Source organism: Haliotis cracherodii, unplaced genomic scaffold, assembly GCF_022045235.1.
Source record: "Haliotis cracherodii isolate W230 unplaced genomic scaffold, xgHalCrac1.p SCAF_2, whole genome shotgun sequence".
Lineage (NCBI taxonomy): Eukaryota > Metazoa > Mollusca > Gastropoda > Lepetellida > Haliotidae > Haliotis > Haliotis cracherodii.
This window is the reverse complement of record NW_027266275.1, coordinates 68709712-68778176: the sequence shown is the minus strand read 5'-3', so window position 1 is coordinate 68778176 and position 68465 is coordinate 68709712. Positions and strand designations below refer to the sequence as shown.

The 68465-nt window shown below is 38.2% G+C and overlaps 6 protein-coding genes across 6 annotated transcripts in view; 5 read left to right on the top strand and 1 right to left on the bottom strand.

Annotated features, from left to right (window-relative positions):
- Positions 1-884, top strand: part of LOC139469505 (prosaposin-like) — a 2740-nt gene extending 1856 nt beyond the window's left edge. Inside the window, exons 6-9 of the mRNA XM_071251692.1 lie at positions 1-14; positions 196-261; positions 557-613; positions 837-884. The exon at positions 1-14 is cut by the window's left edge and continues 61 nt beyond it. Of these exons, the coding sequence (XP_071107793.1) occupies positions 1-14; positions 196-261; positions 557-613; positions 837-884 (185 nt within the window). The remainder of the gene's footprint in view (positions 15-195; positions 262-556; positions 614-836) is intronic.
- Positions 885-7977: 7093 nt separating this feature from the next.
- Positions 7978-10722, top strand: LOC139469504 (uncharacterized). Its single transcript, XM_071251691.1, has 9 exons — positions 7978-8023; positions 8219-8310; positions 8738-8800; positions 9020-9076; positions 9444-9521; positions 9768-9842; positions 10025-10090; positions 10395-10451; positions 10675-10722. The coding sequence occupies exons 1-9, from the start codon at positions 7978-7980 to the stop codon at positions 10720-10722; spliced, it is 582 nt and encodes a 193-aa protein (XP_071107792.1).
- Positions 10723-17490: 6768 nt separating this feature from the next.
- Positions 17491-20059, top strand: LOC139469503 (uncharacterized). Its single transcript, XM_071251690.1, has 9 exons — positions 17491-17536; positions 17744-17835; positions 18059-18121; positions 18340-18396; positions 18772-18849; positions 19102-19176; positions 19358-19423; positions 19732-19788; positions 20012-20059. Exons 1-9 carry the CDS (start codon positions 17491-17493, stop codon positions 20057-20059), a joined length of 582 nt encoding a protein of 193 aa, XP_071107791.1.
- An 8040-nt stretch (positions 20060-28099) lies between these two features.
- Positions 28100-30826, top strand: LOC139469502 (prosaposin-like). The gene is made up of 9 exons (XM_071251688.1): positions 28100-28145; positions 28353-28444; positions 28833-28895; positions 29114-29170; positions 29546-29623; positions 29871-29945; positions 30128-30193; positions 30498-30554; positions 30779-30826. Exons 1-9 carry the CDS (start codon positions 28100-28102, stop codon positions 30824-30826), a joined length of 582 nt encoding a protein of 193 aa, XP_071107789.1.
- A 7758-nt stretch (positions 30827-38584) lies between these two features.
- On the top strand, positions 38585-41339 carry LOC139469501 (prosaposin-like). Its single transcript, XM_071251687.1, has 9 exons — positions 38585-38630; positions 38838-38929; positions 39357-39419; positions 39638-39694; positions 40062-40139; positions 40386-40460; positions 40643-40708; positions 41012-41068; positions 41292-41339. Exons 1-9 carry the CDS (start codon positions 38585-38587, stop codon positions 41337-41339), a joined length of 582 nt encoding a protein of 193 aa, XP_071107788.1.
- A 17163-nt stretch (positions 41340-58502) lies between these two features.
- Positions 58503-63297, bottom strand: LOC139469600 (prosaposin-like). Its single transcript, XM_071251809.1, has 11 exons — positions 63249-63297; positions 63083-63138; positions 62829-62903; positions 62068-62136; positions 61345-61404; positions 61084-61173; positions 60733-60807; positions 60406-60474; positions 59981-60040; positions 59438-59538; positions 58503-58599 (listed from the first exon to the last, which is right to left on the bottom strand). Exons 1-11 carry the CDS (start codon positions 63295-63297, stop codon positions 58587-58589), a joined length of 717 nt encoding a protein of 238 aa, XP_071107910.1. The 3' UTR covers positions 58503-58586.
- Between the last annotated feature and the right edge of the window lie 5168 nt (positions 63298-68465).

Below are 68465 nucleotides of genomic sequence, written 5' to 3'. Positions count from 1 at the left end.
AAATGGACACTGTTGTGAGTGACAAATATTGAGAAGGTTTATCACTCCTATGTTGGTCTGGAACATTTGCATTATTTCCCCAAATACATAAAATATGTACCATCTTGTTTTAAGTTAAATTAACAAATCGTACACGTTGATGTAATGCAATCATAAAATCATGACTACGTGTAGTTAAAAACTTTTCTTTTACAGGCCTCTGTAAATGAACTGATCGAAACCATGTTCTGTGAAAAGCTGAGCGAAGACCGCCAGGAACAGGTGTGTATATAGTTATCCAATCATTGTTCAGTTTTCTGATTATGATATAAATTCAGTAGTTCTTTCCTTATTGTAGTCCTAGACAATCCATGTGATTGACACCATGAGTATCGGATACAATGACGTGCACCATCCAAGTCAGCTAGCCTGACCATCTGATCCCCCCTCATATTGTGTTACAGTTAATTTCATAATCAGTCATGATATATATTCTTATATCATTATATAATGTGTGTATGTATACAATTTCACATTCATCTAATTATGTTTGAGCATTCTGTGTACTCTGTTTCAGTGTGCTGACTTTCTAGATGCAGCAATCGAAATGGAAATCGAGCTACTAGATTTGGTGGTAAGTAAATGTTGGATGTATAAGTGAGATACTCATTGCTTTGATATACACATAAACTTACACTTGACAGACATATATGTCGATTTCTGTAGACATATCCATTAAGGACACTAATCAATATGTATGATCGGAATGAAGTATAAAACCTGGATAGTTAGAGTTAAAAGACTACTGTTTATTTAATTTTAAAAATGTAAAAGAATGGAACATTTTTTTATTACAGAATGTTAAAACGTCATGCAACCGACTTGGTATGTGTGGTGCCAACTAGTTGTAAGGTGAGTTGTATTGAACGTGATATAGGCGAGGTAAGGTGAAGTGAGGCGGGATGAGTTTTAACATCGCGTTCAAGATTATTGCACTCCATGTGGCGGCTTGTTCTTGTCCGGACTTTATAGTGCTTGCTCACTGAGATGCCATGTCGCAGTTTCACATAGAAACCCCACTCTGACACAATTATACTCAGACACCGAGCCGGCCAGTGCTTGTTGATGGTTGATGTTGCGCTAAAGCACACACGGGTTCTTTTGAACATTGCTATTCTCCTTTTACAAATTGAAATTATGTACTGTTTCGTGTTGGTTCCCAAATTGAAATAGTATGTTAATCAAGAAATCTGAACGTAAAAGAACTTTGTGTGAAACCAACAAAGAACCAGCATGTTGTATACAATCAACAAATGAATTACAAAAATTAACTAGGTTTACAAATCAGGACAAATTACTCCACAGTAATTACAATGGCGCCTCGGGCAGACGCCCTGTCCAATACACCACGGAGGTTTTCCTTCTGTCTACGCAATAGTTACACCGCTGTCTGAGGAAACAAGTTTCGGTTGGAACTATTGACTGTTTGTTTCGTTTACTTCAACGCCACAATCAGCAATATTCCAGCTATATGAAGGCCTGTCTGAACCAGACACGCAATCAGCCAAATTACCGAGCCTGGCCACTCGACCCATTAAATCGCCTCTAACGACCAGCATAGGTTGATTGGGAGAAATACTTACTCTGGACCAACTGTCTTCTGCTCCCCGGACGGATGCTCTGTCCACTTTCCTGATAACTAGTCATGATATGAAATATTCTTACATTATTACACATGACACGGTTAACTTCAGTGAGTATTTTTGGTATTGCAGATGCTGACAATGCTGCCTCTCGATCCTTCATCGCCTCACGAACAACGTCACCTGTAAAACATTGTCAATAAAAATTTGCATTTGACCAGAGTACTGATGTTGCTTGGACGTTTATGTGAGATATGGAGATCATTTGTTGAACCTGTGTCATGTAATAGGCACGTGAAAATTATTTAGCAATCGAATCCTAGTGGAACGCCATTTATCACACCATACATAACATAGACTCTCGACAGTCAAGAACGCAAAGAAATTGGTCCAGGCTGGTCAACTGATGATCAAATGAAACTACTTTAACACGTTTTCTATTATCGTTCTATTTTGAGGATAGAGGAAGTGAGTTGGGTTTGGTTTGTCCAAGGAACGCAACTCTGCACGGCGAATAGCGGCGCCTCAGACGACTGAACTAATCGCATCCTCATCCTTGAGGATAGACCATTATGCGGTGAACTAAATACTCAGAACCAGACATTATACCATTAAAGGAGGAGACACATGTATACAGGATCAAGACAAATGAACATAATAAGTTGTCACCAGTTAATTCCTGAAACAAATTGAAATAAAACGGTTAATGGCAAATGAACCCATTACGATTACTATTTTCAACAAATATCCTAAGAAGATAAACAGAACGAAGCTATCGCTTGTACAGCAAAGAGTGAGTGAGTTTAGGTTAACGCCTCTTTGAACAGTACGTCAGTTTCATCAGAACTCGTGATGGGTGCTATAATGCTATGCCACACATGGGTGCTCTTGAATATTGATACTCTCTTTTATTAATTGAAATTATATTCACTGCTCCACGGCTCAGTCATATATATCCGCTTCACCCACGGGCACTTTACCGGGGATCATGTAAATGTACAGTGACAAAGACAATAAGGAGACATGTAAGGTTCAACCATTTCATTGCATGGTACAAGTGACGGGTAATCGTGACCTAGTGTCGCACGGGATATGATGTGGTAGTGGTTGCCTAGCATTGGACAATAAGTGAAGGAAACATTATATTCCTTAGAACTATTATCAGATGGATACCAGACCTATCCTTCATTTGAATGGTTAAAGCTTCACCAACGTTACAAACTTTTAAGTCAGAACTTATCAACTTGAAATATTTGAATAAACTTTAATTTTAAAGTCTCTGCAATGAGCATGACCTTCCAAGGGGCACAAAGTGCTCTTGTCTCACAAGATAAGAGATTCAGTCTAACTAGTGGTCTGGTGACTCTCTTGGAACATCTCCTTTCAGTCTATTCACATTCCTGCTGTAGTACAGTTGGTCTGGTATTCATCTTGTCAGGCACTGATAATGATGTACTCGTAGTGTCTTGATGGTCATCTGGCTTGTACTGCTCAGTTGTCTTGTTGCTGGACATTACTGAATCTCACTTACAGTCACGGTCTCTGCCGACCTAGTAGTTTCCTCCAACATATGAGTGAGTGAGGAATGAGTATGGTTTTACGCCACTTCTATATTTCAACAATATCACGAAAGGGACACCGGAACATGGGCTTCATGCATTGTACTCAGGTGGGAATAAAACCCGGGTGTTCGACATGACGAACTAACACTTTTACCATTAGGCTACCTCATCGTCTCTGTGATGTGAAGTACTAGAAATCAATATAAATAAGAACGTTTGGTTAAAATAGAGACCAGAAAAATCCATAAGACAGTATTATTGAAGTACGTGGTGGTGGTTGTGTATCAGTTCTTCGCTCGTATATCAATCTTGCGATCACAACCAAATGAGGACACCAAATATAAAGTGCCGACCCGGCATTCGAACACTGGCTGCCTGTGTAAAGTGTGAGCATACTAGAGACTATTAATAGTATGGTATAGATTATAGAACGAGACATTATGTATTAACATGAAAAGCAGAAAGCAGTGACATCATGAGAAGCATGATATACTATGCAAAAAGGTGAACGGACTAAAGGGATCATGGCTACTAACTCTTACATGTACTTGAAATACCTGACAAGCTTCAATGAAACATGTATAAAAATAAATATTGCATCTTATTACACTTCATAACATTGTTTGTTTTGTTTATATTTAATTCACTTACTTTATTTGAATGTTCGTATTTTTATGGTTGTTATTTCCTTTTATTTCCACCAACTGCCGTTCTTTTAATACTTTTCTCAATTACCTCAGGACGAAATTTCTTGGAGGCTTTAATGCGAGGTGTTCAGATTATATACTCATTTAGAGTTCTGTTTATAACACGACGCATGGTACCGCATTTCTGTACATACTGGGTCCGAGTACCCAATACGGGTCTCTTGTTTTCTGTTCAAGGATCCATTTTGGTTTTGATCGCCTTCATACATTTTGTCCTGTCCATTTGTAACCTAGATCAGAAGATGTTTGAGACTTTAATTCGACGTGGGAACCAATTCCATGCCTTAAAGCAGAAGGTGTGCAAACAAGAAATGCCAAAAATATCTGTACCATCATGCCAAACCATATGAAACAGGTATCAAGCGACCAAGATGAGCGTCACTTTGATCAAGAGTTTAGGAAGCACATTGATGCACACGTGGAAAGGATACGTTTGGAAATACAGAGCACTGACCAGTCATCAGTTGATCTTCTAACAAGTCAAGGGAAAAAAACATCAATTTGCAAAACCCTAATACGCAACAAGGCTGTTGCAGTTGTAGTTGTTAGTCCAGTATCAGCAAATCTGCAGAAGATGATGTCCATCAGTGAAAGATATAGTTCAGACTGGCGGTTCTCTTTCTCTCTTTCCAAGAGCCAGATAGTCAGATATAGTGACAGAAAAGCAGCTGCTTCTAGTGTTGTACTCTATGGACGTGATATCCCAGTGACAAATGAGCTTAAGCACGTTGGTTATATTGAACACTGAATTTAACTCATGGTAGAGAACTCTGGAGAGCTGCTCAAAGATGAAAGTATCAGCCATGGCACTCGTCAAATCGGGACTGCATGAACGCGCTCTAAAACCCAGGACAAGCTCAAAACTTATTAGGGCAATTTGTATCCCAAAGGCTATGTTTGGGTGTTATGGTCGATGATTTCCAAGGCAGAAATTCTGGCTATAGAAAGAGCACAGAGGTCCATTCTCAAAATGGCACAGGGACTTCCACGTCATACTAGGTCTGACATAGTAAATGCTCTTCCCGGCTGGCTCCCCATAGAATCACTTATCAACATCAGGAAACTATTCTTTCTTGGCCACCTCTCTCAGTGTTCTAATCATCTGCTTTCTAAGAAGGTTTTTATGACTCGTATCTCCATGTATATACATAAGTGTTCATCCACAAGTATGTGCTTTGTCCCAGACATATATCGCATCCTCCACAAGTATTCATTATCCTGTCACCTGGAGGCATTTCTTAGTTCCAGTACGTCCCTGGAGCGGAAGATATGGAAAAGGACAGTCAAAGAAGCCGTGAATACTTTTGAAGTACCAGCATGGCGGGAAAGACTTTCATCAGAAACTGACACTGTGAACTTTGAGAGTATTCATCAGGATGTGACCCCACACATGGCGAGGAGGACAGCTCGAGAGTGTCCTGAGCTAAAGGCAGCTGCCTGTTTTGCTGTCCACATTTGTGCGATGTGGAGACCGGGGAAATTACATGGTATCTGTTCACAGTGTGGTATTAACTACCATGACTTACTGACTCACGTACGGTGCCACTGTGTGAGTAAGAGAACAATAAGAGAGAACTTATGGTGTGACATTGTGCGTATAGGTCCCGTTGACATCAGCGTTGAACTCCACAACAAATCAGGCTATGTTTGCTGTCCTGTAAGCCACCTTTGGATACTGATCCAGATACCAGTCGCTCTTACTCACGAAGTGAAATTCGAGGACTATACCGCTTTCATTATATGGACGGAATTTACTAACAAAATCCGTTACCACAGTGGTATATGGTGGTATTCTCTGACAATGTAATAATTTTCATGTAATTATCTTTAATATTATACCTTGTAACTCTCCTATATACTTTTAATTACCTCTGCACAAAGTTTCTTGGAGGCTTTTCATGCGAGGAATTCATATTATATACACATTTAGAGTACTGTTTTATAACATGAGGCATGGTACCGCGCTTCTGTACATGCTGGGTCCGAGTTCCCAATCTGTAATAAAATCTGGTCATCTCCTTTCAGTCGTGCATCCTGTAAAGATTTGTCAGCATTTGTATCACATCTGATAAGGTGTCTCTTGTTTTGTCTTCAAGGATGTTTCATCAACAGTAACTTTAGTCTTTTTAATGATGTTACACTCCTCAGGAAGTATATGATTTGATCGCCTTCATACTTTTTGTCCTGAGTTATTTTGGATCTAAGAACAATCCTTGTCATTTTAAGGGATGGTTAAGAGGTTAATACATCTGTATCTCCATGTTGAGGGGATGGTTCACAGGTAAACACATCTGCCTCTCCATCAACATGTCGTAAACACACCGGACACCATGATCTGTACGTTCCATAAACCGTCGATTGCAGTAGCGGCGATAAATTGCGTGTCACTGCACTTGGACAGCGTAAGACTTTGAATTATACAAAGAAGGTATAAGACGCCGTTCCCAGGCGAAACTATAATGTGTATGTCACCAGGATACAGTTCGAATGTTGCCGACTGCTTCCTAATCAATAAAATAAAATAAAATCTACTAAAAATGTACTGGCATCAAAAATTCAGAAACAACAAATACAGAACCCACCTAGATAAAACACGTCAAACCATAATACACAAACTGCCATGTCTATTTGGAATTAATTAAAACACAAATGATTACATGCAACTGAATTGTTAAGGCAATGGAAACTAAACACTCACTTATGTTGTAATTAATCAGGTGTGAAACTGGAAAGTAAAGTTGTTCAATGAACAATTCAAACGCCTTCCATACATCAGTATGACGTGCTTCACATATCATTTACAATCTAATCAACTCGGTTCTCGTTATCTACCCATCCATAATAATAGGTTCACCACACAATGAGTTATCGGTTGAATAAATAAGATGACTCTTTTGAATGCAGTGTGCGTACATTATGCTGTTTGATAAAATCTTGTATATCGCATGAGTATAATTACTACATATTCTTTGTTTGGTTCAAATAAATACAAATCTAAAGACAAAATGATCAAAATGAAAACGTTCGTACTCATGATCATCGGATGCTGGCTTCCCTAAGGGGCGTAACTCTTGACTGCCAATTACGGAACAATGGGCGACTGCACCCATATCTCCCTCCATGTCATATATTACAGAAATTTATAATCTTACAGATACTTAGAACGACCACCTTTGTATTGATTGTATTTGTATAAACTGCCGGATAAAGAAAGTATACACTTGACAAGGGATTTTGACAAACGTTGTCAAAAGGTTACTAAGCTGAAAACAGTCGCCGAAACACTACAAAACTTAAGGTATAAATCTATGAAATACATCACCATCGAATAATCATTTTTTTGTTTGTTTCAATTTTAGCAACAATAAGAAATGTGTTTACGCTTTCTTTTGCCCGAAAGTTTAGATCTCTTGACAAATTCTCAAGAAGAATACATGCAAGCGTTTATAGGAAACGACGTTTCTGTTTATCGCCTGACTTTGGGAGAGTGAGTGAGAGAGTGAGTGATTTTGGTTTTACGCCGCTTTTAGCAATAGTCAAGCAATATCACGGCGGAGGACACCAGAAATTGACTTCATCCATGTGAGGAATGGATCCCGGGTCTTCGGCGTGACGAGCGAACGCTTTATCAACTAGGCTACCTCACCGCCCCACTGACTTTTGTAGAATTGGCAATGTCAGCTAATTGACATAGTTTAGTAATCATGTAGATGCAAAAACAAATTCAGTCAGCTGTTGACTAGTTACGACTCTTGAGTTCTTTCGTCATGTCAATTGATTGTAGGGTGTATCACCATGGTCAACGGTAGGTGGCAAAGAGATCTAATCGAAAGAGATATCAAAAACAGGTTATTTTATTAAGAACGCGACAATTATTGTTTCAACATGTGTAGGTTTCAAACAGAGAATATTCGTTAGGAACAGGACATCTGTCTGAATCGTCTCATTGAATTAGTTTGCTGTTAATTAGAGCCATCCTACTGTGCGCTGTGATTGACTAAGTCACCAACTATGAAGAATCGGAACATATATAAAGCTTTACATTTAAACACATCACAACAGTTGAATTTCTCAGCTTCAAGGACAATGAAGACCTTTTTCGCATTTGTAGTCGCTGTTGTAGCAAGCCAAGGTGAGTGTTTTAAATGGCCATGCCTTCTTACTATCCACTTCTCAGTAGATACGATGGTCGTGGCTAAGGCGCCGCAATATGATATTTACGGAAATCCAATTATATGCATTAATTCTTTTTCTGATGTGTTCGAATCTAAACATATTTTTATTACTGAAGTTGACGCGTTGACGTTTTATATTGACATGTTTTCAGCTATGACCCTGTCGACACAGGATGGAAATGATGAGTGCGCTGATTGCATCGCTTTCATTACTGATCGCCAGGAGATGGAACTCGAATCGATTGTACGTAAATAATACCGACTATAACCCATGATGGTTCGTAAAAATCGTACTATTTCCAAACGTGCCCACTAACATATACGTACATGTTTAGAACATTATCTTTTTGATTATACACTAATGGTTTATACCCCTACCCTCAATATAATACTTAAAGTAATGGGACCAGTCAACCAAGTGTTCGTTTCGGAATCTACATCTGAATTTTTCAATTTCCCCAAATAACTGGCATCTCTCCAGTCGTTGGTAGAATATTGTACTGTACCCTACTCTCATATATTTATCAGTATTCTCCTACACATAGATCTATTACTACATACAATTAAAGATAAGTCTACCCCAGAACGTAAGGAGGTAAACATGTCACAAATACACTCATGTCTCTTCTCCAGATCTAATGTACTGAGTTTTTATATAACATGTGTTTCAGGAAGAACAGGAAGCAAAAATGAACAACGTCTGTTCTTCAATGGAACCCAGCAAGGTGGAAGAGGTGAGATAAATAATAGTTCTCAATAGTAAACAAACGGATTTCATAAACAACAAGATCAGATGTTTCATTGAAAAGAGCAATGTACTGAATATATCACAAGGTAGATAATTAAAAAGGAACAATAATCTATATTCATAGCAAACTGTGTTGATCCTTAACGCTGTGAATTAGATAAACTAATATTCTTGAGGCTAATATTATAAAAACGCGTATTTGCAGTGTAAGACAAAAGTGCAGAAAATATGCCAGAAGAAGAAGGACAAAGTCAACAGTCAGGTAACTGTTAACTTTTACATCATCCTGCTCCAATCAATGGACTTATCATGAAGCACAAGATTGCGTCAGCTTACATTTGCATATACTGACATCATGAAAAAGGTGATTAATGCAAAAAGTTCAGGAATGTACCAATCAGATGGAATTTAGATACCCGGGGAAGGAGAGGAAAACTCTATATCAGCATTTCAGCTTACATTTCTTTTATCAGAATAATAACCTTTACTATGTTTTCACTGAGTTACACAAAATGATGAGGATTGGACTATGATTTTACCCTTTAACTCTTTAATTATTATTGTACACTGCGAGGAAGCAAAAGGATTGGGTTTTACAACATATCATGTAATTGTGTCCACCTTCACAGACCCCTGAAGCCATCTGTAAAGCCACCAAGTACTGCCCGTCGCTTGATACGGCCAACATGAACATACCTACAAACAAGGCAAGATTAATACTTAGTACCAGTCCTCTAGTCAACAGGTTTAGTGAGTATAACTCATCAAACTTACACACAATCAAATGAATGTCTTAACGTGTTCATGATTTGTACAATTTATTTGGTTAAAAAGTAGGTTCGTCTTTCGTCACACTTATTGCGCTGCAATATTATTGTTACATTGGTTACAGACGAAAGTTTAAAAACTGTAGTTATAATGATGCATTCAATTTGTCATTTCATGTTTCGTAGGTTCAAGGGAGAGGGCGATGCAAGGACTGCAAGAACTTTCTCAAAGACGTCAAAGAAAGGCAAATGGACACTGTTGTGAGTGACAAATATTGAGAAGGTTTAATCACACCTATGTTGGTCTGGCACATTTGCATTATTTCCCCAAATACATAAAATATGTACCATCTTGTTTTAAGTTAAATTAACAAATCGTACACGTTGATGTAATGCAATCATAAAATCATAACTACGTGTAGGTAAAAACTTTTCTTTTACAGGCCTCTGTAAATGAACTGATCGAAACCATGTTCTGTGAAAAGCTCAGCGAAGACCGCCAGGAACAGGTGTGTATATAGTTATCCAATCATTGTTCAGTTTTCTGATTATGATATAAATTCAGTAATTCTTTCCTTATTGTAGTCCTAGACAATCCATGTGATTGACACCATGAGTATCGGATACAATTAGGTGCACCATCCAAGTCAGCTAGCCTGACCATCTGATCCCGTAGGTCGCCCCTCATATTGTGTTACAGTTAATTTCATAATCAGTCATGATATATGTTCTTATATCATTATATAATGTGTGTATGTATACAATTTCACATTCATCTAATTATGTTAGAGCATTCTGTGTACTCTGTTTCAGTGTGCTGACTTTCTAGATGCAGCAATCGAAATGGAAATCGAGCTACTAGATTTGGTGGTAAGTAAATGTTGGATGTATAAGTGAGATACTCATTGTTTTGATATATACAAAAACTTACACTTGACAGACATATATGTCGATTTCTGTAGACATATCCATTAAGGACACTTATAAATATGTATGATCGGAATGAAGTATAAAACCTGGATAGTTAGAGTTAAAAGACTACTGTTTATTTAATTTTAAAAATGTAAAAGAATGGAACATTTTTTTATTACAGAATGTTAAAACGTCATGCAACCGACTTGGTATGTGTGGTGCCAACTAGTTGTAAGGTGAGTTGTATTGAACGTGATATAGGCGAGGTAAGGTGAAGTGAGGCGGGATGAGTTTTAACATCGCGTTCAAGATTATTGCACTCCATGTGGCGGCTTGTTCTTGTCCGGACTTTATAGTGCTTGCTCACTGAGATGCCATGTCGCAGTTTCACATAGAAACCCCACTATGACACAATTATACTCAGACACCAAGCCGGCCAGTGCTTGTTGATGGTTGATGTTGCGCTAAAGCACACACGGGTGCTTTTGAACATTGCTATTTTCCTTTTACAAATTGAAATTATGTACTGTTTCGTGTTGGTTCCCAAATTGAAATAGTATGTTAATCCAGAAATCAAAACGTAAAAGAACTTCTTGTTGAACCAACAAAGAACCAGCATGTTGTATACAATCAACAAATGAATTACAAAAATTAACTAGGTTTACAAATCAGGACAAATTACTCCACAGTAATTTTAATGGCGCCTCGGGCAGACGCCCTGTCCAATACACCACGGAGGTTTTCCTTCTGTCTACGCAATAGTTACAGCGCTGTCTGAGGAACAAGTTTCGGTTGGAACTATTGACTGTTTGTTTCGTTTACTTCAACGCCACAATCAGCACTATTCCAGCTATATGAAGGCCTGTCTGAACCAGACACGCAATCAGCCAAATTACCGAGCCTGGCCAATCGACCCATTAAATCGCCTCTAACAACCAGCATAGGTTGATTGGGAGAAATACTTACTCTGGACCAACTGTCTTCTGCTCACCGGACGGATGCTCTGTCCACTTTCCTGATAACTAGTCATGATATGGAATATTCTTACAATATTACACATGACACGGTTAACTTTAGTGAGTATTTTTGGTATTGCAGATGCTGACAATGCTGCCTCTCGATCCTTCATCGCCCACGAACAACGTCACCTGTAAAACATTGTCAATAAAACTTTGCATTTGTCCAGAGAACTGTTGTTGCTTGGACGTTTATGTGAGATATGGAGATCATTTGTTGAACCTGTGTCATATAATAGGCACGTGAAAATTATTTAGCAATCGAATCCTAGTGGAACGCCATTTATCATACCATACATAACATAGACTCTCGACAGTCAAGAACGCAAAGAAATTGGTCCAGGCTGGTTAACTGATGATCAAATGAAACTACTTTAACACGTTTTTCTATTATCGTTCTATTTTGAGGATAGAGGAAGTGAGTTGGGTTTGGTTTGTCCAAGGAACGCAACTCTGCACGGCGAATAGCGGCGCCTCAGACGACTGAACCAATCGCATCCTCATCCTTGAGGATAGACCATTATGCGGTGAACTAAATACTCAGAACCAGACATTATACCATTAAAGGAGGAGACACATGTATACAGGATCAAGACAAATGAACATAATAAGTTGTCACCAGTTAATTCCTGAAACAAATTGAAATAAAACAGTTAATGGCAAATGAACCCATTACGATTACTATTTTCAACAAATATCCTAAGAAGATAAACAGAACGAAGCTATCGCTTGTACAGCAAAGAGTGAGTGAGTTTAGGTTAACCCCTCTTTGAACAGTACGTCAGTTTCATCAGCACTCGTGATGGGTGCTATAATGCTATGCCACACATGGGTGCTCTTGAATATTAATACTCTCTTTTGATTAATTGAAATTATATTCACTGCTCAACGGCTCAGTCTCATATATCCGCTTCACCCACGGGCACTTTACCGGGAATCATGTAAATGTACAGTGACAAAGACAATAAGGAGACATGTAAGGTTCAACCATTTCATTGCATGGTAACAGTGACGGTTAATCGTGACCTAGTGTCGCACAGGATATGATGTGGTAGTGGTTGCCTAGCATTGGACAATAAGTGAAGGAAACATTACATTCCTTAGAACTATTATCAGATGGATACCAGACCTATCCTTCATTTGAATGGTTAAAGCTTCACCAACGTTACAAACTTTTAACTCAGAACTTATCAACTTGAAATATTTGAATAAACTTTAATTTTAAAGTCTCTGCAATGAGCACGACCTTTCACGGGGCACAAAGTGCTCTTGTCTCACAAGGTAAGAGATTCAGTCTAACTAGTGGTCTGGTGACTCTCTTGGAACATCTCCTTTCAGTCTCTTCACATTCCTGCTGTAGTACAGTTGGTCTGGTATTCATCTTGTCAGGCACTGATAATGATGTACTCGTAGTGTCTTGATGGTCATCTGGCTTGCACTGCTCAGTTGTCTTGTTGCTGGACATTACTGAATCTCACTTACAGTCACGGTCTCTGCCGACCTAGTAGTTTCCTCCAACATATGAGTGAATGAGGAATGAGTATGGTTTTACGCCACTTCTATATTTCAACAATATCACGAAAGGGACACCGGAACATGGGCTTCATGCATTGTACTCAGGTGGGAATAAAACCCGGGTGTTCGACATGACGAACTAACAATTTTACCATTAGGCTACCTCATCGTCTCTGTGATGTGAAGAACTAGATATCAATATGAATAAGGACGTTTGGTTAAAATAGAGACCAGAAAAATCCATAAGTCCATAAGACAGTATTATCGAAGTAAGTGGTGGTGGTTGTGTATCAGTTCTTCGCTCGTATATCAATCTTGCGATCACAACCAAATGAGGACACCAAATATAAAGTGCCGACCCGGCATTCGAACACTGGCTGCCTGTGTAAAGTGTGAGCATACTAGAGACTATTAATAGTATGGTATAGATTATAGAACGAGACATTATGTATTAACATGAAAAGCAGAAAGCAGTCACATCATGAGAAGCATGATATACTATGCAAAAAGGTGAACAGACTAAAGGGATCATCGCTACTAACTCTTACATGTACTTGAAATACCTGACAAGCTTCAATGAACCATGTATAAAAATAAATATTGCATCTTATTACACTTCATAACCTTGTTTGTTTTGTTTATATTTAATTCACTTACTTTATTTGAATGTTCGTATTTTTCTGGTTGTTATTTCCTTTTATTTCCACCAACTGCCGTTCTTTTAATACTTTTCTCAATTACCTCAGTACAAAATTTCTTGGAGGCTTTAATGCGAGGTGTTCAGATTATATACACATTTAGAGTACTGTTTATAACATGACGCATGGTACCTCATTTCTGTACATACTGGGTCCGAGTACCCAATACGGGTCTCTTGTTTTCTCTTCAAGGATCCATTTTGGTTTTGATCGCCTTCATATATTTAGTCCTGTCCATTTGTAACCTAGATCAGAAGATGTTTGAGACTTTAATTCGACGTGGGAACCAGTTCCATGCCTTGAAGAAGAAGGTGTGCAAACAAGAAATGCCAAAAAAATCTGTACCATCATGCCAAACCATATGAGACAGGTATCAAGCGACCAAGATGAGCGTCACTTTGATCAAGAGTTTAGGAAGCACATTGAGGCACACGTAGAAAGGATACGTTTGGACATAGAGCACTGACCAGTCATCAGTTGATCTTCTAACAAGTCAAGGGAAAAAAACATCAATTTGCAAAACCCTAATACGCAACAAGGCTGTTGCAGTTGCAGTTGTTAGTCCAGTATCAGCAAATCTGCAGAAGATGATGTCCATCAGTGAAAGATATAGTTCAGACTGGCGGTTTTCTTTCTCTCTTTCCAAGAGCCAGATAGTCAGATATAGTGACAGAAAAGCAGCTGCTTCTAGTGTTGTACTCTATGGACGTGATATCCCAGTGACAAATGAGCTTAAGCACGTTGGTTATATTGAACACTGAATTTAACTCATGGTAGAGAACTCTGGAGAGCTGCTCAAAGATGAAAGCATCAGCCATGGCACTCGTCAAATCGGAACTGCATGAACGCGCTCTAAACCCAAGGACAAGCTCAAAACTTATTACGCCAATTTGTATCCCAAAGGCTATGTTTGGGTGTTATGGTCGATGATTTCCAAGGCAGAAATTCTGGCTATAGAAAGAGCACAGAGGTCCATTCTCAAAATGGCACAGGGACTTCCACGTCATACTAGGTCTGACATAGTTAATGCTCTTCTCGGCTGGCTCCCCATAGAATCACTTATCAACATCAGGAAACTATTCTTTCTTGGCCACCTCTCTCATTGTTCTAATCATCTGCTTTCTAAGAAGGTTTTTATGACTCGTATCTCCATGTATATACATAAGTGTTCATCCAAAAGTAAGATCTTTGTCCCAGACATATATCGCATCCTCCACAAGTATTCATTATCCTGTCACCCTGAGGCATTTCTTAGTTCCAGTACATCCCTGGAGCGGAAAATATGGAAAAGGACAGTCAAAGAAGCCGTGAATACTTTTGAAGTACCAGCATGGCGGGAAAGACTTTCATCAGAAACTGACACTGTGAACTTTGAGAGTATTCATCCGGATGTGACCCCACACATGGCGAGGAGGACAGCTCGAGAGTGTCCTGACGTAAAGGCAGCTGCCTGTTTTGCTGTCCACATTTGGGCGATGTGGAGACCGGGGAAATTACATGGTATCTGTTCACACTGTGGTATCAACTACCATGACTTACTGACTCACGTACGGTGCCACTGTGTGAGTAAGAGAACAATAAGAGAGAACTTATGGTGTGACATTGTGTGTATAGGTCCCGTTGACATCAGCGTTGAACTCCACAACAAATCAGGCTATGTTTGCTGTCCTGTAAGCCACCTTTGGATACAGATCCAGATACCAGTCGCTCTTACTCACGAAGTGAAATTCGAGGACTATACCCCTTTCATTATATGGACGGAATTTACTAACAAAATCCGTTACCACAGTGGTATATGGTGGTATTCTCTGACAATGTAATAATTTTCATGTAATTATCTTTAATATTATACCTTGTAACTCTCCTATATACTTTTAATTACCTCTGCACAAAGTTTCTTGGAGGCTTTCATGCGAGGAATTCATATTATATACACATTTAGAGTACTGTTTTAAAACATGAGGCATGGTACCGCGCTTCTGTACATGCTGGGTCCGGGTTCCCAATCTATAATAAAATCTGGTCATCTCTTTATAGTCGTGCATCCTGTAAAGATTTGTCAGCATTTGTATCACATCTGATAAGGGTCTCTTGTTTTGTCTTCAAGGATGTTTCATCACCAATAACTTTAGTCTTTTTAATGATGACACACTCCTCAGGAAGTAAATGATTTGATCGCCTTCATACGTTTTGTCCTGAGTTATTTAGGATCTAAGAACAATCCTTGTCACTTTAAGGGATGGTTAAGAGGTTGATACATCTGTATCTCCATGTTGAGGGGATGGTTCACAGGTAAACACATCTGCCTCCCCATCAACATGTCGTAAACACACCGGACACCATGAACTGTACGTTCCATAAACCGTCGATTGCAGTAGCGGCGATAAATTGCGTGCCACTGCACTTGGACGGCGTAAGACTTTGATTATACAAAGAAGGTATAAGAAGCCGTTCCCAGGCGAAACTATAATGTGTATGTCACCAGGATATAGTTCGAATGTTGCCGATTGCTTTCTAATCAATAAAATAAAATAAAATAAAATCTACTAAAAATGTACTGGCATAAACAATTCAGAAACAACAAATACAGAACCCACCTAGATAAAACACGTCAAACAATAATACACAAACTGCCAGGTCTATTTGGAATTAATTAAAACACAAATGATTACATGCAACTGAATTGTTAAGGCAATGGAAACTAAACACTCACTTATGTTGTAATTAATCAGGTGTGAAACTGGAAAGTAAAGTTGATAAATGAACAATTCAAACGCCTTCCATACATCAGTATGACGTGTTTCACATATCATTTACAATCTAATCAACTCGGTTCTCGTTATCTACCCAAGCAGAATACAAGGTTCACCGCACAATGAGTTATCGTTTGAATAAATAAGAACACTCTTTTGAATGCAGTGTGCGTACATTATGCTGTTTGATAGTATACACTCGACAAGGGATTTTGACAAACGTTGTCAAAAGGTTACTAAGCTGAAAACAGTCGCCGAAACACTGCAAAACTTAAGGTATAAATCTATAAAATACATCACCATCGAATAATCATTTTTTTTTTTTTTTCAATTTTAGCAACAATAAGAAATGTGTTTACGCTTTCTTTTGCCCGAAAGTTTAGATCTCTTGACAAATTCTCAAGAAGAATACATGCAAGCGTTTATAGGAAAGACGTTTCTGTTTATCGCCTGACTTTTGGAGAGTGAGTGAGAGAGTGAGTGAATTTGGTTTTACACCGCTTTTAGCAATAGTGAGGAATGGATCCCGGGTTTTCGGCGTGACGAGCGAATGCTTTATCAACTAGGCTATCTCACCGCCCCACTGACTTTTGTAGAATTGGCAATGTCAGCTAATTGACATAGTTTAGTAATCAAGTAGATGCAAAACAAATTCAGTCAGCTGTTGACTAGTTACGACTCTTGAGTTCTTTCGTCATGTCAATTGATTGTAGGGTGTATCACCATGGTCAACAGTAGGTGGCAAAGAGATCTAATCGAGAGAGATATCAAAAACAGGTTATTTTATTAAGAACGCGACAATTATTGTCTCAACATGTGTAGGTTTCAAACAGAGAATATTCGTTAAGAACAGGACATCTGTCTGAATCGTCTCATTGAATTAGTTTGCTATTAATTAGAGCCATCCTACTGTGCGCTGTGATTGACTAAGTCACCAACTATGAAGAATCGGAACATATATAAAGCTTTACATTTAAACACATCACAACAGTTGAATTTCTCAGCTTCAAGGACAATGAAGACCTTTTTCGCATTTGTAGTCGCTGTTGTAGCAAGCCAAGGTGAGTGGTTTAAATGGCCATGCCTTCTTAGTATCCACTTCTCAGTAGATACCATGGTCGTTGCTAAGGCGAAGCAATATGATATTTACGGAAATCCAATTATATGCATTAATTCTTTTTCTGATGTGTTCGAATCTAAACATATTTACATTAATCATTTTTTGACTAAAGTTGACGCGTTGACGTTTTATATTGACATGTTTTCAGCTATGGCCATGTCGATACAGGATGGAAATGATGAGTGCGCTGATTGCATCGCTTTCATTACTGATCGCCAGGAGATGGAACTCGAATCGATTGTACGTAAATAAATGGCATCTGTCCAGTCGTTGGTAGAATATTGTACTGAAGCCTACTCTCATATATTTATCAGTATTCTATCTACTACAAATAGATCTATTACTACATATATATTTAGAGGTAAGTCTACCCCAGAACGTAAGGAGGTAAACATGTCACAAATACACTCATGTCTCTTCTCCAGATCTATTGTACTGAGTTTTTATATAACATGTGTTTCAGGAAGAACAGGAAGCAAAAATGAACAACGTCTGTTCTTCAATGGAACCCAGCAAGGTGGAAGAGGTGAGATAAATAATAGTTCTCAATAGTAAACAAACAGATTTCATAAACAACAAGATCAGATGTTTCATTGAAAAGAGCTATGTACTGAATATATCACAAGGTAGATAATTAAAAATGTACAATAATCTATATTCATAGAAAACTGTGTTGATCCTTAACGCTGTGAATTAGATAAAATAGTATTCTTGAGGCTAATATTGTAAAACGCGTATTTGCAGTGTAAGACAAAAGTGCAGAAAATATGCCAGAAGAAGAAGGACAAAGTCAACAGTCAGGTAATTGTTAACTTTTACATCATCCGAAATCCTGCTCCAATCAATGGACTAATCATGAAGCACAAGATTGCGTCAGCTAACATTTGCATATACTGACATCATGAAAAGGGTGATTGATGCAAAAAGTTCAGGAATGTACCAATCAGATGGAATTTAGATACCCGGGGAAGGAGATGGAAAACTCTATATCAGCATTTCAGCTTACATTTCCTTTATCAGAATAATAACCTTTACTATGTTTTCACTGAGTTACACAAAATGATGAGGATTGGACTATGATTTTACCCTTTAACTCTATAATTATTACTGTACACTGCGAGTAAGCAAAAGGATTGGGTTTTACAACATATCATGTAATTGTGTTCACCTTCACAGAGCCCTGAAGCCATCTGTAAAGACACTAAGTACTGTCCGTCGCTTGATACCGCCAACATGAACACACCTACAAACAAGGCAAGATTAATACCTAGTACCAGTCCTCTTGTCAACAGGTTTACTGGGTATAACTCATCAAACTTACTCACAATCAAATGAATGTCTTAACGTGTTCATGATTTGTACAATTTATTTGGTTAGAAAGTAGGTTCGTCTTTCGTCACACTTTTTGTGCTGCAATATTATTGTTACATTGGTTACAATCGAAAGTTTAAAAACTGTAGGCATAATGATAATGATGCATTCAATTTGTCATTTCATGTTTCGTAGGTTCAAGGGAGAGGGCGATGCAAGGACTGCAAGAACTTTCTCAAAGACGTCAAAGAAAGGCAAATGGACACTGTTGTGAGTGACAAATATTGAGAAGGTTTATCACTCCTATGTTGGTCTGGCACATTTGCATTATTTCCCCAAATACATAAAATATGTACCATCTTGTTTTAAGTTACATTAAAAAATCGTACACGTTGATGTAATGCAATCATAAAATCATGACTACGTGTAGTTAAAAACTTTTCTTTTACAGGCCTCTGTAAATGAACTGATCGAAACCATGTTCTGTGAAAAGCTCAGCGAAGACCGCCAGGAACAGGTGTGTATATAGTTATCCAATCATTGTTCAGTTTTCTGATTATGATATAAATTCAGTAGTTCTTTCCTTAGTGTAGTCCTAGACAATCCATGTGTTTGACACCATGAGTATCGGATACAATGACGTGCATCACCCAAGTCAGCTAGCCTGACCATCTGATCCCGAGGGTCGCCCCTCATATTGTGTTACAGTTAATTTCATAATCAGTCATGGTATATATATATTCTTATATCATTATATAATGTGTGTATGTATACAATTTCACATTCATCTAATTATGTTTGAGCATTTTGTGTACTCTGTTTCAGTGTGCTGACTTTCTAGATGCAGCAATCGAAATGGAAATCGAGCTACTAGATTTGGTTGTAAGTAAATGTTGGATGTATAAGTGAGATACTCATTGTTTTGATATATACATAAACTTACACTTTACAGCCATATATGTCGATTTCTTTACACATATCCATTAAGGACACTTATAAATATGTATGATCAGAATGAAGTATAAAACCTGGATAGTTAGAGTTAAAAGACTACTGTTTATTTAATCAAAAATATGTAAAAGAATGGAACACTTTTTTATTACAGAATGTTAAAACGTCATGCAACCGACTTGGTATGTGTGGTGCCAACTAGTTGTAAGGTGAGTTGTATTGAATATGATATAGGCGAGGTAAGGTGAAGTGAGGCGGCATGAGTTTTAACATCGCGTTCAAGATTATTGCACACCATGTGGCGGCTTGTTCTTGTCCGGACTTTATAGTGCTTGCTCACTGAGGTGCCATGTCGCAGATTCACATTGAAACCCACTCTGACACATTGTACTCAGACACCGAGCCGGCCAGTGCTTGTTGATTGTTGATGTTGCGCTAAAGCACACACGGGTGCTTTTGAACATTGCTATTCTCCTTTTACAAATTGAAATTATGTACTGTTTCGTGTTGCTTCCCAAATTGAAATAGTATGTTAATCCAGAAATCTGAACGTAAAAGAACTTCGTGTTGAACCAACAAACAACCAGCATGTTGTATACAATCAACAAATGAATTACAAAAATTAACTAGGTTTACAAATCAGGACAAATTACTCCACAGTAATTACAATGGCGCCTCGGGCAGACGCCCTGTCCAATACACCACGGAGGTTTTCCTTCTGTCTACTCAATAGTTACACCGCTTTCTGAGGAACAAGTTTCGTTTGGAACTATTGACTGTTTGTTTCGTTTACTTCAACGCCACAATCAGCACTATTCCAGCTATATGAAGGCCTGTTTGAACCAGACACGCAATCAGCCAAATTACCGAGCCTGGCCACTCGGCCCATTAAGTCGCCTCTAACGACCAGCATAGGTTGATTTGGAGAAATACTTATTCTGGACCAACTGTCTTCTGCTCCCCGGACGGATGCTCTGTCCACTTTCCTGATGACTAGTCATGATATGAAATACTCTTACATTATTACACATGACACGGTTAACTTCAGTGTGTATTTTTGGTATTGCAGATGCTGACAATGCTGCCTCTCGATCCTTCATCGCCCACGAACAACGTCACCTGTAAAACACTGTCAATAAAACTTTGCATTTGACCAGAGTACTGTTGTTGCTTGGAAGATTATGTGAGATATGGAGATCATTTGTTGAACCTGTGTCATATAATAGGCACGTGAAAATTATTTAGCAATCGAATCCTAGTGGAACGCCATTTATCACACCATACATAACATAGACTCTCGACAGTCAAGAACGCAGAGAAATTGGTCCAGGCTGGTCAAATGATGATCAAATGAAAATACTTTAACACGTTTTTCTATTATCGTTCTATTTTGAGGATAGAGGAAGTGAGTTGGGTTTGGTTTGTCCAAGGAACGCAACTCTGCACGGCGAATAGCGGCGCCTCAGACGACTGAACCAATCGCATTCTCATACCTGAGGATAGACCATTATGCGGTGAACTAAATACTCAGAACCAGACATTATACCATTAAAGGAGGAGACACATGTATACAGGATCAAGACAAATGAACATTATAAGTTGTCACCAGTTAATTCCTGAAACAAATTGAAATAAAACGGTTATTGGCAAATGAACCCATTACGATTACTATTTTCAACAAATATCCTAAGAAGATAAACAGAACGAAGCTATCGCTTGTACAGCAAAGAGTGAGTGAGTTTAGGTTAACGCCTCTTTGAACAGTACGTCAGTTTCATCAGCACTCGTGATGGGTGCTATAATGCTATGACACACATGGGTGCTCTTGAATATTGATACTCTCTTTTGATTAATTGAAATTATATTCACTGCTCCACGGCTCAGTCATATGTATCCGCTTCACCCACGGGCACTTTACCGGGGATCATGTCAATGTACAGTGACAAAGACAATAAGGAGACATGTAAGGTTCGTGACCTAGTGTCGCACAGGATATGATGTGGTAGTGGTTGCCTAGCATTGGACAATAAGTGAAGGAAACATTACATTCCTTAGAACTATTATCAGATGGATACCAGACCTATCCTTCATTTGAATGGTTAAAGCTTCACCAACGTTACAAACTTTTAACTTAGAACTTATCAACTTGAAATATTTGAATAAACTTTAATTTTAAAGTCTCTGCAATGAGCATGACCTTTCACGGGGCACAAAGTGCATCTGGCTTGCACTGCTCAGTTGTCTTGTTGCTGGACATTACTGAATCTCACTTACAGTCACGGTCTCTGCCGACCTAGTAGTTTCCTCCAACATATGAGTGAGTGAGGAATGAGTATGGTTTTACGCCACTTCTATATTTCAACAATATCACGAAAGGGACACCGGAACATGGGCTTCATGCATTGTACTCAGGTGGGAATAAAACCCGGGTGTTCGCTATGACGAACTAACACTTTTACAACTAGGCTACCTCATCGTCCCTGTGATGTGAAGTACTAGGTATCAATATGAATAAGGAACATTTGGTAAAAATAAAGACCAGAAAAATCCATAAGTCCATAAGACAGTATTATCGAAGTAAGTGGTGGTGGTTGTGTATCAGTTCTTCGCTCGTATATCAATCTTGCGATCACAACCAAATGAGGACACCAAATATAAAGCCGAACACTGGCTGTCTGTGAAAAGTGTGAGCATACTAGAGACTATTAATAGTATGGTATAGATTATAGAACGAGACATTATGTATTAACATGAAAAGCAGAAAGCAGTCACATCATGAGAAGCATGATATACTGTGCAAAAAGGTGAACGGACTAAAGGGATCATGGCTACTAACTCTTACATGTACTTGAAATACCTGACCAGCTTCAATGAAACATGTATAAAAAATAAATATTGCATCTTATTACACTTCATAACATTGTTTGTTTTGTTTATATTTAATTCACTTACTTTATTTGAATGTTCATCTGGAATATAATTTTATATTAATTATAAAATATCGTTAAATATCACTGACATTAAATGTTTGGAGAATTGACATTACTTGAAGTTGATGTCATAATGCGTTATCACCCAAATCGATGTTATCCCACACCAGGGTGGTGAACACATTGCTGCGAAATCCATAGGGAACATCGGTTTCATGCTGTAAAAGCCGTATCAAGAGTCAACTGAGAAACGCCGTGTCCTAACGAGTTGAGTAGCTACTGTAATTTGGTAGACCCTTTAATGTGTCTTTAGGGCCACACCTAAAGCAAAGTGTTTTCGCATCAGCTTTCCACCACAGAGAAAAGACCAATTATGTCTTGTGAAAGAGAAAGTATTTTTCTGGTTGTTATTTCCTTTTATTTCCACCAACTGCCGTTCTTTTAATACTTTTCTCAATTACCTCAGTACAAAATTTCTTGGAGGCTTTATGCGAGGTGTTCAGATTATATACACATTTAGAGTACTGTTTATAACATGTCGCATGGTACCTCATTTCTGTACATACTGGGTCCGAGTACCCAATACGGGTCTCTTGTTTTCTCTTCAAGGATCCATTTTGGTTTTGATCGCCTTCATACATTTAGTCCTGTCCATTTGTAACCTAGATAAGAAGATGTTTTGGACTTTAATTCGACGTGGGAACCAATTCCATGCCTTGAAGCAGAAGGTGTGCAAACAAGAAATGCCCAAAACATCTGTACCATCATGCCAAACCATATGAAACAGGTATCAAGCGACCAAGATGAGCGTCACTTTGATCAAGAGTTTAGGAAGCACATACAGAGTACTGACCAGTCATCAGTTGATCTCCTAACAAGTCCAGGGAAAAAAATGTCAATTTGCAAATCCCAAAACGCAACAAGGCTGCTGGTATGGACAACATCTTTTATGAACATCTTCGATATGGTGGAAAATACCTTACAAAGTGCTTGTCAGAACTCTTTAACCTCATTATTACATCTGGATACATTCCTGCCCAATGGAAAAGAGGCACTATCATACCGTTATTCAAAGGAGGCAACATGTCTCGCGTGTTACCGGATTCCTATCGAGGGGTAACCCTATTGCCGGTATATATACAAGGTATTTGAAGTCATTGTAAGTAGTAGAATCCAACATCTCACCAACAGTAAATCCTTTCCATGTATACAACAACGTGGTTTCCAGAAAGGCCGTTCCTCGAGTGACACCTCCTTTATTGTACAAGAATCAATACTTCACTATAAAGAACGATCGGACGCCATCAACTTAGCCTTCCTAGACAGTTCAAAAGCGTTTGACACAGTATGACAACAAGGACTTTTATACAAGCTGTATCATCTTGGAATCCCAGATGCACTGTGGGGGATATTTGACAATAGCTACAAGTTCATCGAGAGCAGCGTCCTTGTTAATAACACAAGATCATACTGGTTTCCGTTATCAAGAGGTGTTCGGCAAGGAAGCGTCCTGTCGGCAAAACTCTGCCTGCTATACATAGATGAACTGTGAGAGAAACTGTCTACCAGCAAACTTGGTGCAGTGATCTTGGATATCCATGTAATGACACCCACTCAAGCGGACGATATAGCAAGTGTTAGTCCAGTATCACCAAATCTGCAGAAGATGATGACCATCTGTGAAAGAAATAGTTCAGACTGGCGGTTCTCTTTCTCTCCTTCCAAGAGCTAGATAGTCAAATATAGTGACAGAAAAGCAGCTGCTTCTAGTGTTGTACTCTATCCCAGTGACAAATGAGCTTAAGCACGTTGGTCATATTGAACACTGAATTTAACTCATGGTAGAGAACTCTGGAAACCCCAGGACAAGCTCAAAACTTATTACGGCAATTTGTATCCCAAAGGCTATGTTTGGGTGTTATGGTCGATGATTTCCAAGGCAGAAATTCGGGCTATAGAAAGAGCACAGAGGTCCATTCTCAAAATGGCACAGGGACTTCCACGTCATACTAGAACTGACATAGTTAATGCTCTTCCCGGCTGGCTCCCCATAGAATCACTTATCAACATCAGGAAACTATTCCTTCTTGACCACCTCTCTCATTGTTCTAATCATCTGCTTTCTAAGAAGGTTTTTATGACTCGTAACTCCATGTATATACATAAGTGTTCATCCACAAGTATGGGCTTTGTCCCAGACATATGTCGCATCCTCCACAAGTATTCATTATCCTGTCACCTGGAGGCATTTCTTAGTTCCAGTACATCCCTGGAGCGGTAAAAAGGGAAAAGGACAGTCAAAGAAGCCGTGAATACTTTTGAAGTACCAGCATGGCGGGAAAGACTTTCATCAGAAACTGATACTGTGAACTTTGAGAGTATTCATCCGAATGTGACCCCACACATGGCGAGGAGGAAAGCTCGAGAGTGTCCTGAGCTAAAGGCAGCTGCCTCTTTGGCTGTCCACATTTGGGCGATGTGGAGACTGGGGAAATTACATGGTATCTGTTCACACTGTGGTATTAACTACCATGACTTACTGACTCACGTACGGTGCCACTGTGTGAGTAAGAGAAAAATAAGAGAGAACTTATGGTGTGACATTGTGTGTATAGGTCCCGTTGACATCAGCGTTGAACTCCACAACAAATCAGGCTATGTTTGCTGTCCTGTAAGCCACCTTTGGATACTGATCCAGATACCAGTCGCTCTTACCCACGAAGTGAAATTCGAGGACTATACCCCTTTCATTATATGGACGGAATTTACTAACAAAATCCGTTACCACAGTGGTATATGGTGGTATTCTCTGACAATGTAATAATTTTCATGTAATTATCTTTAATATTATACCTTGTAACGCTCCTATGGAGGAATAAAAGTGAATATAAAAGTACTTCTCCCTTTCCTTTAATACTTTTAATTACCTCTGCACAAAGTTTCTTGGAGGCTCTCATGCGAGGAATTCAGATTATATACACATTTAGAGTACTGTTTTATAACATGACGCATGGTACCGCGCTTCTGTACATGCTGGGTCCGAGTTCCCAATCTATAATAAAATCTGGTCATCTCTTTTCAGTCGTGCAGGAAGTATATGATTTGATCGCCTTCATACTTTTTGTCCTGAGTTATTTTGGATCTAAGAACAAGACTTGTCATTTTAAGGGATGGCTAAGAGGTTAATACATCTGTATCTCCATGTTGAGGGGATGGTTCACAGGTAAACACATCTGCCTCTCCATCAACATGTCGTACTTGGACGGCGTAAGACTTTGATTATACAAAGAAGGTATAAGACGCCGTTCCCAGGCGAAACTATAATGTGTATGTCACCAGGATATAGTTCGAATGTTGCCGATTGCTTCTTTATCAATAAAATAAAATAAAATCTACTAAAAATGTACTGGCATAAACAATTCAGAAACAACAAATACAGAACCTACCCAGATAAAACACATCAAATCATAATACACAAACTGCCATGTCTATTTTGAATAAATTAAAACACAAATGATTACATGCAACTGAATTGTTAAGGCAATGGAAACTAAACACTCACTTATATTGTAATTAATCAGGTGTGAAACTGGAAAGTAAAGTTGATAAATGAACAATTCAAACGCCTTCCATACATCAGTATGACGTGTTTCACATATCATTTACAATCTAGTCAACTCGGTTTTCGTTATCTACCCATCCAGAATAATAGGTTCACCACACAATGAGTTATCGGTTGAATAAATAAGATCACTCTTTTGCATGCAGTGTGCGTACATTATGCTGTTTGATAAAATCTTGTATATCGCATGAGTATAATTACTACATAATCTTTGTTTGGTTCAAATACAAATCTAAAGACAAAATTATCAAATTGAAAACGTTCGTACTCATGATCATCGGATGCTGGCTTCCCTAAGGGGCGTAACTCTTGACTGCCAATTACGGAACAAAGGCGACTGCACCCATATCTCCCTCCATGTCATATATTACAGAAATTGATAATCTTACAGATACTAAGAACGACCAACTTTGTATTGACTGTATTTGTATAAACTGCCGGATAAAGAAAGTATACACTTGACAAGGGATTTTGACAAACGTTGTCAAAAGGTTACTAAGCTGAAAACAGTCGCCGAAACACTGCAAACTTAAGGTATAAATCTATGAAATACATCACCATCGAATAATCTTCTTTCTTTTTTTTTCAATTTTAGCAACAATAGGAAATGTGTTTACGCTTTCTTTTGCCCGAAAGTTTAGATCTCTTGACAAATTCTCAAGAAGAATACATGCAAGCGTTTATAGGTGAGGTGAGGTGTAATTGGGCTTAACGTCGCGTCCAAGATTATTGCACTTATATAGCGACGTGCATGCACGTGTGTGTGTTTGTGTGGCTGCTTGTACTAGTCCGGACTGATGCCGATTTATAGTGCTAGTCCACTGAGATACCATGTCGCAGTTTAACATGAATACCCCACTCAGACACAGTATACTGACTCCGAGCCGACCAGTCCTTGCTTTAACCCCCTAATGCCGAGCGCCAGACAGGGTAACAACAAGTGCCATCTTTTAACGTCTTTTGGTATGACGCGGCTGGGGATCGAACCCCGGACCTTCCGCTCTCCGGGCGGACGCTCTACCACTAGACCACGGAGGCGGTCCCAAGCGTTTATAGAAAAGACGTTTCTGTTTATCACCTGACTTTTGGAGAGTGAGTGAGAGAGTGAGTGAATTTGGTTTTACGCCGCTTTTAGTAATATTCAAGCAATGTCACGGCGGAGGACACCAGAAATGGACATCATCCATGTGAGGAATGGAACCCGGGTCTTCGGAGTGACGAGCGAACGCTTTATCCACTAGGCTATCTCACCGCCCCACTGACTTTTGTAGAATTGGCAATGTCAGCTAAATGACATAGTTTAGTAATCAAGTAGATGCAAAACAAATTCAGTCAGAGGTTGACTAGTTACAACACTTGAGTTCTTTCATCATGTCAATTGATTGTAGAGTGTATCACCATCGTCAACAGTAGGTGGAAAAGAGATCTAATCGAGAGAGATATCAAAAACAGGTTATTTTATTAAGAACGCGACAATTATTGTCTCAACATGTGTAGGTTTCAAACAGAGAATATTCGTTAAGAACAGGACATCTGTCTGAATCGTCTCATTGAATTAGTTTGCTATTAATTAGAGCCATCCTACTGTGCGCTGTGATTGACTAAGTCACCAACTATGAAGAATCGGAACATATATAAAGCTTTACATTTAAACACATCACAACAGTTGAATTTCTCAGCTTCAAGGACAATGAAGACCTTTTTCGCATTTGTAGTCGCTGTTGTAGCAAGCCAAGGTGAGTGGTTTAAATGGCCATGCCTTCTTAGTATCCACTTCTCAGCAGATACGATGGTCGTTGCTAAGGCGCAGCAATATGATATTTACGGAAATCCAAATATATGCATTAATTCTTTTTCTGATGTGTTCGAATCTAAACATATTTACACTAATTATTTTTTGACTAAAGTTGACGCGTTGACGTTTTATATTGACATGTTTTCAGCTATGGCCATGTCGATACAGGATGGAAATGATGAGTGCTCTGATTGCATCGCTTTCATTACTGATCGCCAGGAGATGGAACTCGAATCGATTGTACGTAAATAAAACCGACTATAACACATGATGGTTCGTAAAAATCGTGCTATTTCCAAACGTGCCCACTAACATATACGTACATGTTTAGAACATTATCTTTTTGATTATACACTAATGGTTTATAGCCCTACCCTCAATATAATACTTAAAGTAATGGGACCAGTCAACCAAGTGTTCGTTTCGGCATCTGTCCACTCTTTGGTAGAATATTGTACTGAACCCTACTCTCATATATTTATCAGTATTCTATCTACTACAAATGGATCTACATATATATTTAGAGGTAAGTCTACCCCAGAACGTAAGGAGGTAAACATGTCACAAATACACTCATGTCTCTTCTCCAGATCTATTGTACTGAGTTTTTATATAACATGAGTTTCAGGAAGAACAGGAAGCAAATATGAACAACGTCTGTTCTTCAATGGAACCCAGCAAGGTGGAAGAGGTGAGATAAATAATAGTTCTCAATAGTAAACAAACAGATTTCATAAACAACAAGATCAGATGTTTCATTGCAAAGAGCTATGTACTGAATATATCACAAGGTAGATAATTAAAAAGGAACAATAATCTATATTCATAGCAAACTGTGTTGATCCTTAACGCTGTGAATTAGATAAAATAGTATTCTTGAGGCTAATAATGTAAAATGTGTATTTGCAGTGTAAGACAAAAGTGCAGAAAATATGCCAGAAGAAGAAGGACAAAGTCAACAGTCAGGTAATTGTTAACTTTTACATCATCCGAAATCCTGCTCCAATCAATGGACTAATCATGAAGCACAAGATTGCGTCAGCTTACATTTGCATATACTGACATCATGAAAAAGGTGATTGATGCAAAAAGTTCAAGAAAGTACCAATCAGATGGAATTTGGATACCCGGGGAAGGAGATGGAAAACTCTATATCAGCATTTCAGCTTACATTTCCTTTATCAGAATAATAACCTTTACTATGTTTTCACTGAGTTACACAAAATGATGGGGATTGAACTATGATTTTACCCTTTAACTCTATAATTATTATTATACACTGCGAGTAAGCAAAAGGATTGGGTTTTACAACATATCATGTAATTGTGTTCACCTTCACAGAGCCCTGAAGCCATCTGTAAAGCCACTAAGTACTGTCCGTCGCTTAATACCGCCAACATGAACACGCCCACAAACAAGGCAAGATTAATACCTAGTACTAGTCCACTAGTCAACAGGTTTAGTGAGTACAACTCAACAAACTTACACACAATCAAATGAATGTCTTAACGTGTTCATGATTTGTACAATTTACTTGGTTAGAAAGTAGGTTCGTCTTTCGTCACACTTATTGCGCTGCAATATTATTGTTACATTGGTTACAATCGAAAGTTTAAAAACTGAAGGCATAATGATGCATTTTAATTTGTCATTTCATGTTTCGTAGGTTCAAGGGAGAGGGCGATGCAAGGACTGCAAGAACTTTCTCAAAGATGTCAAAGAAAGGCAAATGGACACTGTTGTGAGTGACAAATATTGAGAAGGTTTAATCACTCCTATGTTGGTCTGGCACATTTGCATTATTTCCCCAAATACATAAACTATGTACCATCTTGTTTTAAGTTAAATTAACAAATCGTACACGTTGATGTAATGCAATCATAAAATCATGACTACGTGTAGTTAAAAACTTTTCTTTTACAGGCCTCTGTAAATGAACTGATCGAAACCATGTTCTGTGAAAAGCTCAGCGAAGACCGCCAGGAACAGGTGTGTATATAGTTATCCAATCATTGTTCAGTTTTCTGATTATGATATAAATTCAGTAGTTCTTTCCTTAGTGTAGTCCTAGACAATCCATGTGTTTGACACCATGAGTATCGGATACAATGACGTGCACCATCCAAGTCAGCTAGCCTGACCATTTGATCCCGTAGGTCGCCCCTCATATTGTGTTACAGTTAATTTCATAATCAGTCATGATATATATTCTTATATCATTGTATAATGTGTGTATGTATACAATTTCACATTCATCTAATTATGTTAGAGCATTCTGTGTACTCTGTTTCAGTGTGCTGACTTTCTAGATGCAGCAATCGAAATGGAAATCGAGCTACTAGATTTGGTGGTAAGTAAATGTTGGATGTATAAGTGAGATACTCATTGTTTTGATATACACATAAACTTACACTTTACAGACATATATGTCGATTTCTTAAGACATATCCATTAAGGACACTTATCAATATGTATGATCGGAATGAAGTATGAACACCTGGATAGTTAGAGTTAAAAGACTACTGTTTATGTAATTAAAAATATGTAAATGAATGGAACACATTTTTATTACAGAATGTTAAAACGTCATGCAACCGACTTGGTATGTGTGGTGCCAACTAGTTGTAAGGTGAGTTGTATTGAATATGATATAGGCGAGGTAAGGTGAAGTGAGGCGGGATGAGTTTTAACATCGCGTTCAAGATTATTGCACACCATGTGGCGGCTTGTTCTTGTCCGGACTTTATAGTGCTTGCTCACTGAGATGCCATGTCGCAGTTTCACATAAAAAAACCCACTCTGACACATTGTACTCAGACACCGAGCCGGCCAGTGCTTGTTGATGGTTGATGTTGCGCTAAAGCACACACGGGTGCTTTTGAACATTGCTATTCTCCTTTTACAAATTGAAATTATGTACTGTTTCGTGTTGCTTCCCAAATTGAAATTGTATGTTAATCCAGAAATCTGAACGTAAAAGAACTTTGTGTGAAACTAACAAAGAACCAGCATGTTGTATACAATCAACAAATGAATTACAAAAATTAACTAGGTTTACAAATCAGGACAAATTACTCCACAGTAATTACAATGGCACTTCGGGCAGACGCCCTGTCCAATACACCACGGAGGTTTCCCTTCTGTCTACGCAATAGTTACAGCGCTGTCTGAGGAACAAGTTTCGGTTGGAACTATTGACTGTTTGTTTCGTTTACTTCAACGCCACAATCAACACTATTCCAGCTATATGAAGGCCTGTCTGAACCAGACACGCAATCAGCCAAATTACCGAGCCTGGCCACTCGACCCATTAAATTGCCTCTCAACGACCAGCATAGGTTGATTGGGAGAAATACTTACTCTGGACCAACTGTCTTCTGCTCCCCGGACGGATGCTCTGTCCACTTTCCTGATGACTAGTCATGATATGAAATATTCTTACATTATTACACATGACACGGTTAACTTCAGTGTGTATTTTTGGTATTGCAGATGCTGACAATGCTGCCTTTCGATCCTTCATCGCCCACGAACAACGTCACCTGTAAAACATTGTCAATAAAACTTTGCATTTGACCAGAGTACTGTTGTTGCTTGGACAGTTTATGTGAGATATGGAGATAATTTGTTGAACCTGTGTAATATAATAGGCAACGCCATTTATCACACCATACATAACATAGACTCTCGACAGTCAAGAACGCAAAGAAATTGGTCCAGGCTGGTCAAATGATGATCAAATGAAACTACTTTAACACGTTTTTCTATTATCGTTTTATTTTGAGGACAGAGGAAGTGAGATGGGTTTGGTTTGTCCAAGGAACTCAACTCTGCACGGCGAATAGCGGCGCCTCAGACGACTGAACCAATCGCATTCTCATACTTGAGGATAGACCATTATGCGGTGAACTAAGTACTCAGAACCAGACATTATACCATTAAAGGAGTAGACACATGTATACAGGATCAATACAAATGAACATAATAAGTTGTCACCAGTTAATTCCTGAAACAAATTGAAATAAAACGGTTATTGGCAAATGAACCCATTACGATTACTATTTTCAACAAATATCCTAAGAAGATAAACAGAACGAAGATATCGCCTAATTAGCGACGTGTACAGCAAAGAGTGAGTGAGTTAAGGTTAACGGCTCTTTGAACAGTACGTCAGTTTCATCAGCACTCGTGATGGGTGCTATAATGCAATGACACACATGGGTGCTCTTGAATATTGATACTCTCTTTTGATTAATTGAAATCATATCCACTGCTCCACGGCTCAGTCATATGTATCCGCTTCACCCACGGGCACTTTACCGGGGATCATGTCAATGTACAGTGACAGAGACAATAAGGAGACATGTAAGGTTCAACCATTTCATTGCATGGTACAAGTGACGGGTAATCTTGACCTAGTGTCGAACGGGATATGATGTGGTAGTGGTTGCCTAGCATTGGACAATAAGTGAAGGAAACATTACATTCCTTAGAACTATTATCAGATGGATACCAGACCTATCCTTCATTTGATTGGTTAAAGCTTCACCAACGCTACAAACTTTTAACTCAGAACTTAAAAACTTGAAATATTTGAATAAACTTTAATTTTAAAGTGTCTGCAATGAGCATGACCTTTCACGGGGCACAAAGTGCTCTTGTCTCACAAGGTAAGAGATTCAGTCTAACTAGTGGTCTGGTGACTCTCTTGGAACATCTCCTTTCAGTCTCTTCACATTCCTGCTGTAGTACAGTTGGTCTGGTATTCATCTTGTCAGGCATTGATAATGATGTACTCCTAGTGTCTTGATGGTCATCTGGCTTGCACTGCTCAGTTGTCTTGTTGCTGGACATTACTGAATCTCACTTACAGTCACGGTCTCTGCCGACCTAGTAGTTTCCTCCAACATATGAGTGAGTGAGGAATGAGTATGGTTTTACGCCACTTCTATATTTCAACAATATCACGAAAGGGACACCGGAACATTGGCTTCATGCATTGTACTCAGGTGGGAATAAAACCCGGGTGTTCGCCATGACGAACTAACACTTTTACAACTAGGCTACCTCATCGTCTCTGTGATGTGAAGTACTAGATATCAATATAAATAAGGACGTTTGGTTAAAATAGAGACCAGAAAAATCCATAAGTCCATAAGACAGTATTATCGAAGTAAGTGGTGGTGGTTGTGTATCAGTTCTTCGGTCGTATATCAATCTTGCGATCACAACCAAATGAGGACACCAAATATAAAGTGCCGACCCGGCATTCGAACACTGGATGCCTGTGTAAAATGTGAGCATACTAGAGACTATTAATAGTATGGTATAGATTATAGAACGAGACATTATGTATTAACATGAAAAGCAGAAAGCAGTGACATCATGAGAAGCATGATATACTATGCAAAAAGGTGAACAGACTAAAGGGATCATGGCTACTAACTCTTACATGTACTTGAAATACCTGACCAGCTTTAATGAAACATGTATAAAAATAAATATTGCATCTTATTACACTTCATAACCTTGTTTGTTTTGTTTATATTTAATTCACTTACTTTATTTGAATGTTCGTATTTTTCTGGTTGTTATTTCCTTTTATTTCCACCAACTGCCGTTCTTTTAATACTTTTCTCAATTACCTCAGTACAAAATTTCTTGGAGGCTTTAATGCGAGGTGTTCAGATTATATACACATTTAGAGTACTGTTTATAACATGACGCATGGTACCTCATTTCTGTACATACTGGGTCCGAGTACCCAATACGGGTCTCTTGTTCTCTCTTCAAGGATCCATTTTGGTTTTGATCGCCTTGATACATTTTGTCCTGTCCATTTGTAACCTAGATAAGAAGATGTTTTGGACTTTAATTCGACGTGGGAACCAATTCCATGCCTTGAAGCAGAAGGTGTGCAAACAAGAAATGCCAAAAAAATCTGTACCATCATGCCAAACCATATGAAACAGGTATTAAGCGACCAAGATGAGCTTCACTTTGATCAAGAGTTTAGGAAGCACATTGAGGCACACGTAGAAAGGATACGTTTGGACATACAGAGTACTGACCAGTCATCAGTTGATCTCCTAACAAGTCCAGGGAAAAAAATGTCAATTTGCAAAACCCTAATACGCAACAAGGCTGCTGGTATGGACAACATCTTTTATGAACATCTTCGATATGGTGGAAAATACCTTACAAAGTGCTTGTCAGAACTCTTTAACCTCGTTATTACATCTGGATACATTCCTGCCCAATGGAAAAGAGGCACTATCATACCGATATTCAAAGGAGGCAACATGTCTCGCGTGTTACCGGATTCCTATCGAGGAGTAACCCTATTGCCGATTATATACAAGGTATTTGAAGTCATTGTAAGTAGTAGAATCCAACAGCTCACCAACAGTAAATCCTTTCCATGTATACAACAACGTGGTTTCTAGAAAGGCCTTTCCTCCAGTGACACCTCCTTTATTGTACAAGAATCAATACTTCACTATAAAGAACGATCGGACGCCATCAAAGTTGCCTTCCTAGACAGTTCAAAAGCGTTTGACAGAGTATGACACCAAGGTCTTTTATACAAGCTGTATCATCTTGGAATCCCAGATGCACTGTGGGGGATATTTGACAATAGCTACAAGTTCATCGAGAGCAGCGTCCTTGTTAATAACACAAGATCATACTGGTTTCCGTTATCAAGAGGTGTTCGGCAAGGAAGCGTCCTGTCGGCAAAACTCTACCTGCTATACATAGATGAACTGTGAGAGAAACTGTCTACCAGCAAACTTGGTGCAGTGATCTTGGATATCCATGTAATGACACCCACTCAAGCGGACGATATAGCAGTTGTTAGTCCAGTATCAACAAATCTGCAGAATATGGTGTCCATCAGTGAAAGATAAAGTTCAGACTGGCGGTTTTCTTTCTCTCCTTCCAAGAGCCAGATAGTCAGATATAGTGACAGAAAAGCAGCTGCTTCTAGTGTTGTACTCTATGGACGTGATATCCCAGTGACAAATGAGCTTAAGCACGTTGGTTATATTGAACACTGAATTTTACTCATGGTAGAGAACTCTGGAGAGCTGCTCAAAGATGAAAGCATCAGCCATGGCACTCGTCAAATCGGGACTGCATGAACGCGCTCTAAACCCCAGGACAAGCTCAAAACTGATTACGGCAATTTGTATCCCAAAGGCTATGTTTGGGTGTTATGGTCGATGATTTCCAAGGCAGAAATTCGGGCTATAGAAAGAGCACAAAGGTCCATTCTCAAAATGGCACAGGGACTTCCACGTCATACTAGGTCTGACATAGTTAATGCTCTTCCCGGCTGGCTCCCCATAGAATCCCTTATCAACATCAGGAAACTATTCTTTCTTGGCCACCTCTCTCATTGTTCTAATCATCTGCTTTCTAAGAAGGTTTTTATGACTCGTATCTCCATGTATATACATAAGTGTTCATCCACAAGTAGAAGCTTTGTCCCAGACATATATCGCATCCTCCACAAGTATTCATTATCCTGTCACCTGGAGGCATTTCTTAGATCAAGTACATCCCTGGAACGGAAGATATGGAAAAGGACAGTCAAAGAAGCCGTGAATACTTTTGAAGTACCAGCATGGCGGGAAAGACTTTCATCAGAAACTTACACTGTGAACTTTGAGAGTATTCATCAGGATGTGACCCCACACGTGGCGAGGAGGATAGCTCGAGAGTGTCCTGAGCTAAAGGCAGCTGCCTGTTTTCCTGTCCACATTTGTGCGATGTGGAGACTGGGGAAATTACATGGTATCTGTTCAAAGTGTGGTATTAACTACCATGATTTACTGACTCACGTACGGTGCCACTGTGTGAGTAAGAGAAAAATAAGAGAGAACTCATGGTGTGACATTGTGTGTATAGGTCCCGTTGACATCAGCGTTGAACTCCACAACAAATCAGGCTATGTTTGCTGTCCTTTAAGCCACCTTTGGATACTGATCCAGATACCAGTCGCTCTTACTCACGAAGTGAAATTCGAGGACTATACCGCTTTCATTATATGGACGGAATTTACTAACAAAATCCGTTACCACAGTGGTATATGGTGGTATTCTCTGACAATGTAATAATTTTCATGGAATTATCTTTAATATTATACCTTGTTACTCTCCTATATACTTTTAATTACCTCTGCACAAAGTTTCTTGGAGGCTTTCATGCGAGGAATTCATATTATATACACATTTAGAGTACTGTTTTATAACCTGACGCATGGTACCGCGCTTCTGTACATGCTGGGTCCGAGTTCCCAATCTGTCATAAAATCTGGTCATCTCCTTTCAGTCGTGCATCCTGTAAAGATTTGTCAGCATTTGTATCACATCTGATAAGGGTCTCTTGTTTTGTCTTCAAGGATGTTTCATCAACAATAACTTTAGTCTTTTTAATGATGACACACTCCTCAGGAAGTATATGATTTGATCGCCTTCATACATTTTGTCCTGAGTTATTTTGGATCTAAGAACAATCCTTGTCATTTGAAGGGATGGTTAAGAGGTTAATACATCTGTATCTCCATGTTGAGGGGGTGGTTCACAGGTAAACACATCTGCCTCTCCATCAACATGTCGTAAACACACCGGACACCATGAACTGTACGTTCCATAAACCGTCGATTGCAGTAGCGGCAAAAAATTGCGTGTCACTGCAATTGGCCGGCGTAAGATTATACATAGAAGGTATAAGACGCCGTTCCCAGGCGAAACTATAATGTGTATGTCACCAGGATATAGTTCGAATGTTGCCGATTGCTTCCTAATCAATAAAAATAAAATAAAATCTACCAAAAATGTACTGGCATAAACAATTCAGAAACAACAAATACAGAACCCACCTAGATAAAACACGTCAAACCATAATACACAAACTGCCATGTCTATTTGGAATTAATTAAAACACAAATGATTACATGCAACTGAATTGTTAAGGCAATGGAAACTAAACACTCACTTATGTGGTAATTAATCAGGTGTGAAACTGGAAAGTAAAGTTGATAAATGAACAATTCAAACGCCTTCCATACATCAGTATGACGTGTTTCACATATCATTTACAATCTAATCAACTCGGTTCTCGTTATCTACCCATCCAGAATAATAGGTTCACCGCACAATGAGTTATCGGTTGAATAAATAAGATCACTCTTTTGCATGCAGTGTGCGTACATTATGCTGTTTGATAAAATCTTGTATATCGCATGAGTATAATTACTACATATTCTTTGTTTGGTTCAAATACAAATCTAAAGACAAAATTATCAAATTGAAAACGTTCGTACTCATGATCATCGGATGCTGGCTTCCCTAAGGGGCGTAACTCTTGACTGCCAATTACGGAACAATAGGCGACTGCACCCATATCTCCCTCCATGTCATATATTACAGAAATTGATAATCTTACAGATACTAAGAACGACCACCTTTGTATTGACTGTATTTGTATAAACTGTCGGATAAAGAAAGTATACACTTGACAAGGGATTTTGACAAACGTTGTCAAAAGGTTACTAAGCTGAAAACAGTCTCTGAAACACTGCAAAACTTAAGGTATAAATCTATGAAATACATCACCATCGAATTATCATTTTTTATTTTTTTTAATTTTAGCAACAATAAGAAAAGTTTTTACGCTTTCTTTTGCCCGAAAGTTTAGATCTCTTGACAAATTCTCAAGAAGAATACATGCAAGCGTCTATAGGAAAGACGTTTCTGTTTATCACCTGACTTTTGGAGAGTGAGTGAGAGAGTGAATGAATTTGGTTTTACGCCGCTTTTAGCAATATTCAAGCAATATCACGGCCGAGGACACCAGAAATGGACTTCATCCATGTGAGGAATTGAACCCGGGTCTTCGGCGTGACGAGCGAACGCTTTATCAACTAGGCTACCTCACCGCCCCACTGACTTTTGTAGAATTGGCAATGTCAGCTAATTGACATAGTTTAGTAATCATGTAGACGCAAAACAAATTCAGTCAGCTGTTGACTAGTTACGACTCTTTAGTTCTTTCATCATGTTAATTGATTGTAGAGTGTATCACCATGGTCAACAGTAGGTGGAAAAGAGATCTAATCGAGAGAGATATCAAACCAGGTTATTTTATTAAGAACGCGACAATTATTGTCTCAACATGTGTAGGTTTCAAACAGAGAATATTCGTTAGGAACAGGACATCTGTCTGAATCGTCTAATTGAATTAGTTTGCTATTAATTAGAGCCATCCTACTGTGCGCTGTGATTGACTAAGTCACCAACTATGAAGAATCGGAACATATATAAAGCTTTACATTTAAACACATCACAACAGTTGAATTTCTCAGCTTCAAGGACAATGAAGACCTTTTTCGCATTTGTAGTCGCTGTTGTAGCAAGCCAAGGTGAGTGTTTTAAATGGCCATGCCTTCTTACGATCCACTTCTCAGTAGATACGATGGTCGTGGCTAAGGCGCAGCAATATGATATTTACGGAAATCCAATTATATGCATTAATTCTTTTTCTGATGTGTTCGAATCTAAACATATTTACATTAATTATTTTTTGACCAAAGTTGACGCGTTGACGTTTTATATTTACATGTTTTCAGCTATGGCCCTGTCGATACAGGATGGAAATGATGAGTGCGCTGATTGCATCGCTTTCATTACTGATCGCCAGGAGATGGAACTCGAATCGATTGTACGTAAATAATACCGACTATAACACATGATGGTTCGTAAAAATCGTGCTATTTCCAAACGTGCCCACTAACATATACGTACATGTTTAGAACATTATCTTTTTGATTATACACTAATGGTTTATAGCCCTACCCTCAATATAATACTTAAAGTAATGGGACCAGTCAACCAAGTGTTCAGTTTCTGAATCTACATCTGAATTTTCCAATTTCCCAAAATAAATGTCCACTATTTGGTAGAATATTGTACTGAACCCTACTCTCATATATTTATCAGTATTCTATCTACTACAAATGGATCTATTACTACATATATATTTAGAGGTAAGTCTACCCCAGAACGTAAGGAGGTAAACATGTCACAAATACACTCATGTCTCTTCTCCAGATCTATTGTACTGAGTTTTTATATAACATGTGTTTCAGGAAGAACAGGAAGCAAAAATGAACAACGTCTGTTCTTCAATGGAACCCAGCAAGGTGGAAGAGGTGAGATAAATAATAGTTCTCAATAGTAAACAAACGGATTTCATAAACAACAAGATCAGATGTTTCATTGCAAAGAGCTAAGGACTGAATATATCACAAGGTAGATAATTAAATAGGAACAATAATCTATATTCATAGCAAACTGTGTTGATCCTTAACGCTGTGAATTAGATAAAATAGTATTCTTGAGGCTAATAATGTAAAACGCGTATTTACAGTGTAAGACAAAAGTGCAGAAAATATGCCAGAAGAAGAAGGACAGAGTCAACAGTCAGGTAATTATCAACTTTTACATCATCCGAAATCCTGCTCCAATCAATGGACTAATCATGAAGCACAAGATTGCGTCAGCTTACATTTGCATATACTGACATCATGAAAAAGGTGATTGATGCAAAAAGTTCAGGAATGTACCAATCTGATGGAATTTCGATACCCGGGGAAGGAGATGGAAAACTCTATATCAGCATTTCAGCTTACATTTCCTTTATCAGAATAATAACCTTTACTGTGTTTTCACTGAGTTACACAAAATGATGAGGATTGGACTATGATTTTACCCTTTAATTATTATTGTACACTGCGAGTAAGCAAAAGGATTGGGTTTAACAACATGTCATGTAATTGTGTTCACCTTCACAGACCCCTGAAGCCATCTGTAAAGCCACCAAGTACTGCCCGTCGCTTGATACGGCCAACATGAACACACCTACAAACAAGGCAAGATTAATACCTAGTACCAGTCCTCTAATCAACAGGTTTAGTGAGTATAACTCATCAAACTTACACACAATCAAATGAATGTCTTAACGTGTTCATGATTTGTACAATTTACTGGGTTAGAAAGTAGGTTCGTCTTTCGTCACACTTATTGTGCTGCAATATTATTGTTACATTGGTTACAAACGAAAGTTTAAAAACTGTAGGCATAATGATGCATTCAATTTGTCATTTCATGTTTCGTAGGTTCAAGGGAGAGGGCGATGCAAGGACTGCAAGAACTTTCTCAAAGACGTCAAAGAAAGGCAAATGGACACTGTTGTGAGTGACAAATATTGAGAAGGTTTAATCACTCCTGTGTTGGTCTGGCACATTTGCATTATTTCCCCAAATACATAAAATATGTACCATCTTGTTTTAAGTTAAATTAACAAATCGTACACGTTGATGTAATGCAATCATAAAATCATGACTACGTGTAGTTAAAAACTTTTCTTTTACAGGCCTCTGTAAATGAACTGATCGAAACCATGTTCTGTGAAAAGCTCAGCGAAGACCGCCAGGAACAGGTGTGTATATAGTTATCCAATCATTGTTCAGTTTTCTGATTATGATATAAATTCAGTAGTTCTTTCCTTATTGTAGTCCTAGACAATCCATGTGATTGACACCATGAGTATCGGATACAATGACGTGCACCATCCAATCAGCTAGCCTGACCATCTGATCCTGTAGGTCGCCCCTCATATTGTGTTACAGTTAATTTCATAATCAGTCATGACATATATTCTTATATCATTATATAATGTGTGTATGTATACAATTTCACATTCATCTAATTATGTTTGAGCATTCTGCGTACTCTGTTTCAGTGTGCTGACTTTCTAGATGCAGCAATCAAAATGGAAATCGAGCTACTAGATTTGGTGGTAAGTAAATGTTGGATGTATAAGTGAGATACTCATTGTTTTGATATACACATAAACTTACACTTTACAGACATATAAGTCGATTTCTTTACACATATCCATTAAGGACACTTATCAATATGTATGATCGAAATGAAGTATAAAACCTGGATAGTTAGAGTTAAAAGACTACTGTTTATTTAATTTTAAAAATGTAAAAGAATGGAACATTTTTTTATTACAGAATGTTAAAACGTCATGCAACCGACTTGGTATGTGTGGTGCCAACTAGTTGTAAGGTGAGTTGTATTGAACGTGATATAGGCGAGGTAAGGTGAAGTGAGGCGGCATGAGTTTTAACATCGCGTTCAAGATTATTGCACTCCATGTGGCGGCTTGTTCTTGTCCGGACTTTATAGTGCTTGCTCACTGAGATGCCATGTCGCAGTTTCACATAGAAACCCCACTCTGACACATTGTACTCAGACACCGAGCCGGCCAGTGCTTGTTGATGGTTGATGTTGCGCTAAAGCCCACACGGGTGCTTTTGAACATTGCTATTCTCCTTTTACAAATTGAAATTATGTACTGTTTCGTGTTGCTTCCCAAATTGAAATTGTATGTTAATCCAGAAATCTGAACGTAAAAGAATTTCGTTTTGAACCAACAAAGAACCAGCATGTTGTATACAATCAACAAATGAATTACAAAAATTAACTAGGTTTACAAATCAGGACAAATTTACTCCTCAGTAATTTTAATGGCGCCTCGGGCAGACGCCCTGTCCAATACACCACGGAGGTTTTCCTTCTGTCTACGCAATAGTTACACCGCTGTCTGAGGAACAAGTTTCGGTTGGAACTATTGACTGTTTGTTTCGTTTACTTCAACGCCACAATCAACACTATTCCAGCTATATGAAGGCCTGTCTGAACCAGACACGCAATCAGCCAAATTACCGAGCCTGGCCACTCGACCCATTAAATTGCCTCTAACGACCAGCATAGGTTGATTGAGAGAAATACTTACTCTGGACCAACTGTCTTCTGCTCCCCGGACGGATGCTCTGTCCACTTTCCAGATGACTAGTCATGATATGGAATATTCTTACATTATTACACATGACACGGTTAACTTCAGTGTGTATTTTTGGTATTGCAGATGCTGACAATGCTGCCTTTCGATCCTTCATCGCCCACGAACAACGTCACCTGTAAAACATTGTCAATAAAACTTTGCATTTGACCAGAGTACTGTTGTTGATTGGACAGTTTATGTGAGATAGGGAGATAATTTGTTGAACCTGTGTAATATAATAGGCAACGCCATTTATCACACCATACATAACATCGACTCTCGACAGTCAAGAACGCAAAGAAATTGGTCCAGGTTGGTCAACTGATGATCAAATGAAACTACTTTAACACGTTTTTCTATTATCGTTCAATTTTGAGGATAGAGGAGTGAGTGAGTGAGTATGGTTTTACGCCGCTTTTAGCAATATTCAAGCAATATCACGGCGGGGGACACCAGAAATGGGCTTCACACATTGTACCCATGTCGGGAATCGAACCCGGGTTTTCGGCGTGACGAGCGAACGCTTTAACCACTAGGCTACCCGACCGCCCCTTGAGGATAGAGGAAGCGAGTTTGGTTGGGTTTGTCCAAGGAACACAACTCTGCACGGCGAATAGCGGCGCCTCAGACGACTGAACCAATCGCATTCTCATACTTGAGGATAGACCATTATGCGGTGAACTAAATACTCAGAACCAGACATTATACCATTAAAGGAGTAGACACATGTATACAGGATCAAGACAAATGAACATAATAAGTTGTCACCAGTTAATTCCTGAAACAAATTGAAATAAAACGGTTATTGGCAAATGAACCCATTACGATTACTATTTTCAACAAATATCCTAAGAAGATAAACAGAACGAAGATATCGCCTAATTAGCGACGTGTACAGCAAAGAGTGAGTGAGTTAAGGTTAACGGCTCTTTGAACAGTACGTCAGTTTCATCAGCACTCGTGATGGGTGCTATAATGCAATGACACACATGGGTGCTCTTGAATATTGATACTCTCTTTCGATTAATTGAAATCATATCCACTGCTCCACGGCTCAGTCATATGTATCCGCTTCACCCACGGGCACTTTACCGGGGATCATGTCAATGTACAGTGACAGAGACAATAAGGAGACATGTAAGGTTCAACCATTTCATTGCATGGTACAAGTGACGGGTAATCGTGACCTAGTGTCGCACGGGATATGATGTGGTAGTGGTTGCCTAGCATTGGACAATAAGTGAAGGAAACATTACATTCCTTAGAACTATTATCAGATGGATACCAGACCTATCCTTCATTTGATTGGTTAAAGCTTCACCAACGCTACAAACTTTTAACTCAGAACTTAAAAACTTGAAATATTTGAATAAACTTTAATTTTAAAGTGTCTGCAATGAGCATGACCTTTCACGGGGCACAAAGTGCTCTTGTCTCACAAGGTAAGAGATTCAGTCTAACTAGTGGTCTGGTGACTCTCTTGGAACATCTCCTTTCAGTCTCTTCACATTCCTGCTGTAGTACAGTTGGTCTGGTATTCATCTTGTCAGGTACTCGTAGTGTCTTGATGGTCATCTGGCTTGCACTGCTCAGTTGTCTTGTTGCTGGACATTACTGAATCTCACTTACAGTCACGGTCTCTGCCGACCTAGTAGTTTCCTCCAACATATGAGCGAGTGAGGAGTGAGTATGGTTTTACGTCACTTTTATATTTCAACAATATCACGAAAGGGACACCGGAACATGGGCTTCATAAATTATACTCAGCTGGAATCGACCTGGGTCTTCGCCGTGACGAACTACCACTAGGCTACTCCATCGTCCCTGTGATGTGCAGTACGGGGTATCAATATAAATAAGGAACATTTGGTTAAAATAGATACCAGAAAAATCCATCACTCCAGAAGACAGTCTTATTGAAGTAAGTGGTGGCTTTTGTGTATTAGTTCTTCTGTCGTATATCAATCTTGCGATCACAACCAAATGAGGACACCAAATATAAAGTACTTAAAGTGCCGACCCGGCAATCGAACACTGGCTGCCTGTGTAAAGAGTGAGCAACTACTATAGTATAGTATGGTATAGATTATAGAACGAGACATTATGTATTAACAAAAAAGCAGAAAGCAGTGACACCATGAGAAGCATGATATACTGTGAAAAAAGGTGAACGGACTGAAGGGATCATGGCTACAAACTCTTACAAGTACTTGAAATGCCTGAACAGCTTCAATGAACCATGTATAATAATAAATATTGCATCTTATTACACTTCATCACATTGTTTGTTTTGTTTATTTTTAATTCACTTACTTTATTTGAATGTTCCTCTGGAATATCATTATATATTAATCATAAAATATTGTAAAATGTCACTGACATTAAATGTTTGGAGAACTGACATTATTTAAAGTTGATGTCATAATGCGTTATCACCCAAATCGATGTTATCCCACACCAGGGTGGTGAACACATTGCTGCGAAATCCATAGGGAAAATCAGTTGCACGCTGTAATTTTGTTTTGTCTTCAAAGCCTGAAAATAAGTGTCGTCATTATGGGCTTGGTGAAAGACTAATTTATATGCATCATGCTGAACATACTTCAGATGTGGGTATCTGTTTATTAGTTCTCAACTTTACCTGATCATTCCCTTATTCGGTAAAATCAACATCGTCTAAATGTAAAAAACAGTTTTGTGAGCCAAGTTCATTCCAAGTACTTCTCCCTTTCTTTTAATACTTTTCTCAATTACCTCTGCACAAGATTTCTTGGAGGCTTTAATGCGAGGCATTCAGAATATATACACATTTAGAGTACTGTTTATAACATGACGCATAGCACCGCACTTCTGTACATACTGGGTCCGACTTCCTAATCCGTAATAAAATCTGGTCATCTCCTTTCAGTCGTGTATACTGTAAAGATTTGTCAGCATTTGTCTCACTTCTGATAAGGGTCTCTCGTTTTGTCTTCAAGGATGTTTCATCAACAATAACTTTAGATTATATACACATTTAGAGTATAATTTATTACATGACGCATGATACCGCATTGCTGTACATACTGGGTCCGAGTACCCAATGCGGGTCTCTCGTTTTCTCTTCAAGGAGACTTTAGTCTTTTTAATGATGATACACTCCTCGGGAAGTATTTGCTTTGATCGCCTTCATACATTTTGTCCAGGGTTATTTTGGATCTATGAACAATTCTTAAGAGGTAGGCACATCTGTCTCTCCATGATGAGGGGATGATTCACAGGTAAACACAACTGTCTCTCCATCAACATGTCGTAAAAACGCCGGACACCAGGAAATGTACGTTTCATAAACCGTCGATTTCTGTAGCGGGCGATAACCTGCATTGTCACGAGCTGTTATGTCAATTGGCAGACATTTCTTTCTCATTCCATCCAGGATAATATATATATTCATGCCATCACAAAGGCTTTGTCAAGACACATCAGAAAATATACCCTGCAAAATGTGACAAATACATTGTTGCATGTGCGCGGCTAAGGGAGAGGCTGCCTTCTGATTGGTCAATATCATATCATATCCATGGTAACTAGCACAAAAACGTTTGCGTGTATAAACATTTTGTTTTAGATATAATTTATTAACAACCTATTCTTGACAGAACAGATTCCTATGTTGATTAAAATCTCTGACAAAATTAGGGATCGCGTTGCCAGGCTCTGTAACTTTGCGGATCACTGCACTTGGACGGCGTAAGACTTTGATTATGCAAAGAAGGTATAAGATGCCGTTCCCAGACGAAACTATAATGTGTATGTCACCAGGATATAGTTCGAATGTTGCCGGTTGCTTCCTAATCAATAAAAACACAAACAGGCGCATTACCAAAAATATTCATTGGAAATCTATTAAAAATGTACTGGCATAAAAGTTCAGAAACAACAAATACAGAACCCACCTTGATAAAAAACGTCAAACCATAATACACAAACCGCCATGTGTATATCTATTTGGAATTAATTAAAACACAAATGATTACATGCAACTGAATTGTTAAGGCAATGGAAACTAAAAGCTCACTTATGTTGTAATTGATCAGTTGTGAAATTTGAACGTAAAGTTGAGAAATGAATGATTCAAACTCCTTCCATACATCAGTATGACGAGTTTCACATAATATTTAGAATCTTATCAATTCGGTTCTCGTTTTGTACCCATCCAGAAAAATAGGTTAACCACACAATGAGTTATCGGTCGAATAAATAAGAGCTATCTTTTTAATGCAGTGTGCGTACATTATGCTGTTTGATAAATCTTGTATATCGCATGAGTATAATTACTACATATTCTTTGTTTGGTTCAAATACAAATCTAAAGACAATATGATCAAAATGAAAACGTTCGAAACCATGATAATCGGATGCTTGCTTACCTAAGGGGCGTAACCCTTGACTGCGAATTACGGCACCTTAGGCGACTCCACCCATACCTCCGTCCATATCATATATTACAGAAATTGAGAATCTTACAAACACTAAGAACGACCACCTTTGTATTCACGTATAGATATAAACTGCCGGACAAAGATAGTTTAGAATTGAAAAGGGATTTTGACAAACGTTATCAAAACTTATCAAAGCTGAAAACGATCCCCGAAACACTGCAAACTTTAGGTCCAAATCACCACTACGATTCCCCTATCAAATACACCACCATCAAATAATCATATTTTGTTTGTTTCAATTTTAGCAACAATCAAAAATGTGTGTATGCTTTCTTTTGCCCGAATGTTTAGATCTCTTGACAAATTCTTAAGATGAATACATGCAAAGGTTTATAGGAAAGACGTTTCTGTTTATCACCTGACTTTCGTGGAGTGAGTGAAGAGTGTGAGTGAGTTTGGTTTTACGCCGCTTTTAGCAATATTCCAGCAATATCACGGTGGGGGACACCAGAAATGGCCTTCACCCATGGAATGGAACCCGGGTCTTCGGCGTGACGAGCGAACGCTTAATCCAGTAGGCTACCCTACCGCCCAACTGCCTTTTGTAGAATTAGCAATGTCAGCTAATCATGAAGTTGCAAAACAAATTCAATCAACTGTTGACTAGTTGAGACTGTTGAGTTCTTTAAACACATTACAACAGTTGAATTTCTCAGCTGTGGCCCGGTCGATACAGGATGGAAATGATGTGTGCGCTGATTGCATCGCTTTCATTACTGATCGCCAGGAGATCGAATCGATTGTACGTAAATAATACCAACTTTGTTCCCTGATAGTTCGTAAAGATCGTGTTATTTCTAAATGTCCACACTTATATTTACGTACATTTTTAGAACATTATCTTTTTGATTATACACTTATGGTTCATACCGCTACTCTCAATATAATGCATTAAGTAATGGGACTTGTCAACCAAGTGTTCGTTTCGGAATCTACTTCTAAAATTTCCAATTTCCCCAAATATATGGCATCTGTCCAGTTGTTGGAAGAATAATGTACCGAACCCTACTTTCATATATTTATCACTATTCTATCTTCTACAACTGGATCTATTACTGCATGATTGTCCACATATTGAAAAATAAGTCCATCCCTGAAAGTAGGGATGTAGACTTGTCACAAATATACTCATGTCTTTTCTCCAGATCTAATGTTATTAGTTTTTATGTAACATGTGTTAAACAGGAAGCAAAAATGAACAACGTCTGTTCTACAATGGAACCTAGCAATGTGGAAGAGGAGAATCTTTCTATCAATATTTTAAAGAGCGCCATATGCCTCTGAAGCTTTTTGATCAAGGTTACAACATTCAAAGCCTCAGTGAAGCTTGGATAACGTTTAATGGTAGACATATGGAATGGAATTGTGCGCATGCGCGAGTACCGAGAGGACGCGGGTAGTTTGAGCTCCCGTGATGGGCGACAGCCTGGCCCAATATAGAGCCAAACTTGGCTGTTTTGCACAACCAAATAAGTGCAAAACTACTCTCCATGGCATAACAATGTGCATGACTAAACTCTCCTTGAGTTTGCGACTTTTGCTACTGTTCAGTGTACTTCTAGTTGCCGACGGTGATGTCGAGACGAACCCGGAACCACGACCCCAGAGAACTCTTACTGTTAACGAGAGCGGTACGGTCGGAATTAATGCTGGAAGAGAAGACACGACTAGTGATATCACGACAATGTTGAAAGACATCCATAACGAAGTTAGAGAAACGAACAGTAAGTTTGACGCTTTGAATGTGAAAGGCGAAAAGATGGCGACTGACTTGCACGTGCAAATTGAGAATGTCATATAGGGGAACAGACAACTAAAATCATCTCTCTCACGTTTGGAAGAGAAATAAGAAGATTCAGAGTGTCGTAATAGGCGGGATAACGTATTATTCAGAGGCCTTAAGGGTACTAAAGGTGACACGCGGGAAAAAAGTGAAGAGATAGTTCGGGAGTTTCTCGCTAACGACTTGGATATGGACAAGGCAGACGAGATTTTGGAGTGACTGTTCTTATAAAGGAATACTGGATTTTACATAACTATATATCTAGAATTTATGATGGTTTTAATGACATGGTTGTTTTCCTTTCTTAAACCACTAAACTTTCATGGAACTCTGATACGGTTACGGTTATCATACTGATAAGTTGGGATTAAATAAATCCCCTGGTTCTGATGGCTTTGCTGCTGAATTTCTGAAAGCATCATCAGATTATATTCTACCTGTGTTGGTCTTATTGTTTAACAACATATTTGATAATGGTGAATTCCCTAAAGAATTGGGAAAAAGTATAATATGTCCTTTATTTAAGTCAGGAAATAAACACTGTATTGATAATTATCCAGACTGCAGCTTTGGTGTGACGAACATAACGTCATTAATGAAGCACAGCTATTGATAGTATTTTCTGTTTGCAATCTATTGCCCAAAAATATGCCCATAGGAAAAATGGAAGATTTTATTGTTTATTTATAGACTTTTCAAAGGCTTTTGATTCGATTAAACATGACGTTTTGTTAAAAAGCTTAAATGAAGTAGGAGTTAGTGGCACATGTCTTAAGATAAAAGTTTCAATGTATTCAAATTTAAGTGCTTGTGTAAGACTCTCTAGTGGTTTATCAAATTATTTTAGGTGTAACATTGGTACGAGGCAGGGATGTACCTTAAGCCCGCAGTTTTTTATCATTTTTATAAATAAGTTAATGTACTTCACAGGTGGGGCAGGATGCGCTCACCTTTTTGCGAACACATGGTATCATTACTATTTGATGTTGATTCTTAAACACGTGTTCATGATACAGTCGGAATCGACTCTCGATTTCCTATGGCTATGGAAAAGGTTTTGTTGCTATTCTCATTGTCAAATGTTAGTGCTTGTAATAATCTTGACAAAACCCAATAGAGTAATGCTTCTGATTAAGATGTATACCATCTCGACACAAGATGAGGTTTGGAAAATTACAAGTGTGTGACACTTATTCATAACTTACATAGTGACAACAAATACGTTTGCTATGCGAATTATAAATGGTTAGAGATGCTCGATGGATAGTTTATGGAAGACATCTAGAAGACAGATTAGACGCGTCAATGACAAAACCTATGTCTGGTGCAATTCTTTATTGCGACTTGGACCATATTTGGGACCCATGTTTCTTCACCTGGCTTACCGTTGCAAGTGTTTGTCGCGGGTAGTACGGATGGGGAAGGATACGCTTCACGTGGGTGGTAAATATTACATTCCAAATCACTTCCCCTGTATTCAGTGATTCCCCATTGCTATTCCGTATTTCTGATCATTCCGGCGTGTATTTGGACATTGTAACCACAGATAATTCTACCATTGAACGACCGAATGTTGTCAAATGAAACAAACATGCACACTGTATAAACGCGCTATTCTCTTTCCAAATAAAGGAGGTGATGCTGGTATCTCACAGATTAATAGTGACACTGCATGAAGCAGGTATCTAATATGGAGAGACAGGCATTCCCCCAACACAATATGAACCCTGAACCTCGGACAGAACCTCTCGTATCCAGGAAGGTGCAATTCCAAATAAATGCAGAATTTGGGAGTCATTTTGATCCGGTAATATATAGAGATGTATGTGTCAATGCAACCAATGTTCAACCAATATCCATCCAATCCCCAACCAAAATTCAACACTATTTTAACACTGATATCTAATGTCCACTCAACGTCAATATTTTAAATCCAATCAAAGATCAATGACACTAAAACGTTGAAGGACGGCATTGATTCAACATTGATTCAACATTGTTATGACTGCTGGGTTATTTACAATTAGCAACTGGCTAATTTTTCACATGTTGCTCCACACAAGTGAAAGAAAGACACACGTCGATCATTGATTCCAACGAGTTTATTTCTTCAACTCGCACAAACAGAAACAACTGCAATGCTAATTCTAGTAGTTGTTGATAATCTGCTCGATTCTGAAAAAAATATAAGTCTTAAGTTGATTTAAAGAGTAGAGGTAACGTTCATTACTTCATTATAAACTTCTATAACTTAATATCCAAAATGAAGTAAACTTCTATAACTTTATATCCAAAATGAAGTAAACTTCTATAACTTTATATCCAAAATGGAGTAAACTTCTTTAACTGAATAGGATATGTTAGGCTTGCGATAAAATTCATCTATAAGAAATATTATTTCAAAATAGTTCCTGATGATACAGGCATTTTGTAAACGTGATTATTGCTAAGATATGGATTAATGGAATTGATGTATACCTTGATTAATGGTGATTCAAAACTTGTAGACATAATTACTTCATTAATATCTGAAACAAACCCAGTGACATCAATATCAGGACAAACTATTATATCAAACTATCTAGCCATGGTTGAATATGCCAAAATAATACAATTTAGTTTGTTTATATTGTTTCCTTATCTTGTTCTTATAATGCTACCTTTTGAAGGAAGTCTGTCACCAGTACAGCAGATGGCTCTGGACATAATGTGGCGAGAGTGGAAAGGCCATCGGGATCCTTAAACATGAAAAAAACGGTGGACTGGTCATGACAATTGGCATCCAGATGACAACATTAAAAAATACTTCAGGCTCCTACAGGCAAATAAAATAATTCTGTCTAACTAAACCTCTCACTTCTCTGTCTTACCGCGTTCTCCACAACATACTCCAGAAGACCTGGAACATGCCCATGAACAGCAGAGTTACACTGAAACAAGAAGATACAATGTTCAGATTTAAGATATTTTGATACAATATACCTAACTGAATAAGTACTTTACTTAGTACATGTAACGCCAAAGTCCTACCGCTGTCAGGTGATTAACATCCAAGTCATCGTCTACATAGTTTTTCCACTGCCTCATTGATAACATCTATGTAAGACGTTTTAAGGGAAAGACATTTAGGCAGGATGTAGGCATCAGATGGGCACCAATTGTGCTCCCCTTCCTGCTGATCTGTTTCTTTATGCATATGAATCAGAATTTCCGTTTGGATTGGCAAAGTCAAAACAAGGAAATTTGGCTAAGTATACTCAACAACAAAAGTTCCCGTGACACCAATATTTTAGTGTAGTTTTCAAACAAGTAAAGTTTGGTTTTCAGTATTGTAGTACATGTATGGAATCAAGCCACAAGAACGCAACTGCTACAGAAAAGTATGCATTCCATGCAAAAGTTTACTTTTATGCAAGCCCCATGCATTTCACTACTCTAGAATGGGTATAAATACATGTGCGTTAACAGGACTCCATATGCATTGTTTAGCATTGTGCTGATAACAACCACTCAGAAAAACAACAAAATTACGCAATTATTCAACATTACGAAAAGCCTCTCCTGTCCGAAAATGAGCATCTGCGAGCCATTGGTATGCTTGAAGCAGGATCGAGTCAACGTGATGTTGCAAGACAATTTAACGTCCACAGAGCACCATTTGGTGTTTATGGCAACGTTAACCACGGACGAATGCAGTCAGAGACCTTCCTCTGAGTGGCAGGCCACACATAACCAATAATTGACAAGACAACTGGATTCGAACAACACACCTACAAATTCGATTCCAGCCAGCAACAGTGACTGCAAGAAGCATCCCTGGCCTTCGCTGAATATCTTCACAAACCGTACGTCTCCGCCCTCAGATGTGCAGGGATTGTCGCCAGAAGACCAGTCAGACGTCCCATTTTGACAGGAAACCACCGTCAAGCACGTCTACAGTGGTGCAGACAGCGTCTACGCTGGGCGGCCATGCAGAGGGGACAAGTTCTATTCACTGACGAGTCTCGTTTTCACCTCAGCCACAGCGATGGACGTCGTCTTGGCCCAGGCATTACCTTTCAACATGACAACGCCCGGCCTCATATTGCCCGACTTGTTCAGGATTCTCTTCAACAAAACAACGTGAATGTCATCCCCTGGCCGGCTCGCTCCTCTGATCTCTCACCAATCGAGCACATGTGGGATGAGATGGATCGGCGCCTTCGACGTCAACCACGTGTTCCACAGACACTCCAGCAACTTCGAAACATGCTCCAGCAGATATGAACAGATATCCCACAGGACTTTGTGCGACGCCTGGTCCAATCCATGAGACGAAGATGTGTTGCTTGCAACGCAACCAGAGATGGAAACACACGCTATTGATTTGTTAATTGACATTTGGGCATGTTCATGGTTTTTTTATGAAATCACGCATTTTCTGAAGTCAATATGGCAAATTAAACCATTTGAACACTTACAGGAGTCTTTTATCTGTTGCAAACCGAAATTGTTTCAGATTTGGCAAAAACATAACTTTGCATTAAATCTTATTCAATGTCACAGGAACTTTTGTTGTTCAGTATAGTTTAACTTAAGCTTCAGGTATATCGATCATTTGGTATCGTTCAATAACCATCAAACAGCCAATTCCCTGATTCCCACGATTTACCCAACCCGAACTGGAAGTAAAGGAGACCAGTGAGACCGCCTCACCTGTTTCATATGTAGATCTATCCATAAAGATTCAGAGTACTAGTGATAACACACTATCAACAACACTGTATGACAAGAGGAATAACTTCAACTTTCCAATACACAACATTCCAATCATGTCGCGCAGCTCCAGCCCTTTGTGTTTTCATTTTACAGTTTTTGATTTATACTCGAACGTGCGACTCTTGTTCAGAAGTTGTTTGATGAAGGTTACAACATTTAAGGCTTCAGTAAAGCTTTTATGGTAGACAGGTGGAGGACATGTCCAAATTTGACAGTGACGCATCAGTGAGTTGTGCCATGTGGTCCCGTGTTTTTGTCAGGTGAACAACTGACTTGCATGTGCTTGTGAGGGGTGCTGCAGATGGCGCAGGATACGCTCATCTTTTCCGCGGACTCTTGGTATCATCTCTTCTTGATAGTGATTCATAAACACATATTCATGATATCGTCGGAATCGCAGAATGGACTGCTCAGAAGTTTTTTGATTCAAGGCCTCAGTAAAACTTCCAAAACGTTTTATGGAAGACAGGTGGAGGACATTTCCAAATTTGTCGCATCAGTGACAAGTATGATGTCCGATGCATTTCCATATTTTAACGTGCATCATATGTTCCTGTGGGTTTTTTTCAGGTGAACAATTGATTTGCGTTTGCATGTGCTTGTGACTGGTGCCACCGGTGACGCAGGACACCTGGTATCATCTCTATTTGATAGAGATTCATAAACATATGTTCATGATGTTGTTGTTATGTATATGGCAAAGGTTTCTGCCGCTTTTATTTTATTTTCATGGTATATGTCTACTTAAGTATCTGTTTTATGGTCGAAATATGAAAGGTTGTAAATAACTCTCATGGCAGAACATTCTCTATTCTTCCATTATGACAACATTTACTTACAGTTTCTCTGAGAGTGTATGAGGATAGATGAGAACATATTTCTTCCTTTAGGAAGTGTTCTACCATTTCCTGAAATGCAAAGAACAAGGTTTCCAGTAATTGCCATTATACAGAGGCTTTCGCAAATTATTGATTTCACGCGATAATTCCCCAAAATAAACATTGAAGTATGTGTAAGTTGTGTTTTACGCCGCCTTTAGCAATATTCCAACGATATCACGACAGGAAACACCAGAAATGGGCTTCCCACATAGTACCCATGTTGGGATTCGGACTTGGCCTCAGCCGTGACGGCGAACGCGTTGACGCGTTTGTACATTATTTCTTTGAAAGTCAGCTTAAAGTGATAGACATGTCGAAAGTCACGTGCCACGTGACGAACAAACGATCATAATCAGGGATTGGAATCTACAATCGTCAAATCTACAAAGCGAATATCGTCTTCTTCGAGGACTTTTGTGAGCCATTCTCCCGTATTTCGAGGTAATGCGGTTATATACATATGAAAGTCGTTATATATTTAATGCCAATAAATAGAACAGTTCATGTATTTGACAAGCAGGAAGTAGGCACTGCTCAATCCATTTCTATTTTATTCAAGTTGCATGACTCACCACGCCTTAATCTGTGTCCAATCTGGCAATTACCGCGGTGAGGGTTTCCTTACAGTTCGTACACGCATCGTCATCCTTTGAAATGATACACAAGAAAAAACGAATGTTTTTCGCTTATAAGCAGTTCAATTTTTACTGAACACTGACATTGAAAATAGATATAACAATTACAACACACACGCACGTTTATAAGTTTCGCATATATGGTTGTCAAGTGAGTAGAGAGTATACCTCTGTTGATGATGTTACTAGCTGTCTTATATTCCAGTTATTAGGCAGCGATATAGCTCAAACAAATATTGAGTTTATAAGTCAAATGTGTACGAGTTGGTAATAACACGTGTGCGGAGTTAAAAAACAAATAAACAAAAAACATCATCGTTAAAAACACTTAAGTTGGTGTGTACTAAAATCATCAATCACGAATCATAAGGACAAACTTCTGAAATGCTGAAAACTCCTGCACTTCTCCCTCGATATTTTTATCTTAAACTGCCTGAATACTTTGCGTTCATGCCACCATCCTTTCCTACAGCCTACGTAATCACTGTTGGGTGGCCAATGCAACAGAAAATGTCTTTCCACTAAGGCAAACGTAACTGTCATATACACTTTAATAGAATAGAGCAACCAAAACATGTATGTGATCTAGATTTCAAGAGGGGCGTGCAAGTGACGGTGGCTGAGAGTGTGAGTTGTTGTTGTTGTTGTTGTTGTTGTTGTTGTTGTTGTTTATGTTTTAACACCGTTCTGTAAATAATCGAGTCTGGACCAGACAATCTAGTGATTTGTATCATGAGCATCGATCCACTTAATGTGGGATACGATGACATGAATCAGCCAAATCAGTGAGCCTGACCTCCCAATCCCGTTAGTCGCCTCTTACGACAAGCATAGTCTCCTCTTACGACAAGCATGGGTTGCTGAAGATCTATTCTAACCCGTATCTTCATGGCGGAATCCAAACTATGTATATCATCGTCATATTAGTGATGGACAATTTCCTGTAGTTGGTATGGATTTGTGCTAGTATGGCCGTAAGCCAGTTTTACAGTGCTAGCCCACTGAGATGCCATGCTGCAGTTTAAAATGTCTCCCTACTCAAACACAGTATACTGACTAAGCGGAAAAATCCTTGCTTTATCCTCTTAATGCCAAATGCCAACAGGGTTACAACAAATATAATATTTGAACGTAATTTCGGTACGCCCCTGCAATGTTGTTGGACAATGAGGACGTCAGCATCGATCCTATTTTCTTTTTGTTTGATAATCAGTGACTGTGAGGCATTAAGTGCATTTGCCTTCAGTGGAATTATTTCGAGAGTACATGATCGGTCGTTTCTGAAAAAGACATTGTATGTGATTTTTTATGTCTCTTCTTTTCTGACAGTCCATCTTTAATAGTGTTGGTTGGATCAACTGTGTAACAAACTATTATTCCAATGAAACCAAACACGTTTTCTTCATATCATTGCATGTGGAACACACACACCTACTTTCTTGATACCTGCATGAAATATCTTTGTTGACTCGTGCTAGATTTGAGACTTAAAGAAACACCATTTACGGTAATTTAACTATATGACTCGCAACGTGACTCAAGTTTCTTGAGAGAGAAACAATGTCGTGACATGGAAGAGTGTATGCCATGATCTTTATCAACTGTACTATGACTTTAATAATGATATGTGTGGTTGAGCTTGTTCAACCAATCACACACACCTTTTGTCGTCGATGAATTCCTTTGTAATTGATTCTCTTGAATTTGTTGCTTTCATACCTTTTTTACTTTGTTTTAAATAGTAAATGTCATAAGAAAAGAATTAACCTTTACAATACTCTTGACAAGTTATAGCAGAGCGATGCTTCTGATTCAGTTATATAACATTCCTACGTAAGACGAAGATTGTACAATTACTGTTGTGTATAACTTTATATTGTGATTCTCAGATACATACTCTGCTTTTCAAAGGAGATCAATACAGAAACCAATGTATATCGAAAACGTTTATGCATACGAATTACCAAAGGATAGAGACGCTTGTTAGACTGTTTACATTGAATTTGATTTATTTCTTTTGTTATATCTGCTCTTTGTGTCTCTGACAAAATTTAACCGTAACCTTTTAAAGTGCATGTTCTGCTCAAGTCTCGCAGTCATAATCTAATAATATATAGACGAATGCAATGCTATTTTTGGAAACGTTAATAATCAAAGTCCGATCGATTCACGTTACATCCGCAAGACGCTGAAAAAGATAAGCCTTCAGTTGAATGTGTCAGGCTTGGGAGAAAGGATATGATCCATCTGTCAATACTGCACTGGATTACAATAGTTTCAAAGATATCGACGTTTCATACATGAATGATTATCTTTATGGCGGTGTTTAACTGTGATTCAGAACCCGTGGTATTTCATTAACAGCTGAAAACAGAATTCCCTCTATGTTCAGTCATGGTTGAATATGTATAGCCAGAATACTAAAAGTATTTACGGGAATATCAGTAGAATATACGAATATAGTATAGATGTCTTAGAAAGATCAAGGGAAATTCGTTTCTAGCCTTAACATGTGTCCACATCTTTTGTAAAAATCCAGTCAACAATGCATCGGATGGCTTCCCTTTAACATTCTCTGGACATAACATTAATAGAGCGCATTTAGACTGGTAACGAGGACTGGCACCCAAAAATATTAAAATGGGATAAAATGCTTGTATTGTCTGTAATGTGCAGGGAATGAGACATCCTCATCTGTTTCATCTCATCAAAACTGATGTTAGATGCAATTCCCAATTGCGACTTTGACCAAATGTTCCCGTGTTTCTTCAGGTGAATATCTAGCATGTGTTTGTCGTGCATAGAACAGATTGAGAAGGATACGCTGCATTAACGTGTGTCACTAAATATACGGGGGGATAAATATAACATTCCAAATCACTTCCCTCGTATTTAATGACACACCATTGTTTTGCCGTAGTGCATTACCCAACAGGCACATGTCATTGTTTCAGTGTTGAAATTTGGTTCATCTGAGGCTGCTACGTTGAAAAAACATTGTATCGACATTGTTTCAACATTGGCCTTTCGATAGTTGAAAACATGTTGAATCTGATATTGTTTCAACATTAAAGAGTAATCTAAAAACGATGACACCTCAGAATTCAGCGATACTTAATTAAATATATATATTTTTTGTGGTTGGAATCAATATATTTACACTCTAGATTGTATGTTTTGTACCACATAATGATGATTTAAAGACGTATAACATATTATAAATATAGATAAACATTTGGTTTAACAATGCTAATAAAGATATTTTAAATACTTTTGTGAGCCATAGAAATTATTACTGACATACTGTAATTTACTTTACCGAAACTGCCAGGACATCTCGCATTTCAACTTAACATTCCGGCGTGTATTTGGACATTGTAACCTCAGCAGCATTCCACCCAAATTAACCAAGTAGAAAACTGGCCTCTGATACGGCGACACTGGCATGCCCCAAACACAATATGAGTCCTGGAAGGTGCAACTCATATGGGAGGAGACTTTAGGAGTCCATTTGACCTCTCTATATTGTCTTTTTTAGATGTATGTGTCAATGCAACCAATATCCATCCAATACCCAACCAAAATTCAACATTATTTCTACATTGATATCTGATGTCCATTCAACGTCAATATTTCAAATCCAATCAAAGATCAATGTCATTTCAACGTTAAAGGATGGGAAAGATTCAACATTAATTCAACATTCTTGTGACTGCTGGGTTAATTACAATTTGCAATTCGCTTATGTTTCAAATGATGCTCCACCACACAAGTGGTATCCAAAATGTCCACTAAAGAGAAAAAAAGACACGTGTCGATCATTTACTCCAACTAGTTTATTTTTTAAACAGACACATATACAAACAACTACTATGCTAATTCTAGTAGACGTTGATAATCTGGTCGATTCAAGTTACATCCGCCTCAAGAAAAGATTCTGAAAAAAATATAAGTCTTTAGGTGAGTCATGCATGTGCATCAGTGCCAAAATGTATTACTTCATTGTAAACTTCTATAACTTGATATCCATTAACAAGGTAGACACAATTTAATGGATAACATCTTCTTTTATACTGTAAAAAGCGACGTTTTGGTATAGATCCTTATATCGTTGTCAAGCAAGACTGAATGAGGGACATAGTACAGAATATATATAGTAGGTGGAGGATTAACAGTAATAACAATTGCATATATGAGTGGGATAACATAGGTAGGTCTGTACCGAAACGTCGCTTTTTACAGTATTAATGAAGTTGTTATCCATAGAATTGTGTCTACCTTGTCATCAGTCAACTTCTAAGTAATGCCTATCAAACAATTTAATATCCAATAGCATAGGTCAGGCTTGAGATAAAATTATTCACAAGAAATATCATATCTAAGATAGTTCCTAATGATATAAACATTTTGTAAATGTGTTTATTGCTATGATATGGTTTAAAGGGATCGATGCATACCTTGCTTAATGGTGATTCATAACTTGTAGACTTAAGTATTTCATTAATATCTGAAAAATATATAAATGACATCAATTGCAGGACAAACTATCATATCAAACCATTTCCTCAATATGTAGTCACAGTTGAATATGTCTAGTCATATGATGACAAACTTAATTCCTGTAGTCTGAGACATTGATAATGGATAGCATGATTGTTTGGCATTAACATCACATAGAATTATTTATTGGGAGAAATGCTTTAATTCAGATCAATTGTCTATATGATTATAATACAGTTTTCTATATTTCTAATGTTTTTTTATCTTGTTCTTACAATGCTATCTTTTGAAGGAAGTCTGTCACCTGTACAGTAGATGGCTTTCCTTTAACATTCTCTGGGCATAATGTGGCGAGAGTGCAAAGGCCCTTGGGATCCTAAAGCATGAAAAAACGGTGGACTCATCATGACGATTGGCATCCACATAACAAAATTAAAAAATACTTCAGATTAAATAAGATTAAAATAATTTACTAATCTGTCTAACTAAACAATAGACCGAAATGTCACACACACACACACACACACACACACACACACACACACACACACACACACACACACACACACACACACACACACACACACACACACACACACACACCCTCCACCTTTCAAAACATACAAATGATTTCTACAATTTTAAGCTTTTTGTATTTGGAATCATATCCACTGATGAGAATGTTTTAAGTAACAGGTAGTTGTACCTCGAATTAGTAGTGGACAATTTGTTCATTTAGGCCAGTGATAAAATCATGATACGTGTGATATCCAATTCTTATATGAATGGAATCTAAAAACGGTTAACGTTTTTCTTACCGCGTTTTCAACAATGTAATCCAGAACCCCGGGTATCAGAGCACGGACCTCAGCTGTACACTAAAACAAAGTAAAGAAGTCAGCAGTTGAATATTTTTTTTAAAACAACTTCAACAACTACATTGTGCATTATCAAATCAATTGATATTCGCTACACATGTATATGTGTACGCGTCAGTGTCAGTTATTCGTTTTGTGTAAGTCTTGAATCATTTGGTTTCAGAGCAAGTTTTTTCTAAGAAGACAAAAGAACTCATGCAAATCAATATGTATGGCTGAAACAATAATTGTGTCCAGGTATCATGTAGCCACTGTATGCTTAAGGAGAAGCAACAACATTAACATGACAGCCAATGTGTTTGACTGATATACATATTTTAATAGAAATAAAGGTGGAACATAAGAACAAATAAGTAAACACTTACGACTTCCTCCAGAAAATAAGCAGAAAGTGGACTGCAAATTACATGGTCGAAATACGTCTCCACTTGCTCCTGTACAATACATTAGACACACTTGTCATTTATGGCCCAATCCAACAACAAAATTAGTAATGAGTGCTTATTTGAATTATACACGTTGACATGTGCCCTTGGCGATAATTGGACAAGTTGTGGCGGTAACTATTTGCGATGGTCTACACAAAGTTTATCAGACCAACAACATGTCAAGCTAATTCGATTAAAATGCAATTTATCGACAGTAAGGAGGTACAAAAACTTATTCACGCTAATTCAATATGAGCGTTTTACCTTCACTTCATCTGTGTTCAAACTCTCAATGAAACTATCAACGACTTCAATGCAGTTTGTACAACCATCATCACCCTGGAAGAAAACAGAACCTCCTTGTGTATGTTTATCTATTGTAAATATGTTGTGTTAAATCACACAATGACTCGTGGACCATTGCGTATACAGAATGAACAATCACTGTTTTTAGTCGTGAGTTGTGTTGTGAGTATCTCTTAAACCCTCATCTACGTTTCACGCATCGGCGTGTCATTGGTGCTAATTATTATCTGTGACATTCGTCCAACTTTAATAAAACTGACAAACAGTTTAAAGCGGGAATAAATCCAACGCATTCACACAAAACATTACCGTTTGTACATCGACATTTGTAATCATCTTGAAGTGATTCTTTGGCTTCTCAGGACACAACATTGCCAAACTGCACAAGACCTCGGGATCCTGAAACATATAGGATCAAATATTTTAAATTTACTTTTTTAGTTTCTTTATCTTACATTAATATTTATATTCTTCCTACTCTTCAGACGATTTCTGTTTGTAGTTTATAATTAATCACTTTCATGTGTTACATACAATGATAAATAGGCCATCGTGTCTCCTCTGTCTTACCGCGTTCTCCACAACATACTCCAGAAGACCTGGAACAAGCTCATGAACAGCAGAGTTACACTGAAACAAGAAAATACAATGGTCAGACTCATGACACTTAGGCACCAATTGTGATCCCCTTCTTCCTAATCTGTTTCTTTATGCATATGAATCAGTGAGTGAGTGAGTGAGTGAGTGAGTGAGTGAGTGAGTTCGGTGTAACGTCGCTTTTAACATTTTTCCATTTATATCAGCGTGTCAGCTTGATGTGGGAGGAAAGCCCGAAATGATGCAGGTCTCAGACGTTTACCACTTCGGTGAAACCCACGAGCACGGGTATGGTCCTGACAAATCTAGATATATAATTGGGGAGAACCGGAATTCGAACCATTAATCATAGGTTTCTGGCCAGCCCAAGGAGCGCAACTCTGCAGACAACTCTGCCTTAGAAGACTGGGCCACCAGGACTTCCACAATATGTTCACATATTTTTTAGGTGAACAAATGACTTGCCTTTGCATGTATTTGTAACGGGTGCCACCGGTGGGCCAGGATCCGCTCACCTTTTCGCGACCACCTGGTATCATCTCTAAATGATTGTGATTCATAAACACATGTTCATGATATATTCGACTACTTTTTATAGAGATTTCTTATGAATATGGAGAGAGTATTTCTTGGCATAAGTCTACTACTTCATGGTTCAACAATTTCCATTCTACCGTCATCACAAAATTTACTTACAGTTTCTGTGAGAAAGTATGAGGATAGATGAGAACATATTTCATCCTTTAGCAATTGTTCTACCATCACCTGAAATACAAAAAAACACAGTTTCAGTAATTGCCCTTAAGCTTTTACAGAGGCTTTGCAAGTTATTAATTTCACACAATAATGCCAATTGATGAACATTTAAGTGTGTGAGTTGTGTTTTACGCCGTTTTTAGCAATATTCCAGCGATATCAAGGCGGGACACATCAGAAATGGGCTTCGATTGCGTTAACCTCTAGCCTTCCACCTTTTTAGACATTTTCTCGTTAGTGAATATAACTGAACTCGTTTTCATAGTTGAACTAAATTCGAGTTCATGCTTTATCATGGAAGGCCTCAACGGCTGCACAATTTTTACTTTATTCCCTTTTCATCAAAACCCGTTATCAACGTAGGCAGTTGTGAAATTGGAAAAGGGAAGAAGTTCCTTTTCATTTGTCTTGCCAGTTGATGTGCCTTTCCGACATTATTTCACTGCAAGTCCCACGAGCCACGTGGCGAACAAGGGATCAACGTGAGTGATTGGAATCTACAATTGTCAGATTTACAAAGCAAACATCGTCTCCATAGAAGACTTTTGAAACCCATGCTCCCGTATTTAGAGGCAATGCAGTAATATACAACTGAAAGTCCTTATATTAAATGCCAATAAATAGAACAGTTCATTTCTTTGACAAGCAGGAAGTAGGCACTGCTCAATCCATTTCTAATTTATTCAAGTAGCATGACTTACCACGCCTTCATCTGTATCCAATCTGGCAATAACCGCGGTGAGTGTTTCCTTACAGTTCGTACACGCATCGTCATCCTTTGAAATGATGCAGAACAAAACTACTAGTATCATATCATATGTGAAACGTTTTTTTACTCTTATTAGCAGTTCATTTTGTACTGAACACTGACTTTGAAAATAGATAAAACGATTACAACACACACGCACGTTTATAAGTTCCGCATATATAGTTGTCAGGTGAGTAGAGAGTATACCTCCGTTGATGATGTTCCTAGTTGTCTTATATTCCAGTTATTAGGCAGCGATATAGCTGAAACAAATATTGAGTTTAAAAGTCAAATGTGTATGAGTTGGTAAAATATCACGTCTACAAAAATACAAAGGTTGACATATAATCAACTCCTAACGCAACCAACTTACCTGACCCAACGGAGACACATAGGGCAATAATGAGAATGGAAGTATTCATTTTCGGGGATAAACGTAAACACGACGTTGATGTCAGGTCAGACTGTCAGAAGTAAACGTCATGGAGGTTTATATACTCAAGCTAGGGTGACAGCATGTGCAACCCGACGCTAATTAATTTTCCCATACATGTATGTCTTTTAATGGGTGCGTTTGGCAGTTTTGAAGATATCATTACCCTTTCTAGTTGGTGCTAATAAAGCCAATTGCCTTGTTAAAAGTGTCAGACATGTGAAATTGATAGTCAAAATGTCTATTCCAATATGCTTCACAACATGTGGAATTGATATATTCAATTTCAATATATGCTTCGCAATAGCTATCATGTGTTTATCGATGTTGGCACACCTTTTTAATGAATCAGTTTCTTGTTGTGATGAATAACAATACTATTCATTGCCACGGACATAATGTCGGCGGTCGTATTTTAAGAGTAAGGTAATGTGTAATGTGTTCAATTATGATTTGGAAGCTGCGATAATGAGAGACTTTAGAAATGTAACAGAACATCTATGACAGAGAATAATCAGTGTCACATGTCTACCGAAAACATAAGGTGTAAAAGGTAAAATGATGATGAATATTACATGTATACAATCGAGTATAGACCAGACACTCCAGTGATTGATATTATGAGCAGTGAGCCACGTCGTCGGGGTACGACGCCAGGCTGTCAACCAAGACAACCAACCTGACCACTCGTCCCCATTAAAGTAAGTGTCAGGAGGTGTGAGATTTTCTACTTAAAAATGTATTGTATTTCATCCTTACCTAATCTGAAAGTACTGTGTTTTTACTCCGACGACTGCAAACTATGACGTCATCATAAGGAGAAAATGACAAAGTTCAGCTTTTCTAGTCTGAAGACATTCACGATTGAATATGCCTGTGAGATAACAGAACATTAAGCCCCACTACCAACTAGATGTACACATATAAAAATGACATTATTAAATAAGGAACACATATATGTTGAGTCCTACAACCATTTAGAATACCATGTTTTATTACATTTTGTCCAGATTTCCAACAAGCAGTTACAGCTTTCACTGTAGTCAGCCCAAGATGGAAGCAAATACAACAACTCGCACAATAAAAGGAAATTGATGTCGATGCGCCCTACTACCGACTTCCCATGCACCACCATTCATTCAGTTTTAAACATAATGGCTAACTAACGAAATAACGCATGGCGCATGACGGACAAACACTCCTCTGTTTAAAATTTGTCGCAAATATACAACCCTTCACGTGAACTAGTCGTCTTTATTATTGTGTGTATAGAGAGGATTGTATATACGGACATGGGCAGAGATGATTTCATTTACCAAACTGTTATTGACTTACAGTAATGTAACGTTTCGAGATCAAACTGAGCATCACTTCATGTCGTTCTAAATTTCTTCTAGATCTTTTGCTGGGCCAACATATAAGGTTCGACAGCACTGACACTGATACTATCTGGAAACTGTTGATTCTATTTCTTGTTGTTTCAATATCATAAGTTTATCATGAAGGCCTGAAATATGAATTTATTACATGATGTTTGTTATAAATTAATTCAATTCACTACAGAAAGCCTTCATTGTTCTTGAAATGACGTTTAACCAAAGTGGTCAACGTGTGACACATGCATCACTTTGGGCTTTCCTCCCACATCAAACTGACACTCCTTGTGGATCGATGCTCATGATGTCAATCACTGGATTGTCTGGTCCAGATGCGATTGTTTACAGACTGCCATCATACAGCTGGAATAATGCTGAATGCGGAGTTAAACAACAAACAAACAAGTCATCGCGAAAAACACGCTTGTTCGAGTGCATGACATGTCACTTCTGTTATTAGTGTGAATTCATATTTCTCCATCGATGTGTTTATCTTAAACTGCCTGAATACTTTCCGTTCGTGCCAACATCCTTTCCTACAGTGTACGTAATCACTGTTGGGTGACCCATGCAACAGAAAATGTCTTTCCACTAAGGCAAACTTAACTGTCATATACACTTTAATAGAATAGAGCAACCAAAACATGTATGTGATCTAGATTTCAAGTATGGGTGTGCAAGTGAGGCTGGCTGAGAGTGTGAGTTGTGGTTGTTGTTGTTGTTGTTGTTGTTGTTGTTTGTTGTTTGTTTGTTGTTTAACGCCGGTCTGTAAATAATCGAGTCTGGACCAGACAATCTAGTGATTTGTATCATGAGCATCGATCCACTTAATGTGGGATACGATATCACGCATCAGCCAAGTCAGTGAGCCTGACCTCCCAATCCCGTTAGTCGCCTCTTACGACAAGCATAGTCTCCTCTTACGACAAGCATGGGCTGCTGAAGATCTATTCTAACCCGTATCTTCACGGCGGAATCCAATCTATGTATATCATCGTCATATTAGTGATGGACAATTTCCTGTAGTTGGTATGGACTTGTGCTAGTATGGCCGTAAGCCAGTTTTACAGTGCTAGCCCACTGAGATGCCATGCCGCAGTTTAAAATGTCTCCCTACTCAAACACAGTATACTGACTAAGCGGAAAAATCCTTGGTTTATCCTCTTAATGCCAAATGCCAACAGGGTTACAACAAATATAATATTTGAACGTAATTTCGGTACGCCCCTGCAATGTTGTTGGACAATGAGGACGTCAGCATCGATCCTATTTTCTTTTTGTTTGATAATCAGTGACTGTGAGGCATTAAGTGTATTTGCCTTCAGTGGAATTATTTCGAGAGTACATGATCGGTCGTTTCTGAAAAAGACATTGTATGTGATTTTTTATGTCTCTTCTTTTCTGACAGTCCATCTTTAATAGTGTTGGTTGGATCAACTGTGTAACAAACTATTATTCCAATGAAACCAAACACGTTTTCTTCATATCATTGCATGTGGAACACACACACCTACTTTCTTGATACCTGCATGAAATATCTTTGTTGACTCGTGCTAGATTTGAGACTTAAAGAAACACCATTTACGGTAATTTAACTAAATGACTCGCAACGTGACTCAAGTTTCTTGAGAGAGAAACAATGTCGTGACATGGAAGAGTGTATGCCATGATCTTTATCAACTGTACTATGACTTTAATAATGATATGTGTGGTTGAGCTTGTTCAACCAATCACACACACCTTTTGTCGTCGATGAATTCCTTTGTAATTGATTCTCTTGAATTTGTTGCTTTCATACCTTTTTTACTTTGTTTTAAATAGTAAATGTCATAAGAAAAGAATTAACCTTTACAATACTCTTGACAAGTTATAGCAGAGCGATGCTTCTGATTCAGTTATATAACATTCCAACGTAAGACGAAGATTGTACAATTACTGTTGTGTATAACTTTATATTGTGATTCTCAGATACATACTCTGCTTTTCAAAGGAGATCAATACAGAAACCAATGTATATCGAAAACGTTTATGCATACGAATTACCAAAGGATAGAGACGCTTGTTAGACTGTTTACATTGAATTTGATTTATTTCTTTTGTTATATCTGCTCTTTGTGTCTCTGACAAAATTTAACCGTAACCTTTTAAAGTGCATGTTCTGCTCAAGTCTCGCAGTCATAATCTAATAATATATAGACGAATGCAATGCTATTTTTGGAAACGTTAATAATCAAAGTCCGATCGATTCACGTTACATCCGCAAGACGCTGAAAAAGATAAGCCTTCAGTTGAATGTGTCAGGCTTGGGAGAAAGGATATGATCCATCTGTCAATACTGCACTGGATTACAATAGTTTCAAAGATATCGACGTTTCATACATGAATGATTATCTTTATGGCGGTGTTTAACTGTGATTCAGAACCCGTGGTATTTCATTAACAGCTGAAAACAGAATTCCCTCTATGTTCAGTCATGGTTGAATATGTATAGCCAGAATACTAAAAGTATTTACGGGAATATCAGTAGAATATACGAATATAGTATAGATGTCTTAGAAAGATCAAGGGAAATTCGTTTCTAGCCTTAACATGTGTCCACATCTTTTGTAAAAATCCAGTCAACAATGCATCGGATGGCTTCCCTTTAACATTCTCTGGACATAACATTAATAGAGCGCATTTAGACTGGTAACGAGGACTGGCACCCAAAAATATTAAAATGGGATAAAATGCTTGTATTGTCTGTAATGTGCAGGGAATGAGACATCCTCATCTGTTTCATCTCATCAAAACTGATGTTAGATGCAATTCCCAATTGCGACTTTGACCAAATGTTCCCGTGTTTCTTCAGGTGAATATCTAGCATGTGTTTGTCGTGCATAGAACAGATTGAGAAGGATACGCTGCATTAACGTGTGTCACTAAATATACGGGGGGATAAATATAACATTCCAAATCACTTCCCTCGTATTTAATGACACACCATTGTTTTGCCGTAGTGCATTACCCAACAGGCACATGTCATTGTTTCAGTGTTGAAATTTGGTTCATCTGAGGCTGCTACGTTGAAAAAACATTGTATCGACATTGTTTCAACATTGGCCTTTCGATAGTTGAAAACATGTTGAATCTGATATTGTTTCAACATTAAAGAGTAATCTAAAAACGATGACACCTCAGAATTCAGCGATACTTAATTAAATATATATATTTTTTGTGGTTGGAATCAATATATTTACACTCTAGATTGTATGTTTTGTACCACATAATGATGATTTAAAGACGTATAACATATTATAAATATAGATAAACATTTGGTTTAACAATGCTAATAAAGATATTTTAAATACTTTTGTGAGCCATAGAAATTATTACTGACAAACTGTAATTTACTTTACCGAAACTGCCAGGACATCTCGCATTTCAACTTAACATTCCGGCGTGTATTTGGACATTGTAACCTCAGCAGCATTCCACCCAAATTAACCAAGTAGAAAACTGGCCTCTGATATGGCGACACTGGCATGCCCCAAACACAATATGAGTCCTGGAAGGTGCAACTCATATGGGAGGAGACTTTAGGAGTCCATTTGACCTCTCTATATTGTCTTTTTTAGATGTATGTGTCAATGCAACCAATATCCATCCAATACCCAACCAAAATTCAACATTATTTCTACATTGATATCTGATGTCCATTCAACGTCAATATTTCAAATCCAATCAAAGATCAATGTCATTTCAACGTTAAAGGATGGGAAAGATTCAACATTAATTCAAC

What these genes read in the sequence shown, in the direction of transcription:
- LOC139469501 (XM_071251687.1), top strand. Translation starts at nt 38,585, where the DNA reads ATGAAGACCTTTTTCGCATTTGTAGTCGCTGTTGTAGCAAGCCAAG. An exon ending in AGATGGAACTCGAATCGATT is followed by an intron (nt 38,930 to 39,356) that starts GTACGTAAATAA and finishes CATGTGTTTCAG; the next exon opens with GAAGAACAGGAAGCAAAAAT. An exon ending in TCGAGCTACTAGATTTGGTG is followed by an intron (nt 41,069 to 41,291) that starts GTAAGTAAATGT and finishes TTTTTATTACAG; the next exon opens with AATGTTAAAACGTCATGCAA.
- LOC139469600 (XM_071251809.1), bottom strand. Translation starts at nt 63,297, where the DNA reads ATGAATACTTCCATTCTCATTATTGCCCTATGTGTCTCCGTTGGGTCA. An exon ending in TAGGAACATCATCAACGGAG is followed by an intron (nt 62,904 to 63,082) that starts GTATACTCTCTA and finishes ATCATTTCAAAG; the next exon opens with GATGACGATGCGTGTACGAA. An exon ending in AGTATGTTGTGGAGAACGCG is followed by an intron (nt 61,174 to 61,344) that starts GTAAGACAGAGG and finishes TATATGTTTCAG; the next exon opens with GATCCCGAGGTCTTGTGCAG.
- LOC139469504 (XM_071251691.1), top strand. Translation starts at nt 7,978, where the DNA reads ATGAAGACCTTTTTCGCATTTGTAGTCGCTGTTGTAGCAAGCCAAG. An exon ending in CGCTGTTGTAGCAAGCCAAG is followed by an intron (nt 8,024 to 8,218) that starts GTGAGTGTTTTA and finishes ACATGTTTTCAG; the next exon opens with CTATGACCCTGTCGACACAG. An exon ending in AACCCAGCAAGGTGGAAGAG is followed by an intron (nt 8,801 to 9,019) that starts GTGAGATAAATA and finishes GCGTATTTGCAG; the next exon opens with TGTAAGACAAAAGTGCAGAA.
- LOC139469502 (XM_071251688.1), top strand. Translation starts at nt 28,100, where the DNA reads ATGAAGACCTTTTTCGCATTTGTAGTCGCTGTTGTAGCAAGCCAAG. An exon ending in AAAGGCAAATGGACACTGTT is followed by an intron (nt 29,946 to 30,127) that starts GTGAGTGACAAA and finishes TTTCTTTTACAG; the next exon opens with GCCTCTGTAAATGAACTGAT. An exon ending in TCGAGCTACTAGATTTGGTG is followed by an intron (nt 30,555 to 30,778) that starts GTAAGTAAATGT and finishes TTTTTATTACAG; the next exon opens with AATGTTAAAACGTCATGCAA.
- LOC139469503 (XM_071251690.1), top strand. Translation starts at nt 17,491, where the DNA reads ATGAAGACCTTTTTCGCATTTGTAGTCGCTGTTGTAGCAAGCCAAG. An exon ending in AGGACAAAGTCAACAGTCAG is followed by an intron (nt 18,397 to 18,771) that starts GTAATTGTTAAC and finishes TCACCTTCACAG; the next exon opens with AGCCCTGAAGCCATCTGTAA. An exon ending in GCGAAGACCGCCAGGAACAG is followed by an intron (nt 19,424 to 19,731) that starts GTGTGTATATAG and finishes ACTCTGTTTCAG; the next exon opens with TGTGCTGACTTTCTAGATGC.